At 42.5% G+C, this 72,089-nt stretch overlaps 1 protein-coding gene across 1 annotated transcript; it reads right to left on the bottom strand.

The window, feature by feature from the left end:
* Positions 1 to 236: 236 nt before the first annotated feature.
* Positions 237 to 58,878, bottom strand: SPOPL (speckle type BTB/POZ protein like). The gene is made up of 11 exons (XM_014599582.3): positions 58,752 to 58,878; positions 32,509 to 32,645; positions 32,183 to 32,304; positions 31,799 to 31,950; positions 19,240 to 19,367; positions 12,337 to 12,514; positions 12,181 to 12,236; positions 9,418 to 9,540; positions 6,414 to 6,556; positions 6,269 to 6,322; positions 237 to 4,504 (listed from the first exon to the last, which is right to left on the bottom strand). Exons 2-11 carry the CDS (start codon positions 32,584 to 32,586, stop codon positions 4,360 to 4,362), a joined length of 1,179 nt encoding a protein of 392 aa, XP_014455068.1. The 5' UTR covers positions 32,587 to 32,645; positions 58,752 to 58,878; the 3' UTR covers positions 237 to 4,359.
* Between the last annotated feature and the right edge of the window lie 13,211 nt (positions 58,879 to 72,089).

Below are 72,089 nucleotides of genomic sequence, written 5' to 3' on the forward strand. Positions count from 1 at the left end.
ATAGCTCACAACACTTAAAAATACCCAACTGGGAACAAACTGTTATTAGAAGCCAGCACAGACTGGCACAAGATCACCATGCTTCTTACCTGAAGAACTTCTACATGAGAACAGCAACATTCTTCCTTTTATATTTCTTTTAATTTATTATATTATAAAATCCTCTCATCTCAAGGGAAACCCAGATAATTATACTGAGGAAAACACCCAAAAGAAAATACAAGATGCATAGAAGATTTCTGTATAAGTAACAACTTTATTGTAACTTGATGTGCTGAAATGCAAAAATATTTTCAGCAACAAGGTACAAAAAGTATTTCACCATTAACATCAGCTGATAAAAAAAGGCTGGATGGTTTGATACAAGTGTTTACATATCTGAATTCTCTTAGTCATTTCCACCCCAAAACAGATATAAGTCATTTTCAATGGTTTAGTTTCTAAAATAGGACTCATTTTTGTTAAACCTTCATTTTGAAGATTCAAAATCATGAACACAGACTATGATAAAGTTTACTGCTGCAAACACTTAAAATAATGAATTCCCTTTCCAAATGTAGTTCATTTACTGCAAGCTAAAGCCGAGTAGTGAGACTAATAATGCCACTATAATCCTGCAAAGTTAGTGAGCTGACCTACAGACTAAATGCTTATGGTGATATTACTGCCATAAGACAGGGACAATTAGTCAATTTTACTAACCATTAAAGATGAGAATTTAATTTGGGTCAAACGTAATGTTTAGCACTAGTTCATGATGCTATATCTTGGTTTTACAATGTGGTGTTTTCTATAAACACTGTTTCAAATACTGTACTTTGTGTTAATCTTCAAGGGTGAAATCATCACGAAGGCTTAGGACCACTGTAAACATGGACTGCTGATCCTGTAATACACGGGCAAGTTTCATACCAAATCTCACATCAATACAATAAGTCCAATACTGGCAGTGTAAAAACTAGAGCATCCCATAAAATTTAAATTCTCCACAGCTAGCTACCTTTCGCTGATTGGGTTTTATCATCATCTTGTACCAATAAAACATGTGTGTGTGTATGTGTATATATTACAAAGGATACCACTTATCCAACATGTTTTTAAAATTTGCTATTTCTTTTTGTATCTACCCAGTGATACTGAATTTGGGATGCAATGACAATCAAACAAGGTATGTTGGAGCTCAAATCAGTATGCCATAACTTGTTTCTACCTCACTTCTAGTAATCTGTTGACCAACAGCATTCTCCCCAATCTGTAAATACACTGTTTTAAAATTATTTTATTCTGTTAAACATATTTTAGAAAAGGCACTATACATGGGTTGATACTTCTGCATGCAGTAAATGGACTATAGACTAAGGATTGTTTCCATTCAAAACCTTAGCAAAAAAAGAGGTTCAAAATGGAAAAGTGATGTAAGTAGATACTAAGATTTTAAACAGTGAACTGAGTCCTTATTTTTAGAAAGTCACTCTTCCAGAAAGAGACACAATCATACACACACGGACATACAGAACACATGCAGAGTTCTCCCCAGAAAAATTTGGAGTTGGTGGTTCAAGTGTATGAGGGAGTAGTGTTGGCAAGCCAAAACATGGCACCTTCATAATTTGTGCTCCAAATCCTTTAGAGAGATTAAGAAATGGCAGGATTTCTAGATCTCAGCCTGAAAAGCTGTCATATTGTATTAGATAATTTTATATATGCTGAACTTAAAAACTGACTGCATATTTGAAAAACAAACTCTTGAGGTGGAGGGAATAAAAACAAGCAAGAGGAAAAACTTGTTTCTACCAGCATTTGGGTCCAGTGAGAACACTGCATGTAGTCTAATCAAGAATAAAGAGAGGTGAATAATTAGTGCACTCACTTAAGAATACAGCAACTGTTTTACCTTTTTCTTAAAAACTGACAAAACTTAGTATACATAATAAATAAAACCAAATCTAAGCAGATCAAATGTCAAGATTTTTGTTAGTGTAACGTATGGTACGTACTTGAAAAGTGGACATTTCTATAAATGTTGATATTCTTACAGCACAGTGTTTGACATTTTTTGGTACAAAGTGTGCTATTAAGCTTCTAAAAAAAATCTTCATAACAAAATTCTTACGCTTTCCATTAGATTACTGCATGTTATAATTATTTTAGAACAAGCCTAACTGGACAGTAATAATTACAGTATTAAATATTCAAGTCACTTTGTATATTAGAGCTGCAAGTTTCATCGGTGAGCCTGTTCATGACAAATATGAGGATATACAGTTCTAATATTATGCACTGCAGCAAAACAGTTGCTATTTTGGAGGGAACAAGTATGTGTCATCCCTATTATGAAAAATGTTTACGGGACCTTAATTTAGAATAAATAGTGAATAGAACTTTTTAGTAAAGTCAAATCTCTGTAACTATATTGTTTGATAAGGTACCCTCTGTACTTGTATAGACTGAATTAAAACTTTAGACTAAGTTGCATATAAAATCAAAGCAAAGTGTGCATGTACAGAGGTTTGTATTTTTATAAACTGACTGGTTGTTTCTTTTCATTTTTGTAATTTTAATTATTTATTTTTTTGCTAACAGCTTACTTGATACCAAGTATATACTCTGCCCTCCCAAAGTTTTACTAGAAGTAATTTGAGAAATCTGAATGAAATGAGGAAAGAGACTCTTACCTTTCATTTTTCTAGACAAACTAAAATCTTTAACCAAATTTGTTTATAAATTAGGCAATATCTCCTTCATTTACCTGTTAAATGCAAGTCTTGCCAAACAACAAATATAGCATATTATCACTATTATAATAAATGCAATGTAATAACTCAGGAAACATTTAGAGTGTGCAGTATGGCAGACTTTCCTCCCAATTGTAAACAAAGCTATCAAACACTGAAAATGTTGATATTAAAGCTAAAGGTTCATATGATAAAGAACTGGCCCATGACAACAGTTTACACATATTTCATCCTTTTCACATTATGCAGAATTTCAATACCATCCACAATGCTAGTACAGTAACTGAAATGCTAGGAAAAAACCCAAGTCTATGCTTGCAAATACATCTGACAAATCAGGGAAAAATGCTTCTTCTGTTATGTGTATGTAACTTGCTTTGGTGTGAAAGGAAGTTGTGCATACACATTTAGGTGAGAACAGACCCTCTTCCATGGTTTCATCATTCACACATTCCTCCCTCAAAAATGTAAAGCTACTCAGCAACTCAAAACATGAAAGCTTGTAATATTCAACCTTCTATTAAGTCTTCAGACATGGTTTTCTTGTTCAGTATAACAAAACTAAATCCCATGTGGCTGTGGGCATCTTCAAAACGCATGTAAAAAGTTAAGCCACAGTTACCTGTACCTCATTAATTCATCAAAAGCAAAATATATATGTACCACACAACATTACAAAAGTTACACATTAAAAGTGCATATTTAGAATCCATTTGGCCCATTTCTTAAATTTACATTTGGTCATTCTATGTATCTTTTACTTTTCTATGTAACCATACATGTAGGATATAATTTTATTTTTTTTTCAAATGCAATACTATTCTCTCTTCCCATCAAAATCTTTACTTCTCGTTTCATTTTCCATTAAATGTAAACCAGTGATGGACCATAAAGAAACACAAGCAAAAAGTTTATTGTGTGTTTCTCTGTCACGTTTGTACAGCTTTGACACCGAGACAGTAAGCATTATAAACTGTAATGAAAATACATTTTTTGGGCCAAACCATTGCATATTTGCCCCCACAATGAAAAATAAATTATGTTCAAAGCAGTATATTGCCATAAATAGCCTGTAGGCATCCTCTGAAGGTAAACGGACTCTCCTTATCTATACTTGACTGGAGTATATTATGTAAGTCCAGTTCAAGTGGTTTTAATGAGAGGTTAGTTGAAAACCTTCCAGTCAGCACAGGACCAAACTATAATCTTCATTTTTTTTAAAATAATGGAAGATCCCTTTCAAAAATTAATCTTCAGTTATCAAGTTTACTGCATTATGGAGCTAGTGCAATCCTGCATAGCCTAGTCAAAAAGACAAGGCACATTAAAAAAAAAAAAAAAAAAAAAGAAAAAAAATAAGAAAAACAACTAGATACATTAGACTATATGGACTAGAGAGTCACTGACTATACTTTAAGGCCTTTCAGTGAATTAGAGAGTAATCAGTCTAATTTAAAGCTGAGGATTAAACCATAAATTATCCATCTGAAAAGCAAACAATAGGCTTTTTCAGCTTCTGTTCTGTGGACAAGGATAACACAAATTCTTGTTATGGTTTGTGAAAACACCTCTGGACCTGGAGGAGTAGAGTCAATTCAAATTTCTCTAAAGTTCGTGGAAGATTTCATGACTGTTTTAGCCGTTTGCGTGGAATACCAAACTGTGGACACTGTGCAGATGCTAGTGCTCGAAAGGCCTCTGCTACTAAGTGAGGGTGGGAGTGGATCATGGATTTCCAGCCTGCCGTTTCCATTATGTCTGTTGCTTGGCTGAAAATAAAAGGATTAAGAATAATTATGTTTAAATGTGTATGTATGTATAAAAGAGAAATCAGAAAAATACTAGGAACATGGACTACTTAACCAAATGTTATTTGTGTTTTATGTGGAATCAATATATTATTTTATAAAAATATTCATTTTTCAAATATTAACAGGAAACGATTACTTTTACCATTATTCCACAACTGGAACTTGCTCCCGAGTGAAGTTATATGTACAGCACACTCAACTAAAGCAGCATATACTGTGTAGCAATTCAAACAAACTTTATACACTACTGGTCATTCCTCACTATTGAGTTCTACAACACTGGCTGTGTGAGCTCTACCCTAGGGACCACATAGAAATATAAAACAGGGAGGGCATTTTTAAGTAGGATCTTCCTGAGTTATGTCCTAAATCCAGTTCTTCTCAACATTTTCATTAAAGACTCACATGGTAGAATAAAGAATATTCTTATAAACTGGGTGGGGGACTCTAAGCTGGGGAAGCTTAGAAGACCTTTGGAGGATGGGACTAGAGTTAAAAAGGATACAGAAACACTGGGGAAACTGTTTGTCAAGATTAAATTTAAAGAAAGAAGAGTACAATGTGATACACCCAGAAAGGAGAAAGTAAATGCAGAGATACAAACTGGAAATGACACTAGTGATGCAGAAGGAGGTTAGGGGGTTATCCTAGACCACAAACTAAACACAAGTCAGCAGTGCCATGCTGTTGCAAAAATGGCAAGTTTCATACTGGAATGTATTAACAGAGCTATCATATGTAAGAAATGGGAGATAAGTATACCACTTTACTCAGTACTGATGAGGCCTCAACTGGAATACTGTATCTAGTTTTAACCACTACACTGTTCAAAGGATATTAATAAATTGGAGAGACCACCAAAAGCAACAAGGGTAAGAATTTTAGAAAATGTGACTGATGAGGAAAAAAGTTAAAGGAATTAGGCGTGTTTAATCTAAAGATAGAATACCAAGGAAGAATGTTCCAACAGTGTTTTAATACAGAAAAGGTTATATGAAAACAGTGATCAAGTTCTTCCCCCAGTAGCATTGAGAATGACAGAAAGACATCTTAGTTTACCAAAAAAAATTAGGTTTGATATCAGAAAAGCACTTTAACTATAGGGATAATACAAAGCATGGAATAGGAACAAGTGTGGGAACAGGTAAATCAACAGTTTTCAATGCCATATCATCCTTTTCTCTGTTCTAATTTGCTCCTGCTGCCCCTCTTGTCCTAGACAGTTCTGTTGCATCCTCCAAGAGAAGAGAGAGAAATCTGGCTGATCTAATTTCTCTCGGGAGAAAAGTATCACTTTAGAAACATTGGTACAAACCCTCCCCAGAGCACCAAATTGAGGCCAAGTAGAAGGAAAGTTAAATGTTGGCTACTGTTGTTTTCTTACCATGGAGGACAGAATAAGTCCAGCTCTCTTATCTCAAATGAGGGAAAAAAAGTCAAAGTATAAATGGAGCTGTGGGGTATTATCTCCCAGATTACAAGGCTGCTTCTGAAGCAGTTACTTTACTTGCAAAAAAGCAGTTGATTGCAATTCTGCAAGAACAAAGAATGGATCAAGAATTCCAAAGGTCTCCCTTCACTTCTGAAATAAACTATGGCAGGTTTGTTTTTATTCCCATTCCAATCACAGTAGATTGTGACCCATAATGTAAGTGTATACTATGGAAGGTACCATTGCAAGGGGGGGGGGGGGAATCTTTTATTCTGCAAATCTTTACTTACTTGCTATTCCAGTTTTTCCCATCTTTACACCCAAGTTGTCTAAGAACACTGCACCTACAATAGAAGTAGTGATACAAATATATTTAAGCAGGCATGGAAGTTGTCACATAGATGCTAACTATATCTTAAATGAAATATTACTTGCCTGTTAATAAAATCTATTGCTTGTGCTTTCAACTGTTCTGCGCTGTGCAAATCTGCGAGGATAAGAATGTCAGCAACGTTTTCTACTGAGAGGTTACTACAGAGTGCCTCTTCACACATGACCTTCAGCCGTTCCAGTGCATACTGGTGGGAAAAAAGCCACACATACAAGCTCACTAATCATTCTTCAAACTTATTCTTTCTACTGTCATCTACACAATTTAAAACAAATTACTTGTACCCTTTGAAATGCCTAGCACCTCAACCCCAGGATCACTGCTTGCAAATAGATCATTCAAAATGTAATGTATGCTGCATATAAAACCTTCTCCTTCCCTCCACACCTCCAAAGATAAGATGCATTAGACGGATTAAATACAAATCAAATCACAATTGCTTGTGTGTTCAACAGCTGCACCTTGGAAGAGAATTTTTTTTTAACAAAACTGCAAAATAACTCATTCTGGGTATCATGTTCCCTAGCCAAATGTAATTATAAAAAAAATCTGAAAAGGTGGCATATATATTAGGATCACAGGAATTAAAACCCTACATCAGACCATAGGCTGTTAGTCAAGCAACAGGTCTGACTGTGGCCTGATGTTTCAAAGAAAGGTGTAAGAAACTGAACAAGGAGCAATTGCATGGAGCCAGAATTGGGGCTACAGTTCTTCCCAATTTTAGTGTTTCGCTTACTCCCCATCTAATGTAACTGCAGATGTCTGCAGTATACCTACTGGTCTTCTTACAATTCTAACCTCTGCCTCAATGATATATTGTGGTGATGGACCTCCGAGGTTAGTTGTAAACCATGAAAACTGTTTTTGTGGATTACATTTGTTATTGTTCAATATGAGAAACACCCAATTTACTTTAATAAAAACTTTAAATTAGTCCTTAGCCTGCTGTCTAAGCATCCAATTGTTATCCATGAGAGGCAGGGCATTACAAGTTGATCCTAACAGAAGTGCACCAAGCTTGAATCAGTAACATATAATGCTTTCTATGTCTCTAATCAGTTTTGATTTGATGTCTTTTGAACACTTATCTCTTCTACACTTCTGATAAAAGATGAACTGCAACCTACTGCTATTTAAAAGATTATATTTTCAGGACTCTCCTTGCTTCCTGTATTCTCCAAAATAGCATTTTGGGTACTTTTTGACTACTGATGCACCCTGACCAGGTTTTTCTTCTTCTAACACTACCAAGACTTTTTTCCTGTCTAGTCACTTAATTTAGAATGCTTCAATTATACAATTTCAAAGTCTCTAAGACAAGTTAAGAAACAGTCAATGCACAGCTACTGAAGCCATATTACTATTTCTATTCCACTGAAATAGATAGTGAAGTGCAGTAGTTGGTGCTGTATCATTAGAGAACATGCAAAGAACTGATCATGGGAACAACACACCTTACTTTAAGGCCGTTGCTTTCAGGTAAGCCAAGATGGATATGAACAATAAGCAAATCAATACAGATTCTGCAACGGATAATTCTGCTTCTCAAAACTACCAGAGTTCTTTAAACAAAGTCAACCAGACAAGCAGTAGAAAATCTGATAGCAAGGCTACATAATTGGGCAACCTGATAGAAATAAATTAAGCATAGAAAAATTTAAGAGAATGCACATTAAAAAGAACATAGTGAACAATGCACAAAAGGCTGGGTTCTAAACTAGCTCCCCAAGAGAAAATGACTGAGGCTTCAGTGGCACAGGTAACAAAAGTACTCCTTTTATTGCTAATAAACATTGAGTCAGACAAGATGCTAGATGTGTAACTAAAATACTATAGAATAGCATGTTATGATATGAAAGAGTATGATCTCACTGTGATTACTGTTAAGAACCTTCATCTCAAAAAGAGCAAAGAAAGAGAAAAAAAAAATAATGGCTCAAAAAGAACAACAAAAATCTTTAAATGATAGGCAACACTTCATGCAAGGAAAGATTAGAACTGCTTAGTTTAAAGAGAAAAAAATGACAACAAAATTCTGAAGTGGTAATACTTTAGAGAAGGCAGTTATTGAACTCTTATTTATTATCTCTCAACACAAAAGATCAAGGACATTTTATTCTGAACTAATTTACTAAAAGATATAGATAGTAGGGCTGCGTGAAGCTTCAGTCACTGATTCGATTCAGAGGAGATTCAGCCTGATTTGGCAGCCGAATCTCCGAATCTGAATCGGGAGACCCATTAATCTCTCCAAATAGAATTAAAGAGATTTGACGATCTGGCCATGGACCCAGCTTTATATGTTTTTTCTACGTACCTCGAGGTACCAGGTGCGGCTTGTGAACGCTGAGATGGTAGGGCGCATGGAGCATCCCACAGGAGCACGGAGGGGGTGGGGGGTGGTGTTCGCTGCCATGTGTGCGGGGGACTCCCTTGTGCCCCCTCCCCCCCTCTGCGTACTCCGCGGGGGACCTGGAAGCGGACCGAAAGTACTTCTGATCCATTTCTGGGTCCACTGCTGAGCATGCAGGGGACCCCTCCCACGCTCCCGTGGGGCGCTCCATCTGCCCCACCATCTCAGCATTCCCGAGCTGCGCCTGATACCTTGAGGTATGTAGAAAAAACACATCAAGCTGTGTCTATGGCTGAATCGCTGATTCTCTGAATCAGAATGGAATCTTCAGATTCAGCCAAATGGAAATCCGGATAGTGATCTGAATCAGCGAATGGATCACTGTCCCCCGAATCCGACTCCAAATTGAATACTGCCCATTTTGCACACCCCTAATAGATATTTGCTTTTTCTTGCCAAGAATTTCTGAAGTAACTATTCTTAGGTTTTAAATAAGGATTTATGAACTTTCCAGGGCTCAAAATCTTTATATCCCAATTCCTTCTCTTGTTTCCATTGTTGCCTCTGCTGCTTATTTTTTCTTAAAAGTCTACTGCAGTTGTATTTAAACAAACTAAAACATGCCTTCTTTAACAGAACTTTCAGTAAACAAGTACAAATTCTGAGGTTTTAAAGGTTTAAGATTTACTTACTTTGTCTGCAGCTGCCAACAAGTTGTCAGCCATTTTTTCCAGGTTTGGTGCTTTCCCTGTGTAAATGAATCTCATCATTTCTTTAAAAACCTCAGGGTCTACATCATTTATTTCTACACGATTCTGTCACGAAGGAAAAAAAAAGGAAAGCTATAATCCAGTTTTAGTTTTAGAACTATGAATTTATGACTATCACTTAGCTTGCATTTCTATTTTTTTTTTAAACTTAGCAGCAAACATATAGCACCTTAACGTGGTTTAAGCTGACATACTCTACTGTCAACAGATTAGAGTCAAAACTCCTTTACTGCCAGCAAATTTATGAGTCAGTTAGACAATCACCAATGGAAAGATCGAGGGAACAAATGAGCATCTTGTAAGCTTTTCTTGGTGATTCAGTATGAGAGGAATCTATAGTGCAAGGGTCATAAAAAGAATTCAAAACCTGATTTATGGATTTTGAAAAATAAGTCCAGACCAGATTACAAATCCATTAGTGTTTTGATATGTTACATGCCAAGAGTATTGGACAGAGTAAAAAGTCAGCAAGCAGGAGAATGAGGTTTATTCTGTTCAAATTAATTAGGATTAATATGTTCTCAAAGCAGTTCTTAAAGGAGGCCTGCAAAAAGTGATTTGTACCTCACCTGAATCCCACAACTGAGGGCCTTCCATTGTCAAAGACCTGGCCCTGCAAGTTTGGAGTCAAGGACCAGGATCCTGAAATGGATACAGAAGTAATAGGCCATCAGTGTTACACAGCATCCTGATGAAAGCTTTACACATTTTGGTCTGCCTACCTACAGGTGGGCCACTATCCACTGAGCCATTTTTTAGGACTAGGGCTCCCTTAGTAGATGGCCCTCACCTGTGGGATTCACTCAACCAAGGCAGCAGTAACGTACCCTGTAGGACTTCAAGGAAGTCTTAAGTGAATGTGAAAAGCTACCATTCAAAAAATCTTCCTGGAAGCTGACCAAGAACAAAGCCTGAAACCATATTAACAAAATACTACCTGGTCTTGTTGCATTATACAAACTATTAGCAGCAGTGTTAGAGGATAGTTAATGCAAACATACGCTTAAGCTTTTGTATGGACTTTTAAGCTTATGTATACAATGAACAAAACTGCTGACAAACTCCTCTGTGTTCTGTGGCAATGTTAACTGACTGTAGCTTCTTATAAGCACCATGCATCCACGCATTACTTAGCTGAACACTGTAAATATTGTGTAAAATTTTTAGCAATATTTAGATTGTCCAGGTGACCTAGCGTGAATGTTTTTTGCAGTTGCAGTGTTCATCTCCTGCTTCCCCATTAACAACATACATGAACTACAGAAACTATTTCTTTGCTCTTTAATTCTGATCTACTGTGCTGTTCTTCAGAGAGCTCAGATGGCTCAGCCTCTACCTTACAAGTTCTCTGTGCTTCTTGTCTTCAAGCTGGATTCTCTTTTTTACTGTGTGACCTCAGCTGCCTAAGTCCTGATAAAAGGATGGAGAACACGCACTGAAAGTCCAAGCTAACACCTTCTGGGTGAAAGATGAAGAGCAACAAGCAATAGCAACCGAACAGACAGAAAAAAAATGTCAGCTGCCTGGGGGCAGCAAAAACAAAAAAATTGCACAACACTTTGAAAACAAATACTACGAATTGTGCCCTAGGAATCATGGAACCCAACTATACCAGGAACTGCTATAATTTGAGAGCCTTTTCATGAAATCAGCCAATAGTCCTCATTACAGGAGAGACTAACGCTGCGTTTACACGAGACACTGACTCTGCAGTAGCTTGTTACTACTGTGCAGTAGTGTTGTGTGGCATGAAGCTTGATGCGACGCTACTGCACAGTAGCAACGAGCTACTGCACAGTCAGCATCACCAAAAAGCCGTTCGGTGACAACTGTGCAGTAACTCTGGTTACTGGGCAGTCACTTAGTACTTGTGTATGCAAGTACTAAATAACTGTGCAGTAACAACTATGCAGTCACTATTTCACGTAGACATATGAAACCAGAAGTAGTAGTCTGGATTAACCAACTATTCTGAGTAGTTCTACATATTAACTCTTTGCGGATATGTGAATGAAGGAAAGGCATCTCCTTCAGTCAAGGCTTGGTTTCACTACAAAATCAATTTGAGTTATAACTCAGTTGTCCCTGATTCACACATGCAATAGCCCCTCCTTAATTTTGGTACAGTGGTACTTTCAACCTGAGTTGGCTGCTTACCAGTAGGATGGGCTAATGCTGGATTGAGCACAAATGGGCAGCTGTTAAGTACAACCACTGTAGCATGGACACAAACCAATTCAACAGCTCCTCCAATGTTTTCCAACTATTTTCTGCCGTTTTAAAAAAAAAAAATTGCTGGAAGAGATTTAATAGACCAACTAGCTTACTGCAGTCCAACCAACTATGGGAGATGGTCCCCAAAAGTCTTAGGACCGCACAAGAAAGTGCCGAGTCACTACAGGCACAATAGCTCAGTCACAGTCTCATGTAAGGAGGGCAAATTTTAGAGACGTAACTGAAGTCTATGTAATGACTTAATTTTGCAGAAAGGCATAACCTTGCTACCTTGATGCAGGATGGCTTCTATGGTACCTTGAGATACTTGCCTTGTTGACATGAGTTCTTCATTTCTGTTAAGTACTCACCTGTTATTATCTTTATCAATCTACGAAGTATATTTAGGATTTTCTATACATGTTTTCCTTTTGTTTAGTATCGGAACAGAAAGTTTTCAGTAAGGCTTACCTTTTTGCTTTCCTCCATTTCATGTTCAAACATTGCATTAAAAACTGGCGAGCGTGCTGCAGCAAGGGAATTAAACATTAAATACAATTAAATGCCAAGATTTTCACAATTATGTTTGATAACCAAAAAAAGTTACAATATAAAAATAGAAAGTACCTGCAAGGACAGATTTGTGGGCTTTGAATTCTTGTCCTCCTACATAAAAACTGCAATCTGTAAATTTTGTTGTTTCCCAGAGATTCCCTAAATCTTCTGCTAGTCGACATTCAGGTACCTTCAAGGTGTTTGTATTGGACTGTCCTGATATATTTACTGAATCTTGGACCACGCTTACCTAACAGAAAATCACAACAAGACGAACTCCTTTAACAAATGAATGCTGATGATTGTTAAATTATAGTACCTATGCTAGAACTTAGCAAAAGCAAAATATGCTTGGGTTTTGTCCATAACTCACACCCATAAAGCAAAAGTTCAATACTGGGAAAGACAAAATTTCAAAGAGTCTAGTAGCATCAGATACACAGAAATAAACCTTTTGAGAATCTTAAAAGAAAAGTTAGCTTTTATTTATGATCCAAGCATTTGTGGTCAGGTAACTGATACAACACAAAAATAAAGAACATGACACCACAAGCAGCATGATAAAAAGATCACAGAGTAAGTAAATCAAAGGCTAATACTCCTGTTGGGAAAACAATGAAATCCCTAATTAGAAATTACTGCTGCTTCAAAGATAAATCAACAGAATTTAAGACCGCTCACTCCTCAAAACCAGAATCCAACATTATAGAGACCCTCCTTACAATGAAGATTCAAAACACTTCACTCGTGTGCACTGAAGGAAGACAAGCTAAGTGTGGATGTTTAGGAGGGTTAGATGGTGGTTAGATCGCGTTAAAAATGGCCACCCAACCTAGCTTAGCTTGCCCAGGTGCGCACCTTACACTTAGACCCAGTCTCAGTGACTGGAAATCAACCCAAACCCATAACAGAACAGAAGTTTTATGCAGATAAAATAGACGTGGATTGATATACACTCAAAATTAAATTCATCTAGGGTAGGCCAGTAAATCAAGCGTCTGTACAGTTACCTGTGCAGCCCAAGGCTGAGAAAGCCCAGCCCTGTGACTGCGCTTTCTGTATCGGCCCCCCTGACACTGGATTATTTTTTTTAGCAATCTAGCAACCCCCGCCCCAGAAGCCCCCATCCTGCAAGCTACTGCCAGGGGCCAAGAAAGTAAGTACTGGTGGGGGGAGGGGGGTAGGCTTACCGGGGGGAGGGGGGGGCAGGTGCTACTCCCTAGTCCCCCCTCCACCCGAGTCCGTCCCCCCACAAACCCTGTAATCCCACCAATCCCTCCCAGACCCCACTTGCTCCCCAGATTTGCCCCCATCGCTCCCATGGACCCCATCTGTTCCCCATCGCTCCCACAGATCACACCTACCCTCCATTTCCTCTGATCCCTCTTGCAGATCCCACCTGTACCTGTGCACTTTCCAATCCTCCCCACGAGCCTGCTTGCCCCATCCATCCTGACTTACCTTAGATTGGGTGGCCATTTGCAAGGCAATCTAACCTCTCCCCTCAACCTCCAAGTGTATATATTTAGGCAGAATTTCATAAAACTAACCCAGTGTCACTTTTGATAGCCAGTTATCCTGAATTTTACCCAAAAGCAGCATGTACAACTTAGTTTTAGTCCCTATCCTTCAATAAGCTAGAAGCAAATAAAACATAGCTCCACTAAAAAAATCAAATATAGGTGTTTTCCTTTTGAAAAGCAAGATTCCAATGGGTCTTCTATAAAAATGACTTTATAGGTATACCCCAACAGTATCTTGTCTACTCAAACTAATAAAATATATGTTCATAAGTGGTAAAATACAGTATTAACTAAGCCAAGAAAGTTCTAAAGGAGATGTGAATCAAGTGTTTTTCGACATTTCTCCCTGGATCTTGGGGCATTTTGGTATTTGGGAAGGAGAATAAATCAACGATTGAGACTTCCTTGCTGTGATTTTTGAGAATTTCTTTGCAGATAGCACTCTTTAGATACTAGGATTTTAAATGTTTTTACTTAACGACCAAAAGTTGCAAAAAAGGTACTTTGCATGATATTTAAACAGCAGTTCAGAAAGGTGTTCCTGCTTTGGAAGAGAACCCTGGAAATTAAAGCTCCCTGAAGCAAAGCAGGCATTCCTAGAAGGATTTTGATCAAGGTTTCCTCTTCCTAGGTTACAAAAAGGTAGGAGTATAACAAATAAGGGAAGATTAACAAACCCAGTAGTCTGGTTGATGTCCAGAGGCACAGAATTGAGAACAAAGGCAGAAGAGTGAGCTCGTGCTCCATGAGTAAGTCTGAGCTGTGCAGTACAAACTTCATATCAGAAGATGAACTTGGATTTAGGACAAGCGGTGGGGTACTAAAATGGAAGTCAAAAGATTCAGTTTTCACTCCCTATTCTATTTCAGACTTCCTGTGTGAATCTGGGGCAAATCACTATCTTTCTTTGTCTTAGCTCCCCCCTGTAAAAAAGAGATAAAAGTATCCTTCTGACTCATGGAGGAAGTTTTGAGGATAACTATTTTTAATATTTGAGCAGTATCAACTTAAAGGAATAAGAGCCTTACAAGTACTTACAATAGATCAGTCAGGCTCTGTTGCTTGTCACCTCAAAAGCATTGCGGGAAACAGGGGATCTGCTTCCCAGGTACTAGCAGCAGATGGAGGAGGAGCATTGGCAACAGCTGCAAGCCAGAGGTCTAGAAAGCCACTTGCTTTGTGGCAAAGGACTTTTGCCCACTTTCCTAGGTGTATTCATAAGCACAAAATCCCTCTCCTTTTAACCTGAGCACAATCAGGGCAACTTCAGTTCAAGTCTCCAAAAACTGAATGGCTACTATGTATTCTACCCCAACAATTAGAGTTGATTGGGTGCCAAGTACCCATAACACTCCTAAATACAAAAACTTCTAACAGCAAAATGGAAGTGTAGAACCTGTAAAAAAATGTGATCAAAATAATTTAGATGCTATTGCAAATTTAGACCTTATAGTGAACTAAATTATAAATGGTGTTTAACTGCAGCTGCTATTAGGGTTTCAAAATACTGAAGGAAGTGAGGCCCTAATTCTTTAGTTTAAACACTTCAGCAGGTATATAAAATGACTCTCAGGAATAATCCAGCAGAAGTCAATGGGCTATATTCTTATTTAAAATTAGACATATGCATAAAATGTTTTTAGCCTGAAGGGTTAAAATTCTATTTTTATTAAAAAACACTTCTTAATGGCATAAACTTTGGCACTTGAAAATAAAATTGGTTCACTGTTAACAATGAAAAGGTATTTAGGTTTTCAACATGAGCCATTTTTTAAAAATACAACCTTTTTATAAAATAAGTTATGATTAAAAAAAAAAGCAGGAACTTCCAGTTTGACTTTAAGGTCCAGATTTTAAAATATATTTTGGAGCCAAACCTCTATTGTGGGAGATACTTCGGGACCACAGGGTGGGATTTCTCCGAAGTCTTGGGGTATGCTTACACTGCAAATCATAGTATATTGCAGAGAAAGCCAATATAGGCTAGTTCAGATACTGAAAGTAGTCCAGCAGTCAGAGTGCTGTGTGGGCTAATTTACCTGCTAAGGGTATAACCAACTACTGATTCATCACTACCAAGTGTGGGAGGCAACCTTAAAGAAGTACTCAGGTAACCACCTGCCTCAGTTTTCAGCAAATAAATGAATCATGTGAAATGATGTTGCAGCTAGACTGTTTCCAATACTTGATCAAACTTCAGTGTCTTCGGTGCAGATAATTCCTTAGAGGCAGCACTGACTTTAAATGTGAATCTTGATGGAGCTACATGACCTGGTACAACTGACTTTGGCAAGTTCAAATATTAAATGGCAAATCATAACAGGGGCTCTTTATCAGGTTCTTGGGTAAGAGTCTGTGGTGTTCTTACACTAAGAATTTTAATGAGATGCTAGACTTGTGCCTCAACACAGATTAGCTGAGAAGCGTAAAGCTTTAGTAGAAAAATATCATTTAAAATTCTACTAGCAATTAGGAAACAAACACATGACATCCACTTTAGTCACTTAAGAGTATCAACCAGAAATAATTTGAAATTAGTAAATACATTTAAATAGAAAGTTCATTAAAACACTGATTTTTAGTCACCCAACTTCTTGTTGGAGTGGGTTGATTTGGCAAGATTAAATAAACCCTCCAGTCTCTTTTCTAACTGAAACCATAAGCATTAACTGTAACAACATCCTCCTGACCTGACCACAAGAATATTTACATCAGAAGCTGCGTATTTTGTTTTGTATTATTTCAAATAAAGATTGAATAATTCCCTCTCCAACCAACAGAGCATGACTCTCCTCAATGAGGAGAGCAGGATCCTTATTGAGCACGACTTTCTAAAAAACTCTGTTTAATGTGTCTCTTAAGGTTTATTAAATGGTGTACTTGTACCATCATAATTTAAAAGGAATTCCTGAATTTGGCTAGGATCTCTCTCCAAGTATGTCTATAAGAAGGATGCAAAAAACCCTGAATTCTGTAAATCAAGATTCAGTTAGAGCTGAAAATGACTGTACTTTTTCTGGTATAGTTCTCTGTCAAAGTACCTCAAAACAGTAAGATTTTTTTTTCCCCACAAAGCAGCCTAACAGCTATAAGAGCATAACAGAAAAAGGAATTTAATTAGGATTTCAGTCTTAACTTCTGGATTGACCCAATCAAAGATGATAAAAATTCTAACAAGTTTACTTGAATACAAGTAAATGTGATTCCTTTGGTATTGAAAGGCAGAGCATCTTATATAAGCCAATTATATTTTAAAAATAAAGAATTTTACAGATGGCTTCAATTATATCAAGCATAAGTTTTACAATTAAATAATGTCAGAATTTATTTCATAAGTACAAATATTTCGGAATAGATTAGTCTCCTATTATAATTTTATGTACATTTCATCTTTAAAATTATGTAGTACAACCTACTTTCATATTCAAATTCTATTTGGCAAAACTAGTTTAATCTACAGTACCAACTATTCAAAACTTTGTAAGTTTTAAGAAGTCTTCAAGGGGATCTTTACAAAACCACTAGACATTTGTTACATCTGCTTTTATCAGGCAAATAATTGTATTCATAACAAATTCATCATGCAGCTAATTTAACTTGTCTAAGTGAAAATAAGATGCACTATATTTGCACCATCTAGTCTCAAGGGCCACATTTCAATTATTTTTCCTACACAGCATAATGACATATAATTAAGTTGTAATCTTGCCAAGACAATTTTACACATTTCCTGTAAATACACAGATCAAAGCAAACTTATTAGCAGTTAAAGCATCTATCATCCTCCTAAGCCATTAATCAGTCCATGGCAGCAGTGATAACCTACCAATGTATATTTAAACACACACTGTACTTAGATCACAACCTTCTCTGGTTTTCATTTTTTAAAAGTCATAAGCTGTCTTCATGGATTTTAGTAAGACAATGTAGGTTACTGAAATAATGTATTATGATTTACATTTCATTTCCTCATATATTCCTCCAAAATTCTAAAGTTTACTCCATGAGTTAAGTATGAGAGTATTTAACCAGCACTGCATCTGTTCAGATAGCAATGCTGTAGGGTAGTAAGTTATGCAGTTATATGCAATTTCATTTTAAAGCTCATGTCAGAAGGGTATAACTACAGACATTTGCATTTAAAGTCTAAATATACAGGGCTGATTCTCAGTGTCATGCTAAGAACCGAGAAAGGCTTAAAGAGCCAGTCCCAGCAAAGTACTCATAATGTATATATATAAATGCCTTTTAATAGCATTTTGAAAAGTAAATTTAATAATGAAACAGCATATCAAGCAAATGATCTAAATTTATAAAATGTTTATCTAAAGAAATTATAATCCTATTAAACAAATTAATTTTAAATTCTCTCAAATGGTAAGTCCTCAAGTCTTAAAAAGCCTGTTAGGGTAAAGAACTTCTGTCAGGTTTTAAATTAAGTTTTAAAAGAGCACTTTTATCTTGGTTTACCTGCAGATGGCCTGTTGAGTAAGAACCGTAGTTAAAGGCCGAAGAGCAAAGATTCTGAAATACACCTAGATTCTTATACTCTTGCCTGCTTTGATTTAAAACAACCTGACATAGGGCCAATTAAAATAATATTCTAATAGGTACTACTTTAATTAATATTCATATACCTATTATATTTCTAATTTAAGCTAGATCTAGTTTTAGGACAAGGTATAACTGGCATAAGACTGCTAAATGTACTCCTAACAACCTGTAGCTTACTAGTTTTAACCTGTTGTTCTGGAACTTCCTAATATAATTCTCATTTCCAACATTCTCTCTGACATTTCCTTTGTTTCTTCTTCTCTTACCCAAACTTGGGCCAGGCAAATGCTATACCATATTGCCATTAAGCACCTTAGGGTGTACTAAAGTCTACAATAGATGTCTATTTTAAAATCCTGTCCTCACAAGTGAAAGACACGGAAGAATCGTATCACTGCTGAGATATTACACCAGGTATTCACCAAAGAATTGATGTCCATTTTAGTCAAGGAATGTGGTTACTGGGTAAGAGGTACATATCATTAATGCAGTGGTGTTTCCTCCCTGGGATATAGCTTTCATTACAGAAAAAGCTAAGTTCTACATGTGTGCCTAATCTAGAGGAAGATGGAAAAGCAATCTTATGCCTTCGAACAGATGTCTTTAAAGAAAAAGGCAACCTCAATATAAGTGTGTTTCTGTGTATGGCATGTATCAACCATTTCTTTGTGCAGAGGTTCTGGAGCTCATTCTGATAGGTTCACTGTAGTAAGTCTAAGTCTGTGTCTACATATCAAAGAATGAAGCACCATATCATATACACACATACATATTTTAAACTTTCTAGTTTACCATATTCATAGATTTTTTTGGAAACTGTAAAGTCACTGAATTTTCTGATTATTCATTATATTTTAAAAACTTTAGAATCTTATTTACTTAAAAAACTCACACTCACCTCACAAAATAATGTAAGCTTGTCATCTGGTAAAAGACCATTAGCTTCATCAAGTAAAAAATCTCTTCGGATAAATTTTTTAAAACCCCAATCCTTGCCTTGCACAAATCGATATGCTCTTTGGCTTTCTGGTTAAAGACAGAAGACAAATAGGATTGTTACATCTAAATAAAATATTTTCTTAAATAAAAGACTTTAACGAGTGGTAAAACAAGGTAGAAAAATCAATACTGAGAACGCTTGAGTGTTAATGTAACTGTAAATCAATTTAATATAGTTAGACCATGCATTTTATCATGTGTCAGGAAAATCCATCACTGAGCATAATTCTGTATTTATTTCAATAATATTTTACTTTACAAGATTATCTGGTCATTTCATGGAAGATTATTCTAGAATCTTATTTGTACTATTGTGTTGTATTGTATTCCATTGTGTTCCATTTATTGATTGTATATTTATTCTCTTGAACTCCTCCTACTTAATTGGTTTAGACATTAGAAGACTGGTTGAGAATTATTAAACAGATCTCTGTCTAAAATTGCCAAACCAAAAGCTCTCTCAGAAAAAGCTCCGGTCAAGTAGGGAGGACCAGATGGACTACACCTGAGAGTGCTGAAGGAACTGGCTGGAGTCATTGTGGGACCGTTGGTGAAGGTCTCTGAAGACTCATGGTGCTTGGGAGAGGTCCCAGATAACTGGAAAAGTGCCAATATGGTGCCAATCTTTAAGAAGGGAAGGAGGGAGATCTGGGAAACTATGGGCCAGTCAGTTTGACCTCGATACGGGTAACATTTTGGAAAAAATTATCAACAAGTCCATGTGTGAGGCACAGCAGGAGCCATGATGCTGAAGGATAGACAATGTGGTTTCATTGCGGGCAGGTCGTGTCTGACCAACCTCATATCCTTCTATAATGAAGTAACGAATCACTTAGATGTGGGAGATGCAGTTGATGTCATATACTTGGATTTCAAAAAGGCCTTCAATATGTTCTCCCATGACACTCTTATGGAAAAAAAAACTGGTGGATTGTGGGCTGGCAGAGTCCATGGTCAGGTGGGTTTGGGAACTGGCTAAGGGGTGGAATGCAGAGAGTGTTAGTGGATGGGTCTGTATCATTTTGGCGGGAGGTGGCCAGCAGTGTCCTGCAGGGTTCAGCCCCATGCTGTTCAACATCTGAACCAACCATTTAGATGAGGATGTCAAAAGCACACTGGCTAAGCTTGCTGAGGATACTAAGTTATGGGGAAAAGCGGTCATGCTAGGGGATAGGATGCAGATCCAAGCAGAACTGGACAAGCTGGAAAGGTAGGCGAAGCAGAACCGGATTCAGTCCAATAAGGATAAATGCAGAGTGTTTTATCTGGGGAGAAGTAACTGGCAACATGAATATAGGTTAGGAGGAGACGTCCTGGCCAACGTGATGAAAAGGACCTTGGGGATATGGTTGATCACACAATGAACATGAGTTGCCAGTGAGACGCTGTAGTCAGAGCTAACAGCATACTGGGATGCATTTGCCAATGCATCGCAAAGAGGGCTAACGAAGTGATGTTTCCTCTTTACTGGTGATGTCTGTTCCTCTGGCTGGTGAGACCCCAGCTGGAGTCCTGTGTCCAGTTCTGGGTGCTGCACTTCAACAAGGATGTGAAGAATCTTGAAGGGTCCAGAGAAGGGCCACACAAATGATTAAGGGCCTGCAGGACAAACCTTATGAGAAGACAGTAAGGGATCTGGGACTGCTCAGCTTGGGGAAGAAAAGACTGAGCAGGGACTTGGTGGCTGTCTAACAGGGGTGGGCTATTATTTCGGGCAGAGAGCCGCTTACCGAGTTTTGGCAAGCTGCTGAGGGCCACACAGGTAGCCCCGTCCCTTGACCGGTGCCCCGCCCCTGGTAGCCATATTGTGACCAGATGTCCTGCCCCCAAACTCCTGACCTTTGCCACCAGAAGTCCCTCCTCTTGCCCGTGAAAGTACTCCTTTCAGCAAGAGGTTTTGCCATCTTGGAACCAGAAAAATATCAAATTATATTCTAAAAAGTGAACATCTAAAATATTAATGTAATTAAAGACTTTTTTTTTCTTGATTTACATGTGTTTGTGTAGTGTACATAGGGGTGATTGCACAATAGCTTAAAATGAAGTCTTTCTCTTGTATATTGTGGGGGGTGGGTATAGGTTTGTGGGGGGCTGTGGGTGTGTATGTGGAGTGAGGGAGCATGTGGGGGGGTGTGGGTGGGTATGGGGACTGTGGGGAGCTATGTGTCGGAGGAGGGTGACGGGGGCTTATAGCAGTGTGGGGGGGGCGTGGATGCATGTGTATGGTGGGGTGTGGGGCTTACCCTATAGACACGCACACACAATCTGGCCCCAAGCCTGCACGCACACACATGCACTGTGCATGTAGAGGTGTGTGTGGATATGTAGGATGTAGATGGGCATGGGGTGTGTGTGAGGTTATATGTGGGGGGAAGGTAGCTGAGGTTTGTGTATGGCAGTGCAAGGGGGTGTCTGGGTCCATATGTATGGTGGGGTGTGCATGTGGGACTCACCCTATGAACACACACACACACACACACACACACACACACAAAAACAGTGCCCCCGAGCCTGCGCACGCACGTTAATTTAGTAAATTTTGGGGGGGCCCCCTGGGCTGCATAGAATAGCCTGGTGGGCCAGATTTTGCCCGTCCCTGATCTAGAAGTATGTAAGGGGTGAATATTGAGAGCTGGGAGAAAAACTGTTTGCGAGGGCACCCTAGGGGAGGACAAGGAGCAATGGCCATAAACTGTTAGAGGATGGTTTCAGGTTGGATGCAAGGAAAAACTTCTTTATAGTAAGGGTGACCAGAATCTGGAATAGACTTCCCAAGGAGGTGGTACAGTCTCTAACCTTGGAGGTCTTCAAGAGAAGACTGGACAGACACCTTGCTGGGATCATTTGATCTCAGCAGTATTCCTGCCCAGAACATGGGGACTGGATAGCCCTTAATTCTATGACTCTATGAAAAGGACTGTTTTATCTTAAGAATTTCTCACCTCAAAAATTCCTTGAAAAAAAGGTTTGGAGATTTGACAATGACATTTTTTTATTCCTTAAAGAGATTCTTTTTTGGGATAAAATAAACAAACATTAAAAAAGTTTGCAATTTAAATAGAACTTTTCAATCACTCCGATGTAATCTCCTCTCCTCTTAATTTCTGGTTTTCAGCTTTTCATAGATTTCTAGGGTTAGAAGGGACCTATTAGATCACCGAGTCCAACCCCCTGCTCTGGGCAAGAAAGAGTGCTGGGGCCCAGTAACCCCAGCCAGGTGCCTGTCTAATCTCCTTCTGAACACCTCCAAGGTAGGGGAAAGCACCACCGCCCTTGGAAGCCCATTCCATATTTTGGCAACCCTCACCGTAAAGAATTTCTTCTTGATGTCCAATCTAAATCTACTCTCCTTCTGTTTATGACTACTGTTTCTAGTAACCCCAAGGGGTACCTTGGTAAACAGAGTATCCCCTATTCCCTGCTGACCCTCCCCTTGATGAATTTGTAGACAGCCACGAGGTCACCTCTCAGCCTTCTCTTGCAGAGGCTGGAGAGATTCAGGTCCCTCACTCTGTCTTCATAGGATCTTACCCGCAGGCCCTCAACCATATGAGCGGCCCTCCTCTGAACCCTTTCCAAGTTATCCACATCCCTCTTGAAGTGCGGAGCTCAAAACTGGACTCAGTACTCCATCTGCGGCCTCACCCATGCCACATAGAGGGGAAGTATCACCTCCCTAGACCTGACTGAGATGTGCCTACTAATGCAGGAAAGAGTGTGGTTAGCCTTGTTACCTTATCACATTGGCAACTCATGTTCATTTTTGTGTCGACTATGACTCAGAGATCCCTTTGCACTGCTGTGTTACTTAGAATCACCAACATGCCTATAGACTGGAAAGCAGCATTCTTTCTCCCCAGGTGCAGCACTTTGCACTTATCTTTATTAAATTGCATCCTATTCTGATCTGCCTACTTCCCCAGTCTATCTAAATTCGCCTGAATTCGCTCTCTACCCTCTAGTGTGTTTACGATACCCCATAGTTTGGCGTTGTCTGCTAATGTGGACAGAGTGCTTTCTACATCCTCATCCAAATCACTGATGAAGATATTGAACAGTACTGGTCCAAGGACAGAGACTTGGGGGACACCATTACCCACATCTCTCCAAGTAGAAACCGACCCATCCACCACCCTCTTCTGCGTGCATCCCATAAGCCAGTTTTCCACCCACTAGACCGTGAAAAATTTCATGTCACAGCTACTTAGTTTACTTGTAAGAAATGGGTGCAACACTGTGTCAAAAGCCTTTTTAAAATCCAAATAAATAACATCTACCTCTTTTCCTGCGCTTTGTGACCTGGTTATAAAGACACCAGGTTAGTCAGGCAGGATCTGTCTGCTATAAATCCATGCTGGTTGCCCCTTAATATTGCCTGCTGGCCCCCAACAAATGCGATCCTTTATGATTTTTTCTAAGGTCTCGCCAAGAATAGAGGTGCGACTAACCGGCCTATAATTACCCAGGTCCTCCCCTTTCTCCTCTTCTTGAAAATAGGGACCACATTGGGCCATTTCCAGTCTTTTGGGATGAAACCTGTCATCTGTCATCCCATTTGAAGAAAAACATGAATTCTATTTTTAAAGTGTAATAGATCTTTGAGGTAACAGCTGTTGCTCAAAGGCTGACCTCTAGTAGAAATTTCAGAAAGCTTCAATGATAATTTTATTAAATCTTAAATATGGTGTCATAAATTCCTGTTTCTAGGCTCACAGGCTCCCAAACTTCATTGGATTGCATACAACCGTCTTAAAGTCTCATGAAATGAACTGAGAGAATAATCAAGCTTGAATATCACAGTTTGGGAACCTCTGCATATATCAAGATTCTAATTCTGTAATTAGAAAATGTGATTATTAATCTGCTTTACCATATCCTCTGGCTTAATAAAAGGTCATTACCTTCAGTTTTATTACAAACAGCTGATGTATAGCAAGGAAAGCTTTATCTAGTTTTGCTCCCCTATATATCTTTTACAGTTCCATCTTAATTGGGGGGTGTCTATTTAGAGGAGAGTGTTCCATTAGTATAGCAGAGACCGTATAGCACAGAGATAGTGAGCTGGATTCTATTCTTTCCTTCCGATCACCACCATCATTTACTAAATTCAGATCTAGAAAAAACAGATCTAAAAACATTCATTTACACCTATCCAATGAATCAAAGACAAAGACTGTGCACATGCCTGAGCTAGTGAAGACAATGTGGTGGTATTTAGTTAGTATAATGACAAGAATGAACAAACCTAGCTTGATTCTCTAGAATTAAGTGGAATTTGTAGAATGGGTAGTTAAGAAGCCATCTTTTATCTTGCAAAATGACTATTTAATTTGAAGCCAGAGACAAAAAAGAAGGCTCAAATCCCACTTTAATCTCTGACATCATCCTAAAGATAACGATATATACCTGCCAACACTATGGCCAAGAGGTCTTAACTCAAATTTACTGTTTTGTTCACAGATCTGATAGTCCATTTGTTTTGGTAATTTGGTATTTATAGTAAAATTACATTTAAAAATATTTACATTGCAAAAAATCAGATACTTGGAAGTAAAGAAATACCATAATTAAAGCTTTGGAAAGAACCCTGGTTTTCCTCAGTTCATATCATTATGTTCACATACTGTTCCCTCTCAACCCAAGACCACTGTTCCCCACACACAAGACCACACTGAGTCAGAAATAGTTTTCTGTTGTTGTTCCTAATTTAATATATATGCTCCTTAATTTATTTAGTGCAATACTCCCCAAAACTCGCACACAATAGCACCGTGGAATCCTTGAACCATACAAACCAATTATTTTTCCGAATTTCCATTTTTGATATGGGGAGAAAAGACTCAGGCTACAGACTGCTAGAAAAATAGCTTGGGAGCAGAAGCGTAGATGGGGTCCAGCCTCCTGGCTGGAGAGCTACATAGGTTAGCTTTCCAGCCAGGGGCACGAGAGGGCTGCTTCCTGGGTCACCCCACCCCCTAGGGAAGTCCATTAATTATCCTCTCTCCTGCCTGGCTGTCAAGTGGCAGCTCACGTGCCCCACTTTGCTCTGGTCTGACCTGGAACAGCACAGGTGGAGGCAGGAGCATTTTCCTGCAGCAGGAATCCAATCTGAGAGGCTTCCCTGAAGGATAATGCTCCCTCCCACCCAATCGACTCCCCTCCCCTTCAGCTGATCGATGTGGGGGACAGAGGGTAGGGGGAATTTTTGAAGGCAGGAAGTCCCCACCAACAGCTTGTCTCTAGGCAGGCTATCAGCAAGCCAGTGCTCTCCCTTCCTCCCTTGCCCTTGGAGGGAGGGAGAACATAAAGACATATGCATAAGCATATGCCCAAGAGCAGCTCACAGAGCCATTCAAGTTGCATCGTGAGGAGGGTGATCTTCTTAACTTTCTTGTGGAAGAGCCAGTTCTCCTCCAAGAAATCCCTTGAACAGCTGTTCAGTCTTTCTGTGCCAAGAGAAAGGTTCCTGGCACAAATGTAAAACCTGTTCAAGGCCACACACTGAATCAGCAGTACAGTCAGATTAGACCTCAGGTGCTCTTGAATCCCAACCACACGTTCATGTCCATGCAAATTTAATTCTAGTATTTGCCAGCTTTTCAGTGCTTGCCTTGGCATCCTAAATAATTATTGCTTTTTTTTTTTGCACATAGTTTTTTAGGGTTATTTTTTTTAAATTCAAGTTCTATTCTATGTAACATCTGTCTAGTCATCATCAAAAGAGTATGGATCTAGAGTCTTAAGGATTGCAGCAAAGAATTATCAATCTTATAGCTCAAATAGTATAACTTAAACTGGCAGCTGGTTTACTACTAAAATCTGAGCTAGCTTCTACAGGGAAGCTGTACAACACATCCAAACAGGCTTGAAAATGCAGACAGGGAGAGAGATTTGGGAAGTCCTAAGAGGCAGACTAGCTGTGTAGATGGAATTTGAGTCTGCCACATTAAAAAAATGGGTTTTAATCTTCTTCACTCTCTCAGAGGAAGAGATTTTGCTCAATAATATGAATTCTAAAGAGCAGATTTGTTTAGGAACAACAATCAGTAGAAAAGTAAATCTAGAACTAAAGATCTCCTTAATCCTGGCTGAGATTATTATTTTTTTAATCTGTCTATTCCACAGATTATTATTCTGCCTCATATGGTATGTCCCTGCAGAGGAACCGACTGCCACATCTGGAATACCATGGGGGTACACAGGGCCTTCCAGTTTGGCTAGACCCTTGCCCCACTGATGGCTTCTGCAGATGATGGCTGCTCCTCAGCGAACTGTTGTTGTACTCCCGTGGTGATGGGATCCAGACTTAAGAGGGTGGAAACAGACATTTCCCAACATCTCGTGTGTGCTATTAAAATTTTTATGGTGACATGAGTGGTGCCACATGAAAGGAAAATAGTGGTGCAAATGGCAGTAATAGACTGCTGCTTGATTGTGGCACACATCTATTAGCTCTGTGTTAGGAGAGCCAATTACTCTGGGCAGGTGCTCCGGAGGCTTCAGGCAGCCTCAAGACTCCAGAACACCTACCTGCTTTCCCCACTTACAGAGAGGCACCCTAGGGAATATCAGGATGCCTCTCTAAGCAGGGAAGCAGGGGTTCCCCAGTCAGCCAGACCTGTCCCCCATGACTGAGGGACAGGTTTAGCTAAATGGGGAAAAGACCCTCTGGCTGAGTGCGGAGATCACATTGCCCCGTCTCCTGAACCATCAAGAGTGGGACAAGGGGTGATGCGTATTTCATGGCACAGCTGATCTGCTTCACTCAGCAAGATTTATTTCTAGCCAAAATGTTTCAGGATTTTGGCATGCTGCTAAAGGTATAACAACCAACAGCAAGAGCGAGATGAACGGTAGTGAATTTGAATGCCCTATAACTGAACATGATTTTTCCAAGCAAAAAAGCACATCCTTGGCTTTTCTTTAGCCAAATTTAAATATGTTCCTCAGGAGGGGAAGGGCAGGGGGTATATTTTCTCAAAATGCACAAGAACCTTTTATAAAGAAGGAAATTAAGCCTAGGCAGCCTAAATTTACAGGTCACTGCCAAATTCCCTCTATGGCAAAAGTCAGTCAGATTTGCCCCATAAATGCTATCCTACTAAGCCAATCTGTTGGTGGGTATTATTTTATCTGTTGGAGAAACTGGTTGTTTGACATCAAAGTCAGCTGGTCATGCCTGTTTGCAAACATGGAGGGTCATGTCACTGAGATATAGCAATTCTAATATATCAAGTAATCAGAACCTGCAATTAATTCATATTTTGTCATGAGATGGACCCTAAGCTATTTTCATATTAGCAGTATTCAGCCGAACAGCTTGTAAGCCAACTCTCCTGGGCTGAAAATATGATAATTATCACAGAAAAGAAACAGCTCTGAATTGCACAGGATTTTCTGAAAGGTACTTCAATAATTATCTCCCCTACAGAAGCTTTTACACTTTGCAGGTAAAGAACTATATAAATAAGAAATCTTTAGTGAAGTTTTCAAAAGATCCATATTAAACCAAAGGCATGCCCTGTTCCTTCTTCAATCATCTCTGACAGACCCAGTAACATGTACATATCAGAAGGACCAAATTACAGTCACACTATTTGGCAGTTTAACTCTGTCCTCAAAATTAAGACTATAGAATGGGAATAAGCAGTACTTTTTGGAAGGACACAGAGGAAAGATAAAATGTCTGGTCCAACAAGAAAAGTCTTCAAAGATGATTCAAATTTGCTTAACATGTTCTTCTCTCTCTCTCTCTCTCTAGTATGTATGTCAATTCTAGAGTTGGTTTAGGACTGAATGAATTACCATTACCTGTGGGCAGGGAGGAGAGAAAACCAGCTTTGATTAGCTTAATTTTTCCGGTGTTACCATTACCCTTCCCCCACCCAGGCACTTTTGCTGCATTAGAGGTTTGTGCTCTGTTCTTAAAAGCTCTATTAAATGACTGATATAGATGCACTGATGTGAAGAGGAGAAAAATGTAATAAGTAAAGCTTGAGAAACTTAGGTAAATAAATTCAGAGACAGTATAAAAAATAAGATATGAAGAGAAAAGGAAAGTCAAAGGACTCTAAGGGGCATGGAGTCTACACCATGGTGCTCCATGGTCACCTCTACTCAGTGGTGCTGTTCAAAGATTTAGAAACCCTTGCAAATACAAAAGGACCTCATGAACACTGCTAGAGCAAAATCAAGAATGGACTAACAACAGCATGAGCTTGATTTTGCAAGCGATGTTTACATTAGGAAGGTGAATTAGTTCCTGAGGGACCAGGCAGGAAGTGACAGCAAAATCTAGTGTTAATTGCTTAAGCAGGCTGACTCAAAGCTGCTTTCCAGTCCTTCCAAGAATGCTACAGGATAAATAAAGTTTGAGCATACTGTTTAAACTGCCGAGGATTACATTCTTGACCCTCCACTGGCAAATTAAGATAGTGAAAATAAACCATTATTTGACTTCTGCAAGCTTTATGCAACTCTGCTGTATCTTCCTACTGTTTCTGTGGTTTCATATCAAAGGGTACTCCTACTGGGCCGGACCAGTCTACAGTGAGGTGGGTGGACAACTGACTTAGAGGCCACTTCCAGACAGACATGACTGATGGGATGGCCTCATACTAGAGGGCCGTCTCCACTGGTTCCCCCAGGGATTGGTGCTCAGACCCCTGCTATTCAATAGGGGGTGGAAAGCACAATGATTAAGTTCATGGATGATACCAAGCTGTGGGGAAATGCAGGCATACCAGGATAGGGTAAAGAGCCAGGATGACCTTGACAAACTGAATTTATGAGCTGAACAAAATCAGATGAGGTTTAACAGGGAGAAGTGCAAGGTCCTTCACCTGGGTAGGAAGAACCACCACCACAAATATACAATGGGCAGTGGCCAACTGGCTGGCACAGCATCTGAATGAGATTTGTAGGGGTCACAATCGACTGGAAGATGAATATGAGCCAACAGCACAATGAGGCTGCCAAAAGGGCAAACAAAATTCTGGCATGCATCAACCAATATGTGGCCAACAGATTCAGGGAGGTACACTTCCCACTCTATTCGGCGTTGGTGGGGCCCCAGTAGGAGTACTGTGCCCAGTTCTGGGCACCACACTTTAAGGAAGATGTGGATAAGCTTGAGAGGGTACAAAGAAGGGCCACCCATTTGATTAAGGGCATGGAGGGTAGGACCTCTGAGGAGAGACTGCAGGAACTGGGTCTGTTCAGCTTGAGGAAGAGAAGGCTGAGAGGTGACTTGATAGCTGCCTATAAGTACATCGCGGGGGAGCATCAAAAACTAGGAGAGCAACTATTCAAGAGGGCACCTCAGGGGAGGATGAGGACCAATGTGCATAAACTAATGGAGGATAAATTCAGGTTGGATATAAGAAAAAACATTTTCTCTGTAATGGCCACCAGAATTTGGTACACACTTCCAGCAGAGGTGGTGCAGTCACCCTCCTTGGAAGTGTTCAAAATGAGGCTGGACAAGCACATTGTTGAGCTCATCTGAGCCCAATAACTTCCTGTACACGGCAGGGGACCAGACTTGGTGATTTCCTGCCTGGTGCAGGGGGATCGGACCTGATGATCTTGCGAGGTCCCTTCCAGCCCCTAACAATCTATGAAGATGGAAGAAACACTTGGAAAGATTCCTGGGGTGTCATACGTTTATTTTCTAGAGCTAGAAGTGGAGGTATAGTTCTGATGGGGATGAAAGTTTTGCTCAAACCATGTACCACATTTACTCAAATATAAAATGAGTTTTTGTCTTCCGAATCAGCATGGAGGGGGAGGGCAGGGAAGCCCCATGTCTTACATTTGGATACCATGCGAAGGGGAGAGTGGGTGGCTGCTCCTGCTCCGACTGGTCCTGAGCCTAGGTTGGGGCCAGAGTCAGAACCACAGCAGCTTTCTGCCCCTCCCCACCCACTTCTCTTCTGTAGTTTCTGTCCCCAACCCCCTGCCCACTCCCTTCCCCCCACTTTACTGTCAAGCACAACTCAGCTCCAGCTCTGGGGCTGCAGTCTCTCCGGGGCATGGAGCACACAGAAACTCTTTCCCTTGCCCAGCCAATCAGCAGCACTGGCACTGCTACATGGCCAAGCAAGGGCTTCTATGGGCTGTGCGCCAGGATGGAGCAGCCCAAGTAGCATCTCTGAGCAGCATCAGACAGTAAGGGGGAGGAAAAGGAGAAGAGGCAGAAACTGGGGAGAGTTGGGAGGTAGGGGAAGAAGCAGAGACTGGGGGGGAGGGGCTGGGGGAGAGGGGTGCAGGTGGCAAGAAGGCTGCAGGGGGAAGTGGGCAAGGCAGATGAAAAAGGAGCCACCTGACCCACCCCCCCACTTTCCTCGCCCCCCCAGTCACTGCTTTCCCTGCTGCAGCAGTAAGGCAGGGAGGATTCAAGACAACTCCCAGTACTTTAGATTCGATACCTGGACAATTAGAACACATTTATAAGTTTTCCATATACAGAACCCAATTATTGGGGAGGTCATATATTCACGGTCATTTTATATTAGAGTAAGTATGAGGAGGTATATCATATCAAGGGTGTTGTAGATTTACTGAACTCAGTCTTTTTTATTGCTATTTACATGTGAAAGAGGGGTCGAACATATATTTTTTCATCATGACTACTCATCTATGCAAAATCTCACTTATATATGTCTGCAGGATCAGGGTTAAAGTGATTCAGGAGCCATTCAAAACACTTTGAACACTTATTAACTGCACTTATTGCTGCAGAGCACAGAATCTCATTATGTTTAGTGTTTTTGTTATAAGCTCCAGGTCCTACAATCTCATAATTCCATTAGATTCTACATTTCCATTAAAAAAAAGGCTTCCAATCGTGAACATGGTTGTGGAAGAGTGTTTGAAAACACAAAGAGTAAAGACTCATAAAGCAAGGTGAAAATAAAATAAACCTCCCAAAATGTTTTGGGCCCGATTCAATCTTATGCTGCAACTTGAAAGGGGAGAAAATTCAGAGTTTCTCTCTGGCCATGTAAAGAGCTGCCAATAAAATGCCCATTTTAGCGTAACAAATTAACTGCTGAGATCAAATCGGTGTGCATTAGCGCATGCCACTTCAATCAACAAGAAGCAAATACAATTGTTATTAAAAAGAAGAAAAACTAAAAAGCAAAACACTGTAGTAACATTATGCACAACAGAACCTACTGCAAGAGCCAGGAGACAATACAACTGGATCTACAGTGGCAGCCATAAGCATTGTGCTGTGATTTATGCTGTTTAACAGAATTAGCATAGCTCAATGTTCAGAATGGTGTGGAAACTTTTTTATTTTATTTTAATGCTAATCCTATGAGTATTTTATACAAACACTTAAAAACTTAACTCTGCATTAAAAATGTTTCTAGTCTTAAAACAAGTTCATTTTAGAGTTTAATTTCTTTAGGATTTCCTTACTGGCTTAGGCTAACTCTGATTATACTTACCCATTGCTTTTGTTTCTTCTCTTTTAGCATTCAGAAGGGAAAATTTAAATTTTGCTCTGACTTCACTTTTTGGACAACTGACTAGAAGCAAATATAATGACAGGTAGTCTTTGCTTTCATCATCTAAACCTTTTGGGTTTACTCTCAGGCACCTGAAAAAAAGGAAGATAGGCACAGATTTAAAAGATTTAAACTTTAAAACCAGACACAGAATAAAATTAAGAAACCATACCATTCTAAAAACACTCTTTTTATTATAAGCCTTTAAAAAAGGCTTCTTGGATTCAGTGTTTAACAATTAAATTTGTTACTGAACTTTAAAACACAAATTTAAAGGAGCCACAAAGAACTGACAATACAAAGTTGAAAGCACAACCACCTTACCACTTCATTTTATCATTTGGCCCTGATGAAAAGGTAGAACTCTTTAAAACTTCACCCATTTCTTCTCGGCAAAAGCTGAAGTTATTAATGGTCCACATGTAGGAAAATTTTACTACTTTAACCTGAACAAAAGATATATGAAAAAAAAAATCAGTACAAATGCAATATAGTTACTTAATTTGTAATTCACTTTTTTTTTTTTTACATAAATTACCCTCTACCTATGAGACTGTCAACAAAGTTCTGTTTGGTTTTGAGAAAAATGTATTCTGACAGACAGGTCCTCTAATAGGAAAAGCCCAGTCACTGCAGTTTGTCCAATTTACCTGTGTATAACACCAGCTTTCAGCTACGGGTCCACTGGACATCTCTCCAGGTGGTGGAGGCGTGGGGACCCTCGACATTGCCACTTTTATTGCAGATTTACAGCATCAGGGTAGCAATCGAAACTTCAGTAATTTTTCTACAAAAATATAATGATTATAATTAATAAAATGGGACTACCAAAATCAGGCTGCTTCCCCACTGCCCACTTAATATGAGTATTACACTTTGGCAGTTAAGCTATTGTTTCAAGTCAAATACTCAGGTTTTTCAAATAGGTGAGAGAAGGTAGAAGTTTTGAAATAGATCCAAGTTCAGCACCAAATACCTACTGATGACCACATTTTATTCATAGATCTGCAAGAGAGAGATCATAATGAAATATTCAGCTTTATAACTTAACTTCATACCTTGGGAAGGGTGGCTCAAAATGAATTTATTTAAAAAAAAAATACCATGGCTAATTAGTAACCACTCTAATCATGTTATATATCCTCTTTTAGGATCTATTAATTTGGCTTGTAAAGTAAGAAAATATATCATGGGAACTAAAAAAAGAAGAAGACCATATTAAATTCAAAGTTATCCTGCATTTGGGTAAGGACAACCCGGTCCCCCAATAATTAGATTCTTTACATGAAAAAACTTATTAATTTGTTATAACTTTCCATGTATAGAATTGTAATTATTGGAAAGTCATTTTAAATTCACACCCCCCCCCCCCGGCTACAGCAGGGAAAGCAGTGCCAGGGGGGGCAGGTGAAACCAGGAGTCAACATCTGCCCTTGCCCTCCAGCCCCCCCATCCCCCCACGCCCGGTGCATGTACCCCCTACCACCTGTCCTCCCTACCTGGCCCCTACTGCTGCCTGCCCCTCTGCAGCTGCTTACCCTCTACTGTTGCTCTAGCTCTGGGCTCCTGCCTGATCAGGCAGCAGCAGTTGCAGAAGTGGCAGCCCCATGCCCCCGCCCTAGGATGGGTTCAGAGCTGGAGCTGCTGCCACTACCCATATACATGCACGGCACTGCCACAATGGAGGACAGTAACTGGGGTTGGGAGGGGTGCAGAGGCAGCGTGGGACAGACGTGCATTGAGGTGTGGGGGAGCAGCAGCTGACTATCCCCCCTTGCACTCAAATCTCCTCCCCCCTCCACCTATATCGAATGCAGAGGACTCGGTTTGTATTCAAATAAATATGTTAATAATGATAACATGAAACAAAGATGCTCGTAGGACCATAAACTGCTCCAGGTAAGCCAGGGATAAGAGGTCAAAGAGAAAGGAAAATAAAAAAAGCTAGTATGCTGCTCATCAAATCAGTACTAAAGATACAAATCAGATTCTAAATCTGTATACAAAAGAAGCCATAATTAACAGCAGCATTATATATGTCTAAGTAGGGGACTACAATAATTCATGTGGTTGGGAGTTTCTGTGACAGGGGTATCAAATATATAATCCAGGGACCAGATCTAGCCTATAGAGCTATTTCTTCCGACTCACAGGCCTCCTGGAATAGCTCCCAGCAATGGATCCCTGATGGGCAACAGTTACCAATCCTCCCCCTGCCCTCCCCTAAATGCTGCCACTTGCCCCAGACGCAGTCCAGGAGGCTCCTTGTAGTCTGGACTGACCCCATGAGTAGCCCCATGATCCAGATTTTAGGATCCTGGGGCGGATTTAAGTCCCACCATTGTTGGTAACTTTTCAGAATCACGTTTTCCTCTATTATATGAGAATCAGAGGAAATAGGGACTCTAAAACATTCTTTATGCATTTAACATATCATGAACGTGCCTTAAGTAACCTATCACTTAAACAAGAGTACACACATGCCATGCTGATAAAATATTTCTAGTAGCTGGCTATTAATTGACTACAATTTTTTTTATAGACTTGCAAAGCTGTTATTCTGAACTTCGACAAACATTTTTATGCCCGTTCATATCAGATAATTTGATTTTTCCTCGGAATTTTTAGTCAGAGCTATCATTTTTGTCTAACTTTTAGACAAATGAAGTAAATCTTACCAATTTTGTCCCAAACCCATTTTTTAAAGTTGTTGCAGTCCAGAATGTATAAAGTAATGTGGTTAAACTTTGTGGGGGGGAACATATATTTTGTATCAACATGGTCACAAGGAATACGACTACAGTTTGGATTAAGTTATTAAATGCGAGTAAAATAAGATTTGCATTCAATAATTACTTATACTTATTGCACGGGGGGGGGGGTGTGGGAAGAAGTCTTATTGATGACACTGGCAACTAGGAAAAGAAAGAATATGGATTTTCCCCCCCTCAAAGATGCAACACCAAGTTTTTAAAGTTTTCCTATGCCTGCCCTCCACTATACTTGTAAGAAGATTTCTATTAAGTCTTAATGGTTGCCACTTCTTTTAGGCAAATTAAAAGAAATGTGATAGCTTTGCTGTCATGTTCCTTCCACCTCACAATGCTTTTCTTCAGCTCTGAAAGTGTTAGCGAAGGGAACAGCTAGCTTTCCTTACATAAGGTACATCAGCAAAATGAAATTTTCCTTTGCATCACAGAAACTTCTCCAGATTGCCATTGACTTACTCTTTCTACAGTGTCTAGCAGGAGCAGGATAAGTCTACTTTGCAAATGAATCTCCATAGCCTAATACCAAATAAAGCCATTAGCATCATTTGCTATTATAACTGAACTACAAATAAAAGCTTCCACTAGGCCTGTCACTGGTGTTAAGACACCTTATGAGCATTCCAGAAAAAAAAACAAAACCCAGTCAGCTTCACATTTATGAAGTGAAGCTTGACAGGTGATTATTCACATGCCCAAAGGCTCTGAAGTTTTTGATTTTACCTATCTAAAAAGGAGCAATGACACATGAAGCTTTTAAGATAAATTATTTTTGCTATACATAAATACTAAATATAGATTACAGGCAAGACCATCTAAAGTTCTATTGCAATAATATAACTTTTTAAAACAGAGCTATATGTAACCAGGGGCTTTCAACAGCCAGTAGGTTCCTTTAATTACAGGGAATATCATTATACTTCATTCCTTTATGCAGAAACAGAACCTATATCCAAGGTAGTTAATTTGAAATGCAACTATGTATTCATCCCCAAAACTGAACAAATCCGACATTTATAGATAATCTGTATAGACAATGCCTCCCACTTTCACATCATCAACAGATTTCATCAGCATATGCCTAACATTTGTAAAAACATTAAGAAAATATTAAGCAAAAATCAGTCTCCTGGAAAACGCCACTAGTCACCTCTAGAGGTGCACCGATACATCGGTCCATATCATATCAGCACCAATAAAGGAAAAATTGACATTATTGGCAATGGGCTTTTTTTGGCTGATGTGGCCAATAATATTGCCAATAAACGCTGCATGAATGTGCACAGCTGCAGCATGCATGAGGTCAGGAATGCAGTCCAGAAGCCTGGAGAGCAGCACCTGGCTGGTAAGTCTGTGGGGGGGAAGGGACACAGGGGAGGGAAGGGTGTGGGGTGGGGGAGATCGAGGTCCCCACAATGCTAGAGGGAGTGGGGCTGGGGCAGGCGCTGCACAGCTGGGGCAAGGCAGGGCACAGGATCAAGCTGCAGCTCTTTTGGGGGGTGTGGGGGAAGGGTGGCTCCTGCCAATGCGCGCACCCCGAGGGAGGCATGTGCCCCCGGATCTGTGCATGGGGCAAGGGCAAGCTGCTGTTGCGCATTGGGGATGGAGGCTGTACTGGCCTCTTCCCGGCAGGGGGGCTGGACCCAGGCTGTGCCTGGGGCAGGCAGGGTCAGAGCAGGCAGCAGCAGCGCTGGAAAGGGTGGCTATGGTATAAAGTTTGCGCAGCCAGTGATAACTTTCACAATTTGAACAGGTTTTGAATGCAAGCTTTTCATGCTAGAACTTTTCAATTTTTTTAGAAGAACCAGACTCACAGCACCATTCTGCAGCAGGGACTTGCTAATAAGCAGCTTATTACCTTCTATATTGCAGTTCCCTCCTCCCCCACCCACCAGTTTTTCAAGTGGTTTGGAGCATAGCTCCAGTTTGGCCTCCTAAAAGCAGCACGGAACCGGCACCACCGTTCCAGCCCAGCCCTGCAGCAACAGTGCCAGCACCCTGCAATGGCTGCTATGGGGCCAGCGTGAAGCCATGTTCCATGCCACAGGTTGCCACAGGGATGGAGCCTGCCAGTATGTATCTAAGGTAAGGAGGAGTACGGTGAAGGGCGAGGGAGACATTGGGGGGGGGGGGAGTGTCAGGGTGTGCGGGGGGGGCGGGGGGCAGGTGACAGCTGCAACTTTGGCTCCAACTCTGGCAGTTTGGGGCCAAAGCCACAGCAGCTGCTTCCCCCAGCCCCCATGCTCAATTGTAAAGTGAGAAGCTTTCCCCACTTGATGTTAAAAGGGTGGGGCGGAACCTCACCTTCTAATTGAGTAAATTCCATAATAGGCTTAAACTGTTACTGCAGCTAACAGTGCAGGAACTAATATAATAAACAAGTAAAGGATAACAAGAAATTGTTTTTTAGATATATAGGGAGTAAAAGGAAGGCCCAGGGAGGAATAGGACCCCTACTAAATGGGCAGAAGCAATTGGTGACAGACAGGGTGGACAAGGCTGAACTACTCAACAAGTTCTTTGCCTCAGTGTTCCTAAGTGAGGGGTAAGACAAGTCTCTCACTGGGATGGTAGAGAGGCAGCAGCAAGACGCCAGACTTCCATGCGTAGACCCTGAGATGGTGCAGAGTCACTTGGAGGAACTGGATGCCTTCAAGTCGGCAGGCCCGGATGAGCTCCATCCGAGGGTACTGAAGGCACTGGCTGACGTCCTTGCACAGCCACTGGCGAGAATATTTGAACACTCGTGGTGCACGGGCCAAGTCCCGGAGGACTGGAAAAGGGCCAATGTTGTCCCCATTTTCAAGAAGGGGAGGAAGGAGGACCCAGGCAACTATAGGCCAGTCAGTCTCACCTCCATCCTTGGCAAAGTCTTTGAAAAAATTATCCAGGCTCACATTTGCGAGAGCCCAGCAGGACAAATTATGCTGAGGGGAAATCAGCACGGGTTCATAGCAGGCAGATCATGCCCGACTAATCTAGTCTCTTTTTATGACCAGGTTACGAAACGTCTGGACACAGGAGGAGGGGTGGATGTCGTATACTTAGACTTCAGGAAGGCCTTCGATACAGTATCCCACCCCATACTGGTGAACAAGTTAAGAGGCTGTGACTTGGATGACTACACCGTCCGGTGGGTGGTGAATTGGCTAGAGGGTCACACCCAGAGAGTCGTAGTGGGTGGGTCGGTTTTGACCTGGAAGGGTGTGGGCAGTGGGGTCCCGCAGGGCTCGGTCCTTGGACCGATACTCTTTAATGTCTTCATCAGCGACTTGGATGAGGGAGTGAAGTATACTCTGTCCAAGTTTGCAGATGACACAAAACTGTGGGGAGAAGTGGATACGCCGGAGGGCAGGGAACAGCTGCAGGCAGACCTGGACAGGTTGGACAAGTGGGCAGAAAACAACAGGATGTAGTTCAACAAGGAGAAATGCAAAGTGCTGTACCTAGGGAGGAAAAATGTCCAGCATACCTACTGCCTAGGAAATGACCTGCTAGGTGGAACGGAAGTGGAAAGGGATCTTGGAGTCCTAGTGGACTCCAAGATGAACATGAGTCATCAGTGTGACGAAGCCATCAGAAAAGCTAATGGCACTTTATCATGCATCAGCAGATGCATGACGAATAGATCCAAAGAGGTGATACTTCCCCTCTATCGGGCACTAGTCAGACCGCAGTTGGGAGTACCGCGTGCAATTCTGGGCGCTGCACTTCAAGAGGGATGTGGATCACCTGGAGAGGGTCCAGAGAAGGGCCACTCGTATGGTTAAGGGCTTGCAGGCCAAGCTCTACGAGGAGAGACTAGAGAACCTGGACCTTTTCAGCCTCCGCAAGAGAAGGTTGAGAGGCGACCTTGTGGCTGCCTATAAGTTCATCACAGGGGCACAGAAGGGAATTGGTGAGGTTTTATTCATCAAGGCGCCCCCGGGGGTTACAAGAAACAATGGCCACAAGCTAGCAGAGAGCAGATTTAGACTGGACATTAGGAAGAACTTCTTCACAGTTAGAGTGGCCAAGGTCTGGAACAGGCTCCCAAGGGAGGTGGTGCTTGTCACAACCCAAGGGTGTGATTTTTGTTTGTGTGCGCTTTGGCACCGCTGAATTATTTTCCCGCCGTTTGAAGCTTTCTTTGCAGGGTGCATTTCTTCTTTGCAGCATAGAAATGCACGTTGCAAGGAGTTCCCGCCATTTGTATTTAAATTCGTGCCCCACTATTGGTTGTTTATTCCCACGTGGCGGCTAGCGATTGGCTTGCTGGCTGTATAAGAGGCTTGGGTGGTTTCCACCCAAGTTGGAGAACTTCGAGCACGCTGCAGAGTGCCTCTATGGAGATTTGACCTGCGGCTGGCTGATCGATAGACTGATCGCCTATTGATTCTTCTCCCCATCGCAATCCTCAACGTATCCCTCTTCCCTGCGCACAAAAAGTTCCACGGAGCCTCGACAACTTTGTGTGAGTCAGAGTTTTGTCCGAGTCCTTAACTTAGGGATTTAAGCGGAGCTTTACCTGGGAAACTGTCCAGCCTACACCGCGACCATCTACGGTGTAAGTAAACAATCTTGAATCAACCACTAAGCGTCCGTGCCTAATTCTAGCGTGTCGCCTGCTTTCTCCGACCCAGCGTGTCCGGGCTGCTGGCCACAGCCCCCGACGCAGAAAAAGGGCCCCGGATCGCTCCCGGCCCGCACAGTGCTCTCCCCTACCCTGGGGGTCTTCAAGAGGAGGTTAGATAGGCATCTAGCTGGGGTCATCTAGACCCAGCACTCTTTTCTGCCTATGCAGGGGGTCAGACTCAATGATCTATTGAGGTCCCTTCCGACCCTAGCATCTATGAATAATCTAGAAGTCAAAGGAAAACTGATAAAAATTAAAGTATTAGCAAAAAGCCTTAATTGTAGGGTTTGTAATATTTTTGTGTGGTCTCAATATTTTCCCTACATTTAAAAGGGACTGAAAATACCTGAGAATTATAAAATGACTATTTATTGACATTTTTGTTGTTTTGTTGATGGAAGTTAAAAAAAAAATGCAGACAAATTCTTGAAGGTTTGTGGATATACATTAATCAGTTACAACAACTCTTGCTTTTAATTCCTGCTAAATACTGAACCTAAATTTAGAAACCAGATATGAACTAGAATCCAATATCCATGTTTACAAAGATGAACCTTTGATTTGTTAATCTGAAGTATATACAAATCCCCCTCCCATCCAATAAATTTGCAAATTCGTTCAAATTAATGTTCCAGTTATATGGCAGTAGCCCAGTTCCCATAATTAAAGTGCTTAACTGAATTTTGATTTTATAAGATTGTCTATAGTGTGAATCAATCATTTTTTAAACTTCCTATCTGAGAAATGGACTGATGGGGAGAAAGTAAGGGTTTTGGTAATGGACTGATTAAAAGTTATATGGCTTCTAATTATTGGCTGAGATCGAGTATGCAATTAGAGATGAAGGAAGTAGCACAACATTTATGCACCCAGGAACCTGGCCTTGCTGTGTAAGTCACTTAGTTATCTTTTTATTGCTCTAATATTGGATCTACTAGACACAGGATCTGACGCTGCTTATGTAGTAAAGGCAGACCAGACCGTGCTAAGTCACAATTAGCATAAATAGGCATGAGAAATTTAACGTTTGTAAGGTACTTCAAGATTAAAAGTGGAAAAACATAGTTATATGCCTGCGCAGCAGCTATGTCATTGGATACTGCCTCACATATGAAGGTAATAACTCCAGTAACTGGTTAAACTGACTAGGGACTGGTTTATTCCACAGAGCCATTATCTTAATGGTCTGTCTTGTAAGATGACCACTTGCTTATAAAAATAAATGTATTAAATATTGCTATTGGAAAAATAAAATCCAAATTTGATGGCAAGATTGTCTCATTAAAATAAAAGCAGTTAGCAGGCCTTCTTTTCCTGTAAACAAACAAATTGTACTATATGATGTAATTTTATTGCATCTAATTACCAGGATTAACTAGCTGCTCTTTTGTTTCAAATGTTAAACGGCATTCCCTCTATATACAATGATATTAAACTACATTTCCTGCTGAAAGACATGCTGCACTTACTCAATAATATGTATTTGTAAAGTCTATTAAGGTTAGGCAGTTTTTCAATTTGCTCAATATCACGATTTGTTTCTCTAAAGAAAAGACTGAAAAGAAAATAATTCTAAAATAATGCTTTAAAATGAAATAAGAAAAATTACACATCTGAACGTGGGACACAATTTACTTCAGCATAAGCATCAATATAAATTTTAATTCGCGTAGTATGGTTCAAATTGACATTTTCATTACATATTAGACACACTCCATTTAAATTATGAATATTTCAAAGTTTAAGTGTATACAGTATTGTAAATAAGATAGTTAGTTCTTAGATAAATTAGGAATAGGAAGTCTTGGGTTCTGAGTGGGAGTATCAGCTTTACAAGACAGGAAAAAAAATTAAGGAATATGTCTACACTGCAGTGTAGTTCAGATGTACCCGAGCTAAATTTAAAATAGCTAGCTCAAACACTGCTAACAGAACAACTACGGAAGCGCAGAGCTCAGTATGGACTAACCTCCCGAGTATTTACTCCATACTGAGCTATGTAGAGTCATAGATAGGCTACAAGCATAAATTTCAAGCTGACTTGTATGTCTATAGAGGCTTCAGTTTCTTATTCTGTTTCTATGCCACCAGTCTTACTCTTTCCCTTATCTGTTTCTGCCTCCTCTCCATCTTTGCAGTTTCTTTCCTAACGTGTTTAGAATTATGTACAACATACTGCACTGAACACTCAGATGCGTCCAATGACCCAGATCCTGAGCAGAGCACTGCAAGTGAAACAGCCTCAAGTTGACAAGACTTTCTTCTGCTTGAAAATCAAGGCAGCAGAACATGTTTTGTTAAATTTCTATCCACTTTAGCTGACAAAATGCTTTTGTCAAGATCTAATTTGTTGGAAAAATCTGATGAAACACACACATCTAGCATTTGGAGCTCCGATTTAGTTGTCTAACAGGTGATACAAATCTTTCTTTCAGTTACTAATTGTAGTCTATGTATTATCCCATGACATTTAATTTTTTTCAGTCTCACTAAAACGAAGGCAACAAAATTAGGAGAAAGCAAGCAAGTCAAATCACGTTTTTATAGTAGTTTTAAAAGGCTGCCAATTCTGGAATATAAGCTTGTCAATTTATAAAAAAATAATACCAGAAACTGAGTATTAATTTTAAAACATGTTCTGACCTAGAATCAGTTTGATTAGTTTAATAATTACTGGATGCATGTTCACCTTTATTAATATAGTAAATAGGTGAACTTACTGTAATAAACCCCCTAAAATTCTATTTTTAACCAAGTCACTGACATTACTTATACTGAATTTATAAGTTAAGATTAGATTAAAAGTGGTGGTACTGGTAATAAGCACAGTTCACTTCTACCTGTTGATCATAAGAACATCTAATTTTAAAATGCTATTTTCTCCTCTCTCATTCTGGCACGTATTAATAAAGCAAACATCAATTTAAGGCCTTTGGGGGGGGGCAGAGGAGGAGGGGATGGGGAACAGAAGAAAGCTCAGTCTGTTTTACACTTCCATACATACTTCATTAACATACATACTTCATTACAGAGAGCAAAGGCAATTACCACTGAAGGTAATGACAATAAAATGTTGGGGAGGATCCAGATGAGAATTTTTTCAAAAGAAGCAGATATTACAGTTCAACTGAGGGACTGCTAGAGAACTCCCTTCCTCCAACATCCACATGTGTGTTGAAGGTAAAGCCTGGAGATTTAGTATGTTATTTTTCTTGTGCTTTCTTTGCAATTTTCATCATTATTTTATCCATGTTATTTTGATGTAAAAATACCTAGATGCAGTATTTTTCCTCCCAAAGTAAAAATGGCTGCGCCAGGAGAAAAACAACATGGGAACAACCAGGGTTAAAAATCACTCTCAGGAGTTTCTCCTGGGAGAGTGAAGTCTGTACATGCTGACAACACAGGCTGATCCTGGGCAATCAGAGGCAGCCAATCAGCACTGCAAGCTTTTCACTCCTCAGGGCCTCAGGATTCGAATGTCTGTAATGCGGCTCTGGGTAGGTTTTTCTACCAAGATAAAAAACCTGGGAGAATTCTCCCAGATTTTTTGAACATGTATATGCAACCTTCGTTTTGCATACACCCTTTTTGATGGAGAAAAATCTAGAAAATTACTCCAAGGAAACTATTTTGCATGTCAACACCCATGAATTATAAACAACTAAGGGCTCATCAAGTTTAAAGTGCTTAAAAAAGGAGACTTCTTGCATTTCAAAAATCCAAACTTTGCTTTCTCTGTACTGCAGTGCACATACACAGAACACGTTTTTTGGGGGGTGTTGTTTGTTTCGGGGGGGGGGAGGGGGGTTGTGACAATTTCATATGTGGTGTTTAATTTGTAAGGTTTGGTAACTATGCCAAACTGTTCTCTATGGAAGCTATTTTGCCATAGAAAAGTTATAGTGGAGCTGTAACCATCACCACTCTGCATTACAAGCATGCCACAACTTGGAGTTTGCATGAAATGTTACCAATCTACTTTCAGTGGCCAAGAACGTACCTCAGTTTAGGACAATTCTTCTTTGCTTGGTAACTTGGTTTTTAAATAGGTAAGCAAAGCATTAAATTTTTCAATTTAATTCAATTTTATTATTAAGGATTCTGGCAGAAAGCCATGCTCCCCAAAACAACATAACAGACATATAGCATTACATTTTTATTTCAAGAACCATAATGGCAAACTGTGGATAAGTATATGAGTACCTGGAATGATAACACTTTTCAAGTAGTAGAGTTGGAATGTTAGTGTGGACATGATGGGGCACTTTGTACTTGAAAGCTTGTCTACAATCTCTCCCAATTGGTCCAATAAAAGATATTACCAAGAAAAAAACAAAAACATTTCTCTCAAAATTTAGCAAGATTGATTTAACCGATAATGTAATATAAATCCATTGTTTAACTGGTTTTCCTGTTGGGCCAGTCAACAAGAGTACTGGCCCAAATATGACAACTAATACTTACACAATAGGAAATGGGGGGATAAACTCCAGGTATTAGTTCTTTGACTCCAAAAGTCATGTTTTTACAAGCTAGCAAAGCATGAAGTAGCAGCACTGACTGCCAGCACCCCCAAAAGACTGTCAAAACAAACCAGTTTTAGCAGAGAATGTTAACCCCAGTTAACCTCAAACAATTATACCACCCATCTAATCAACAAAGCATTTTATACAGACCTCAACACAAAACTTGTGAAGTATGACCCCTCTAACAGCTGAGGAAATGAAACAGGTTGAGCATCCTGCAGCCAAGAGCAAGACAACGCAAGAGTCTAGATTAAAATTCAGGAGCCACAGTCCTTTATTCATATCTCTCTTATTTGATCCAATCGGTTGATATACTATACTACAGTATTGACATTTTATTCAAGGATCTTTCAGACCCCAGGATATACTCCACTGAAATTACTATGTAAATTTATTAACTGATTTTGAGATTAATCTTCTCCTCCCATGCTCTAGAAAGAAAATTCAAAAGTGGAGGAGGAAGAGGAGAAAATGCACACTAGAGGTTCACAGATGTATCAGTTGGCTATCAGATCGGCACCGATAATGTCATTTCTCCTTTTATTGGCTGTTGGCTTTTTTTGGTAGCCGATAGTTATGGCCGCATGCCAGGAGCAAGCTGGTGAGCACAGTCCCGGTCCCCACACCCTTCCACCAGCCTGAGCCCACAGAAGACTACAGGTCCTGGCGAGCAGCAGGAGGGGGCACTGAAAAACAGTCAAAGGGCACCAGGCTCAGCAACAAAGGGAGCGTTACTGGCTCCGGCTCCAGCTCCTGCTGCCACTGCCATGGCATAGCATCATGGCGCATGCAACAGGTGCCTGAGCATCGGGGCTGCTATGAAGGCATTGGGCTGCATGTAAGACGCCATGCATGGGACATTCCGGTCTACTGGGCACAGGGCGCCTTTGCAAAAGCGGTTTCTCCCTGATGGCTGTGGGAGCTTGGCTGCACAGAGCCTGCCAAATCTGGAGGCTCCCAATGTGCCTGGCATCGCTGTCCACACGAGGGTCTGCTCTGCCTACCCAGGATAGCAGCATGGGCTGCACAGGGAGCAGGGCTGCGGGTAGGAGCCATGGTTATTGAACTGGCATTGGCTGATATGGTTGGTAATTATGGGCTATTGGTATAGGCCAAGAAAATCTTTATCGGCACACCCTTAATACACGCGCTAGAGGCTGAAGTTTGTTCTGGCAGACAATAAAAGATGCCTGATTCTGACTAATCAAGAAAACCCATTTTTCACTTTTTCACGCTATTCTGTTCCCCTCGCCCACCCGTGCTGTTTGGTTCATGTCAACATGTCAAAATAGCACTCGGACTGAATGGGATTAGAATTTTGCTTTCGTCACGTACACTTGTAATCTTCACACACACTATTTCATTAAGACTTCACTTGAAAGTTTAAAATATAGTTTGGGGTGGATAACATTGCTGAATCTACAGAATTCCAAAGGGAATTTAGCGGCAAAGAAATGCTTATACAAGTTTTCAGTTTGGGCCACACCTATGCTTCAACTCTGAATTAGTAAAACTGGCAACAATTTTAATGAGTCAAGACAACAAAGCAAATAAACATCTTGCTACAAAAAGCACACTATAGCGCTGATGAACCAAAAACAGTCATTTAATGATAGTACAAAAATGCAGGAATGCAACACATACATGAAACTTTGTTCTCCGAACAAAATCCCTTAACTTATTTCAAAATGTTTCTGTTATGAGAGGCGCAAGTATGGCTGCTTCCCAGTAAGATCTTAACTCCCAAAACCTCCTTGTTGAAATGACTACAACAAAAACAAACCTTTAAAAACAGGGGGAAGGGAAGGACAGGAATTAAATGCACTTCTAAGTGCTCCACTGAAGGACTATAGGTTTCAGATGATATTCCTAAAAACTATTAAAAAATACTCTTCTCCTCAAACAAAACCGAATTACATACCTACATAGCCTAAAACAGAACTTCTTTTTGGGTCTGGCAAAGTCTGGAAGAATCATTTTCAGCCTCTCTCAGAAAGCCCATCCTTGCACTCCTTGGGCCCAGTCTCATTCCTTTTAGGGTAGGTCAGGGGCAGGAGCTAAGAAACCACTGGAGGAGGAAACTATACCTGTTGCTGTGCTAGAAAAAATATGTACAATTAAAAGGTTCACTCTTAATGATCCTCAAGCGGACTTCCTGAGCACTGGCCACATTTGTTAAGTCTGTATTTCACATGCAGCAGCCTGGGAGAGGAAGATGTAGAACATATAGTTTTGTAATTGGGCTTTGTTTGAGAAGAGAATTTTTGAATGGTTTCACTGAACACAAATGTGAAGACAAGCAAAGTCACATAACAAAATTACTCAACTTGCCTGCTTATGGCTCAACAAAATCTCAAAGTGAAGAAGCAGGATTACGTAAACAGCTGACTTGCATCTTATTAAAGGGGACCAAAGACACAGTCCGAAATAACCAGTGGACCAAGAGGCCTTTTATTGTCTGCATGCCTAGACTGCTCACCCCAGCAACATTTTGGAAGCATAAGCCAAATGTCAAGATAAAACACAGAATCCCTTTTTAGCTTTTCTGTGTTGTTTTCTTGTTCTCAAGCTTCTTACAGCTCTTCATTGATGTACTCTACCTACCTTGACTGATGAATACAGCTCTTCTGCCTCTAAGTAGCTGCAAACAGGGATAAGACCCATTATAACGGATCAGCAGACTGTCCCTGCAATGACTGTCCTCAGAATAAAAGCAGCATTGATGTTTGTCTAAAGCCTGCCTCGCAGAATCCCTCTCTACTTGCTATTTATCACGTAACATCCCCACAACAAGTACAGGTACTCCTCACTTAACAACCTACCTGTTTAACGACCGCGCGGACTTACGACCAGCTCTCCGAGCAGTCGGTACTCTAAGCAGGTAGGTCGTTAAGTGAGGAGTACAGTACCTATATTGTGGAAACGGTGCACCGCAGGTTCAGCACGGCGGGGTGGACAGCTCCCACGCTCGCGGCCCGGGTGGGGTGGGGCGCACGGAGTGGGCTTTCCTCGCCGGGGCCGGAGCAACTCCACCAGCTCCCACCTGCCTGCAGGCGCGATGCCCCAGGCCCCACACGACAACAGCCGGCAGGGCGCAGAGCAGCCCCGTGCGCGGGTCTGGAGGGTGGGTTTAAGGGCGGTGGTTAGATCTGCCTGCTGGAGCCGAGCTTCCCTCCTGCTCCCTGGTGCCAGCTCCTTTCCTCTCTCAGCATCCTCTTCCCACCAGCCCTGGCTTCAGGGCCAAATGCTGCCCTGGTGCTGGCAAGAGGGGGGGGAGGGAGCAGTTTGGCCCCCCGCCCCAGGGACGCGGCTGCCAGCACACGGTCCTGCGGGGAGCACTTTGCTGCTCAGAGCGGCCCCTCGCTTATCGAGTCGCAGGAACGGAACTCGGTCGTTAAGTGAGGAGTAGCTGTACAGTAAGTTACTTTCATGAAACCAGTGTCAACACATTTCAATAGAATTTAACAGGACAAATTTGATTTAAATCAAATCGATTCAAATCACAATTTAAATCACTGGTCAGGAATCATTATTTTCTACTAAAAATGCATTCTTGTTGTTTGATATTCTTTATTCATTTAACTTCTTGAAACTTTACACTTTGAGAGAAAGGTAAGGGCTTGACTGTGTGTCCACAAACTCACAGAGTCAATAGGGCTGATGGGTGGGTAATCAGGTCTGTTATCTCTCCACTCCATATACTGCTGTTAACAAGGATGTTATCTCTGGAGACAACAAACTCTCCCTATGCTTGAAGAAGGGTGTTTGTGTCCGAAAGCTTGCAAAGAACAATTTTTCCAACTAATTAGCTGCTCTAATAAAAGATATCATACCTACCCAAAGAACCTTGTCTGCCTATGATCTCTGTGTGCGGGCCGGGAGCGATCCGGGCCCTTTTTTCGCGCCGCGGGCTGTGGCCAGCAGCCCGGGCACGCTGGGTTGGAGAAAGCAGGCGACACGCTAGAATTAGGCACGGACGCGTAATGGTTGATTCAAGATTGTTTACTTACACCGTAGATGGTTGCGGTGTAGGCTGGACAGTTTCCCAGGCAAAGCTCCACTTAAATCCCCAGTTTAGGGACTCGGACAAAATCTGACTCACTCACACGGAGTTGTCGAGGCTCCGTGGGTCCTTTTTGCACGCAGGGAAGAAGGATACGTCAAGGATTGAGCTCGGCGACGGGGAGAAGAATCGATAGGTGATCTGTCTATCGATCAGCAGCCGCAGGTTAACTCTGCAGCGTGCTCAAAGTTCTCCTGATGTTCATGGAGTCCTCCCTTGCGGGGTTCTCCTCGGAGTTCTCCAACTTGGGCGGAAACCACTCAAGCCTCTTATACGGCTAGCAAGCCAATCGCTAGCCGCCACGTGGGAATATTTTAACACTAGTCAATAACGGGGCTCGAATTTTAATACAAATGGCGGGAACTCCTTGCAACGTGCATTTCTACGCTGCAAAGAAGAAACGCACCCTGCAAAGAAAGCTTCAAACGGTGGGAAAATAATTCAGTGGTGCCAAAGCACACACAAAAACAAAAATCACACCTTTGGGTTGTGACACTCTAGAGATGCAAATCCAGAGCCTGAGAACAGAAACTAAGCATCAGAGATGCTTCATGGGATCCTCTGGACTGAGAACTAAGTCCCATTGGGAAGAGTGGTTTTCTTTAATCTTTAGTAGGGGTGCACCAATAAAGATTTTCTTGGCTGATACCAGTGGCTGATTATTAATCAGCCATATTGGTCAATTTACAGGAATGCAGCTGGGCAGCTTGGAAAGCAGCATCCTGTAAATTGGGGGGGGGGAGGGGGCAGATTGAGGGAGAGGGGCAGAGGCAGGCACTGCCTAGCCAGGGCAGTGAATGCAACCTCACTGGGAGCGGGGCAGAGCCACAGGAGGCTCATCAAGGGGGCATGGCTCCCCACTGCTGTGCGCTCGGGGTCAGGGGCTGTGTTGACCTCTTCCCAGCAGAGGGGGTGGGGGCGGGGGGTGAGCTTGGGCCAGGGCTACACTCAAGGTCAGCAGTGATGGCACTGGCAGGAGTGGCTACAAGGAATTTTGGGATAGCTATAGCCCACCCTGTATGTACCCCTCCCACCCAGAACCCAACCCCCATGCTGGGAAGAGGCCAGAGCAGCCCCTGGCCCTGAGCCAGCAACAGGCAGCTCATCCCTGCCCTACGCACAAATCCGGGGTGGCATATGCCCCCATTCCTTCCCAGGGGGTGTGCACAGTGCCTGCCCATGCCCCACTCCCTCCCTCGCTGTGGGAGCCTCAATCTGCCCCCCCACCCCTTCACCCCCACAGACTTACCAGCAGGAGGCTGCTCTCCAAGTTGCCAGGCTGCAATCCTGGCTGTGTGCATGCTGCAGCTGTTTGCATGCACATGGCATTTATTGGTGACATTATCAGCTGCATCGGCCAAAAAACGCCGATTACCGATAATGTTAATTTTTAGGGGTACCCTGATAGAGATTTTGAGGGCTGATACGGATAGCTGATATTTAAGGAGGCATATCAGCTGATACCAATCCGATATCCAATACAACTGCCATCAGATGGCAAGTGCAGTGTGGTGGAAGGGGAGGGGGGAGGGAAGAGGTATGGGGGCGCAGATCAATGTCCCCTGTGGTAAGGGAGGGGGCAGCGGCAGACACTGCCCACCTGGGGTGCAGCAGGGGGGGCGGGACAGAGGCACTACTCATGGGGTGTGGGCAGCTCCTGCTTGCACCCTGGGAGGGTGGAGATGGAGGAGGGGAGCATGTGCCCCAGGATCTATGTGGCAGCCTGCAGCTGTGGGGCTGAGCCGGAGTTGGCACTGTGCGTGGCTTTTCTTGCTGTGGGCTGGGCTTGGAGCAGGCTCCAGCAGCGCTGGGAGGAGGCTGCAGCCACCTCAAATTTTGCTGCAGCTCCGCTCCCAGCCCTGTGCCGCTGCCTGACAGCCACGGCTTTTCCCAGTGCTTGGATGGATGTAGGATGTTGAGCCGAGGCTGCACTGGGCAGTGGCACAGGGCTGGCAGTGAAGCTGCGGTGAAATCTGAGGTGGCTGCAAAATCCTCCCAGCGCCGCTGGAGCCCGCTCTGAGCCCAGGCCCGGCAAGAAAAGCCTTGCACAGCCCCGGCTCTGGCTCCAACCCTCAGCTGCAGCCTGCCCAGCACCACGAAGATCCGGGGACACACGCCCTCCTCGCCCTCCCGGGGTGCAAGCGGTGGTGGGAGCTGCCCCTACCCCATAAACCACGCTTCTACCCCTCGCCCCCCCACCTGGCTGGGCAGCACCTGCCCCTGAACCCTCCCTCACTGTGGGGGGCATTGAACTGCCTCCCACACCCCTTCCCTCCTCCTTCCCCTTCCAACTTACCAGCTGAAGGCAGCTCTCCACAGAGCTGGCTCTGCTCTGTGCTGCGCTGCGGCTGCACGCAGTATGGGCATTTATCAGCCAAATTATTGGCCCCATTGGGCCGATATCCAATATAGACAATTTGTTACATCAGTACCGATCCAATATCGGACCAACATATAGGTGCACCTCCATTAATTTTCCTTTTACCGGTGTCTATCTGACATGCCACTGATAAATCGGTGCACCACTAACCTTTACTAATCTATAGAGGAGCCTCTGAGAACCCCATAAGATTGGGCCCTTAATATAGTCCATGGCCTGTTGTGACATATTTATAAAACTTCTAACAAGATTACATAAATATATTGTCTCAAATAGCATATAATTAGATGTTATAATCCCTATTCCATGATGATATATTTTAGCTTTAACATACCTTAAATTAAAACTATCTTTATAAGTTTACTTTAAAAAAAAAAAAGCATCTTAAAAAATAAAAATAAAATTATTAAGTAAAAAAAAATCTGATTTTTAATTTTTTAAAATCGTTTTTATCCACCCTGGAATTTAATAGTTGGAAATCAGGAGAAGCGATACCTTTGGACCAGTTTGCACTTTCCAAACCACAAGTCTGAAAGCCACTGTACCACAGGATGTTTACTATGGAGGTAAAAGCATTAAGATCAACCATCATGTTTGTCAGGTAACTGAACAAAGGACATTTCAAATAAATCGTGTTATCAAATAACTGTTCTCTTGGAAATCATTTCACTGTAGTAAACCATGCTTTTGGGAGGGGGCAGTGTAGATTGCCTATTCCTTGTACTTTATTTGCTCCATTTACTTTAACAATATCCAGACCTGAATGCACTATTCAAATTGAAGACTAACCAATATCAAGCAGGAACAGACAGCCTTGCTCGAATCACAGTAATCCTACTAACACAGCCCAATACATTATTTGATTCTTTGGAGAAACTTATGGTTAACTCATCAAGTTTATTGTCTACCAGACAACATCTATAAAACACTTAGGAATGCCTGAAATTAATAGACATATTTTGTTCAACTTGGTTTTCAAGAAGTTCACCCCAAATATCTACTGCTTTCATGACTATTTCTGTTGACCTCCTGACATAGGCACCTTGCTCCTTAACGATGTGACCATTTGCAATGACTACTCTCTTGCAATTATGAATCAACAAGTCACTCAAAGAGCTATGCTCCCATAAAAATGCTAGGATTAAAAAATACCAGAACCCACTTTACTAAGCACTACTACTTATACAACAGTAGTGCTTATAGTCGAACAGGTCAGACCCTTATTATGCTAGATGCTGCACTAAAACAGTAAATGATGGTCCCTATTCTAAAAGGTTAAAAAACACAAAAAACTATTTATCTGAAAAGTTTTGGTGACATAACTAACTAAGGGCTGAAATAACTGAGAATATTTTTTTTATTTCAATCAGCACATTAAAGTGATGCATTAGATGGGGAAAATTTAACATTTTCCTTCCTTTATCTTAGGCAAAAAAGCCTGACAAGCTTTAGTTTTACTTCAAAAGCTTCTTTCTAAAGAAGAATTTCTGTTATTGTGTACCACAGCACATTCAATGTTGCTTGGAGAACTACTGAAATTATGACACCAAGGGAGAAAATTATGCCATGTATGAGAGATATTCAGAACCACCTAGCCTGACTGACTTAATGATATGCTACAGCCTAACACTTTCACAGACTTCACAGCTCGAAAAATTGATATTTGAATGCATTTTCTTCGTTAGTCGTTTCTTGCTTTCTTTTTTTTAAATCTGGGCAGGATTTGTATGAAGACATGTCAAAGCCAGACAACCACCAAAAAATTGAAAAAATTAAAAGAATGAAGTCAGATCATGATCAAGTACCTCCATGCAAAGGGCCTGTCCCTCAAAAAATCCATGAAGACATGGTGGCAACACTGTGGGATAATGCCCTTTCATATACCATAGCAAAAAAATAGATGGCTCAACGTAGGCTAACACTAGGATCTCTCAAAGCAGCCACTAAATCAGAACAAGATTACGCAATTCTGATGATGATGAGAAGGAGGAATGCCTGAAGATTAGCAGCCATGTACATGGCCGAGATAGTGGAACAATCCATACCATCTTCAACAAAGATTTGGGCATGATAAAAGTATTAGGTGAGACTGAGGCTCAGGAAGGTGAGCACTGATCAGAAAAGAGCACAATTTTACATTAGCTGTGAACTTTTAGGACAATGTCTGGACAAATTATACAGGTGTGCATGTGTGTGTGCGTGTTGTTCCTCCCCTCACCCCCCCAACCAGCATGGGGAAAAAAGTCCCTCATCTTACATCTGCATATAAGGAAACCTCATTAAATATACTATTATTAAACTGCTGCCAAATGCAGCATGTGCTTAGTCATAGAAATTTGATTTAAATGCAGTGAGTATGTCTACAAAACATGGCCCATATGGGTCAAACATGCTGATGGGAACCAACCACAAGGATAAGTTAGTACAGCTCACTGGAATAAGATATATAGTAGTGCCCATCAAGTACAGTCTCCCTGAGTGCTGACTCTTTCAAGTCATGGTGAGCCACTAAACTGACCATATTTTGACTTCCTCTTCACTCCCACAGCTCAGCTGTATCTTTCTTTCCCATTTCCAATGGTTCCTGTTTCTTCACCAGCCTTCAATGTCCAGCAAACGCCATCAAACAGGGCCCCAAACAATTCACCAAGAATCTCTCTGTTGCCACTTCTCTTTGCCTGTTGTATATGATGAATGTCGCTCTGCCCTCCATGAGATGCAGCCAGACCAGCTTGCCTTGCCTCATCTGCATATAAATTTTTGGAGGGTCCCAGGATTTGACAGGAACATCTGGTTCCAGTCATGAGTTGGGGAATTAATTAGGGCATGGATATTTTATGGGGTATCTGGAATATACACACATACTGAGCAGTGCTGAACTGTGGGGTCACTGTGGCTTGAAATGTTATTGACTCTTTTGGGGCCCAGCCCAATGAGCTGTATGGTAAACCATAAGCCTTTTGACTAGGGACTAACAACATACGTAGTTTGTACTGTATATAAAGTAGTTACAAAAGTGTTGCTCAACAGTGTGTTTAAGGAGTACCTGTGCTAAAACTTTCAGCAGTTGCAAAAAGGTAATATGCATCAACTCTGGATGAACTAAGTCTATGGGTCCTATATGGAAATTACTATAGGGGCGTTTATTTCAAGGTCAGTATTTTCAAGTTTGCCCCTGACTTCCATGTGCTCAGGGACTGTAGGGACTGACATTAAAGAAGGGGAAAAGGGGCTGCAAGGGGAAGAAATTGGGGGACCAGAGGGCTACCTGACCTCCCAGATTTATTTTCCCTATTGTAGCAGTGGGAGGGGAGCAAATTCAAGGCCAACTTCCAAAAACTTGATTCTATACCTGTAAAATTATAACAAATGTGCAATTTTTCCATATGCAGTTAGGCCTCAATTTACATGGTATTTTTGCATGGTTTCAGTTATGCACAATCAATTAATTGTGACCCTTTCTTTCTGTGCACAGTATGGATTCACTTTTATACAGTGCAGCACGGTTGCCAAGATGCGCAGCTGCATCTAGAATAAGCTGGTCACTTCCCGCCCTCCCTCCACCACACTGCTTTCAGTGTAGCTGGTAAGCGTGTTGTGTTGTGGTGGAAGGACAGGTGGGGAGGGAAGGGACATGGGGGGGAGGCAGATCAACGCCCCTTGCAGTGAGGGAGGGAGTGAGGCAGAGGCTGGGGCAGGCACTGCCAAGCTGAGTCGGGGTGGGGTGGGCAGGGGACAGAGCTGCGGCTCGTATGGGGGACAGCTCCTACTGCTGCACGCACCCCGAGAGGGGATGGGGGGGCATGTGCCCCCCAAATCTGCATGGGGCAGGCTGCAGCTGTGGGCTAGGCTGCACAGGGCTCTTTTCAGTAGGGGCTGAGCCAGGCTAGGCTTGAGGCAGGCGGTGGTACTGGAAAGGGGCTATGGTGAAATATGGGGGGGCTGTAGCCCCCCCACCCGTAGCCCCTTCCCAGGGCTGCCACCGCCCACCCTGAGCCCAGCCTCTGCCGAAGAAAGCCCAACACAGCCCCAGCTCCCCCTCCCCCCCGACAAGCCGTGGCTCTATACCGTGCCTGCCCCACTTCTCCTTCACTGTTGGGGGCATTGATCTGCATGCCCCTTCCCTCCCACCACACCAGATTTATCAGCTGCAAGTAGCTCTCCAAGCTGCTGGGCTGTGCTCCTCACTGCCTACATGCAGCGTTGCGGATGGCTACATGCATGCATGGGCATCTATCAGCCAAATTATCAGCCACATCTGGAACCCTTATTTCCCATATACCCTTCGTATCTTATGTAATTTCTATTTACACGTTGTTTTTTCAAGGATGTAACCATGGTGGAAATCAAGGCCCAACTGTAGAGAATCTAATTCCTTCGGTGTCATCTTAAATTCAAGTAAATATGGAGGGGGGGGGGGTCTGCATATCTTTTACAAGCATATAAGCTATACCAGGATCCACAGAGAACAGATGAGCAGCTATCTAAAAGACAGCTAAACACACAGTACATGTACCACTTGGTGGAAAGGAAATAGCAGGTCTTTTTGTCTCAAATGACTAACTTAGGAATATGCTGCAATTATTCTGGTGTAGGCATTGTATATCTTATACTAATTTTACTACAAATGTCATTCTGATAATCAACACCAAGGTGGGTGAAAGTACCCCAGTATAGAGGCTTACACTATCTTACATTATATAAATTGCTGATTTACCAGTTATATCTCTTCTTTTATTCAGCTAACTACATCCAGTTTATATGGAATTCAACTGAAATCACTGTGTATCCTGGCCTCAATGCTCTCAATAGACTGCACAGAAAGGAAATATTTTTAATTCACCGAAATAATACTATCAAACTGTAAACCTATGTAATGTTTCATACCAGATCCCTTCGGTCACTTCCATAAGCACAGACTAGTATCTGCAAATATTGTTCATGTCATGTCAAAAAAACCAAAAGACAAAATCAAGAGAGGAGTCCACTTCTTGAGAGAGATAAGCCAATGCAAGATATAAGTTATGCAGTTTGCATCTTCAGATTTAGTGAACTATCTGGTTCCACAGCAGCAATGAGCCTTTGAATGAGTAGAGAGAAATGCCCCACTCTCCCCTAACTATCCTAAGCTCAACATTCATGCCAACAAACCTCAGCCAACTTAAATAATTCACACAACAAGATTTAATGGTTGCTAGTACAATAAAGTGTGTTGCGTAAGTCCTATATCTGACAAAAGTTGCAATCAATTTTCACCAGGCCACAAGAAGCCGTATAAGCAACTTAGGGGCTCTTGCTCTGCCAAAGCAGCGTTTAGTTAAAAAGAAGAGTTTGCTCCCAAACTGAACCTAACCCTACCACAAAAGTTAAATACTGACAAAAGTTACCACCAGCTGAAAACACTAAGCATAACATACTCCGGCCACTTTATATACACATCACATAACCAGACCTTAAGAAAAACCCAAGAACAAAAAGTACTCAGCTATTATGAAGTGCAATCTCTTCTGCCATGAAACTTCTATGGATCCTAAGCTGCTCTCGTTAAAAAAAAGCCCAACAAAATAAATCTCAAAATCTTTTACACTAGCAAAGATTACCTTCTAAACATGCAGAAAAGTGCAAACAAAACCAGCATGTCTATCTTCAGAGAAAGACAGGCTTTCCTATTCTTTTCAAAAGAGAAGACCTGCCTGTTGAAAAAAACCTAAAAGTTATTCCAGGAACCCAGCTGCCTTAGGAACCACCCATGTGAAATGGGGTGGGAGAGAAAAGAGATGAGAAGCTGTTACCACTCCACCAGAGACAGCCTTCCTGGGGTGGCCAAGGTCCCACATATGGTAGCGAAAGGCTTTGCTTGCCTGAGATTATTTGTACTGTAACAGTTCCATGGCCGAGGTTCCAAGGACTACTAGGTCTTTTGCGTTAAGACATTTTTCTGTGTTAAAATAACAATAGACGTCGGCCTCAAAAGTTTGCAGTCTAAGATACATGGCATTCCTAGGATGGAATGTATAAGGCCTGCTAGCTATGGCAATTTTCATAACTAAAGTGAAAAATAAACTCTGATCCAACTTTGGGCATTTGACAACTGGCTTAGCTACTTCCCCTTACAAAAAGCAGTCAGGTTCCTGTTCTTCATTTTTAAAAATTTAATAATTTTCTAAACATTTACTAAAAATAAGGAGATTCCAAGATGGTATCCTTCTAGGAGCTGGAATCACTAGGCATGGAATATTAAAGGTGGAAGGGCTTTTCCTAATCACTAGGGATTTTAACTTTGTTTTCTGTTTGTTTTGTAGCACATAAAGTGTTAGATACCAACAAACGTGTCTAGGCCAGTTGCTCTCAATGTTTTAGACAATGGTTTTGTGCTTCTGAACATTAGCAATATCAGGTTCAAAGAGTGAGAAGGAAGTAGTTTCGGGTGCTGTAAGTGTCCCAACATGTTTAGCAGTTATAAACATGTATGCTTTTTTTGTTTCTTTTATTTCCCCAGTTTTGTGAAAATTCAAGGACAAAAATGACTGAGAAGAAAAAATAGTGAAACTAATGTACAAAACAGCTGTTAAATCTTTGTTCTGTGCATTTAAGAAAAGTATGTTTTTGCTCTTTTCAGGTATGATGCTTCTAAGTATTATTTGCAACAACTGGGTAAAAATATTAGACATGAGAATGATTTTTAAGTTAACTGTGCTCCTTTAAAATGGTCACTATGCTTTAATTCTTCAGGGATTGTTAAGTTTGTATTGGGGGGGAATGGGAAAAGGGTGAGAGAAAGAGCACAAGCAACTTTTTTTTATTTGTTGAAACCTATAGTATAGAGATATTAGAAACAAATGGTGAAAGTGCAAAGGTATGTGGCCCTTCCAGAGGTCAAACATAAAACACTTGTCAGTGACAAAAAACACCATGTCACTGGAGACTGAAACTCCCTCCCCCAAGGCCTCACAAGAAAGCAGCTTGATTTTACTGAGCTAAACTGTGGAAAGAACAATAAACTCATCTCAGAAGCATCTTCATCTGCTTTTGTCCAAAAAGTTTAAACAAAAAGCCGGATGTAATCATGCCTCTATTTCAGTTCCAGAACAGTAAGACTTCCACTGTAGCGTCCAAACCACATGTGACAATAGTTCTGCAGAATAAATATGTGGCAGCATGAAGAGCGGGCAAGAACCCAGCCCGACTCTCAAATACCAAGAGAAGTTTGCAGAGCCCGTGATCAGAAGTTGACTGCATTTCATTCAACTGAGCATATTTAATCTGAAAGGCATCACACTTCCAACAGGAAAGTGTATTAATTCTTAAAGAAAGAACTATAAATTGTACCTCTACTAAGCAGAAGCACACTTTGAAACAGAAAGTAATGCCCGCAATATCTTCAGAGTTTCTCTTACAACATCAGCACACAAAAGACAATACTTCATTCATGAAACTTTACTTAACGGTAGGAATATGATCATGAATCACATTAGTTTTGCTGACCTCGTTCTTTCCAAAGCAAAATGTTTCTCCTGTTATGTGTTCTCTTACCTATTAGTCAGGTATCTGGGTTGTAGCCCCATCGGTCTAGAGGAAAGATTGCTGGTCTAATAACAGACATCATCTCTATTAGGAGTCCTGACTGCTTTACTGATTAGTGTTACAGGGGTGTAGGTTGTACCCATGCTGGTCTAGGGATGTAGGCCGACAACGTTCTTTAGATGAATCTGATATCTTTTATTAGACCAACTTCAATAGCTGGGGGGAAAAAATTTTTTTTCAAACCCAAAAGCTCACTAATTTTTTTTCCCCCAACTATTTAAGTCGGCCTAATAAAAGGTATCAGATTCACCCAAAGAAACTTGTCAGCCTGATTTGTAGCATTAACACGCTCACACTATGCTATAATACCACAAGGAAACAACTACAGTTAAATGTCAAACAAAACCCTGGACCTCACCAGGTGCAAATGTAACTTGACTGGAGACAATCCCACTCCCTGCCCAATATTGCAACTGCTGTAAACCAAACGACATAGTGAAGACTATACCTGCAACGTCTTTGCTTCAGCTGTAGCAGATCAATGATCTCACCAGCCCCAACGTCTATGAAATCGATTAAATTAAACACCACTGCCAACATTTAGGGAGAAAAAAGCTTTCAAATGGAAAGGTGGAAACGGACCAACCTTTGATTTTTTTTTTTTTTTTAATGAGATGCGCCTTTTCCTGAGAAGGGAAGAGCCCACTCGGAGCGGGAAGGACGAGGCCAGGCCCAGGGGGCAGACGGGGCAGGAGGGCGCTGGCTGGGCCCCGGGCAGGGAGCACGACCCAGCCGCGGGGCTGGGGCCACTAGACCAGGCCGCGGCAACTCTCCCCCCTCCCCCTTCGCTGCAAAACGCCCCGCTGCTTGCATCGCCGGAGGCCTCCAGGCCCCTGCCCGCGGGAGCGGCGGGGCTGAAGCCCGAGGAGGCGCCCCGCGGGCCCGGGCTGGGGTGGGGTGGGCTGGGGTGGGGCGGAGCCGGGCCCTGCACGACGCGGGCCGGGCGGTACGTACCGGAGCGCGGCGCGGGTGGGGCTCATGCTGTCGGGCCGGGGGCGCAGCCACATTCCTGCCCCTGCGAGCGCCCCCCCGCACCCTGGCGCGGCCCCTGCCGGCTTCCGTACGGCCGCCCGCTCACTTCCGGGGAGGGCGGGGTCGCGCAGTGACGTCACTGCGGCCGGGCAGCGACGTCGCCGCTTCCTCCTGGGGCGTGGGGGAAGGGGGCGGGGCCTGCCTTGAGCCGCCTGCAGCAGGGGGCGGTGCTTCAGGAGCCTCGTGGGGGGCTCGCCTCTCTGCCCCTTTCACAACAGGGAGCAGTGGGGAGGACCCGGCTGTTGCTTCTCAAAGCTTGAGGGCTTAACAGGGCCGCCCTGGCGCAGGGCTGGGGCTGCTCAAGCTCTGAGGAGACTGGGCCAGGTGGGCCCATGGTTTGACCCAGAAAATGGCAGCTCTTAGGAAGCTCTTGGCGGTCGCAGCTCTGGACAGTCGCCTCCCCCAGGGACGGCGGGTCTGGCTGCCTGCCCCGGGGGTCTCCAGCTCTTAGGGAATGGTCTCCAGGACAGTCACTGGGACATAAATGACAGTGCATTCACTACAATTAACTTGATCCGAGCCTTCAAGAGGCCAAGAAGCGATTGAATCTGCTTGATGCAGTTGTCCAGTGGGTTTTTAAATGTAGTGTTTGCCTCCCTGACGTCAAGCCATAAATGTCATTACATCATGTGAAGAAACCTCCCGGGATAGGGCTGGCAACTGCATTAGCAACATGTAGGGGATGCACACAGGTGCATGTGCAGCCCCTGAGGTTGGCAGTGCACCCCCTGAAAGAAGCGTTGCCAACACGGATGGCAGCACCTGTGGGTGGTCGGCGCTCGCCACCCCCCGGACACGGCTGTAGCCATCTGGAGGAGCTCCCTGCTTGCTGCCACCGTGCCCCCGCTGCCTGCAGGCGGTCGCTGTGCCCCCCCAGCCTCTGGGGGCCCACGTTGTTCGTGAGCAACTCTTTGAATCTAAGAGCGGGGCTCGCAGGAGGAACAGCCACATCTTCTCCAGGGTGCAGGTCTGAATCAGCTCCAGTAGAAACCCCTCTTGCTACTCCTGGCTGCACTGACAAGGCACCATAGGCTTTAGTCTGCACACATCTTAAATGCGTGGCATGCCATCAACTGAAAAACTGCTGACGACCACCACAGTGCTGCAGGTCTGTCTGTGAGGAGGATTCACTAAGAAGGTTATGAATAATACCCACGTGTTATTTGCAGAAAAAGAAGAGGCAAGACTGCAACCCAGAGCTTCGTTGCCACCAACACATTCATCATCCCTTTGGCTAAAGTGCTTCCCTTCATACGTAGCTGTTGCACCTATTAAGTACATGATTAACTAAAATCGGAGAGGCTTTCTGGGGCCCAAGCTCCCCTCCTCACGGGCAGATTTGACGCAGCATCTGATGAAGTGAGCTGGAGCTCAGAAAAGCTTCTGCATCTCCAGTTTAGTGAGACTAAGATGTATCTGTACACTGCCTTCCACCTGACTGGAGACTAACATGGCTAGAGATGATTGTTGTGTCAGATGAGAAACACTCATCATGGAAGATAGCAGGGGGAAGGGTCTCTAATTGGTTAATGGGAACTTTATTTCATCCTCCCTATTCACTTCTGTGACAACAGTCTATTTTATCACATTGAAATGAAATACAGTCTGAAACGACTGTTCTGATTTGACAGTCATGCTTCTTAGCAGGATAATTTTGGGGTGGGGGAGGAAGGGGTCTTTCAGCTAATCCAAGGATGCCCAACCCCCAAGCCATGTCATGTAGCCTGCAGGGTTCCCCAAGGATCAAAAAAATTGGCAGTGGGAAAATGGAACAGCCATAATTGTCACTCCCTTGCTGCTAGATTTCTGGTGGTTGGGAGACTTGTGGACCAAATAGCTTGACCTTGTGCTCTAGATTGAATGCACAGGGCCAAGATGATGGGGCTGGATCCAGCTGTCCCATGCCACTCATCCAGCCCACAGGGCCAAAAGGTTAAGCACCACTGAGCTAATCCCTTAGAAATAAAACTTCCCCCTGGCAACTTTCCTAGTACCATGATTTACTTTATGGTAACAAAGATCCAGTACTATCCAAATTTCTCAACCCTTATTGTTGTACCATGTGCCTCAGTAGTGGCCTGATCCTGCTAGGTGCTGAGAAGGTGCCTTAAGTGTTCTTAAATATGCTTTGCTTTAGGATGTGATTAGTGTCCTGTCATCAGGAACTGCCATTCTCCCCATCCCCCAGAAGATTAAATGAGATGCATTATATTCATAATAAAGTTCTTTGGATTAATTTTGGTGAAAGGCACTATTATATTTTTATTACCTGGATAAAGAAGTTGCTGCTCCAACATGATTTATTAAAATTTTGCCACAGAACTCTCTAAGTACCTCCAACATTAAATAAGCTAGTTAAAAAAAAATCTTTTAGTAGGTATAGTAATTTCTTTTGTTTCCTAAGCAAATTAAAATTAGGGTATATATGCAGTAAGTATTTTAGCAGTAGAATTTATACTGGCAAATCACTAAGTCACCCAATACCTCCCACTACAATCTTCCCTTTTTCCTTTGTTCCCGCAGGAAAGCATTTCCAGAAGAACTGTTGCAAGTTTCTTCTGGTTGTATGCAGAGCCTGATCTATGCAAAGTAGGTAGAGAGAAAAAAAAAATCCAGGTAAGTTTTTCCACCTTGTGGATACTCAGTTATAGAAATTCTAATTCAAATGATTTTAGTCTTTTATAAACACAGTGACTGTGTATTTGGAAGAGAAGTCATTTGAAATGCTAGGATGCCAACTGAGTTTTTCCCCAGTTCTATCAAAGTTAAGTATGTTTATTTATAAAGATATTTATGTGAAATGAAAGATTTTTTTTCTTCTAACTAGAGTCAAAAGAAAAAAGTAAACTTGAAAATGTACATACTGCTATTAATTATTACAGAGAAAAATAGTTAAAAGAGTGTTATTAAGGTCGCCACACAAACATTCAAAAGTTTGACAACTTTACTTGTGATATTTCTTATCTGACCCTTGTTCACTCTTGTATCCGTGCTGTCTGTTTCCATCTGATCACATTTTTTCCCTCCCACAGGCCTCCTGCTATATTGCTTATAGGCAAATGTAGCAGTATTTTCTCCTATTTTCATTATACCATCTGTGGACTTTACTGAATGCTACCAAGACCCTGAACTACATACAGAATTATTGATCTCCTAGTGGGCTTTTCTACAGCACTTGTTACCACAGTATCCAAGTGCTCCACAAACATTAATTTGTCCTTGCAACTTCTCTGTAAGGTAGGAAGTTATGTTTATTTCACAAATGGGGAACTGGTATACAGACAGATTCTGGCTAAAATGTGAAAAAGCCATTCTCTGGATGTACATTTTAAAGGACAATACCATTTTTAGACTACTTGGCACTTAATAGGTTTGAGTCACTGTGCAGGTATTTAATAAGTTTCCCCATATTTCTATGGGGTAGAAGTGCAAGTTATAGAACCTTCCATTTCTAATCTGGTTCCTAAATCAATTATAACTTAGTGCCTCATGATACCTAGCTCTGGACCCATTTCTGAGAATCACACTTCCTTAGCAAAAGAAGGGTCCCATGCTTCATTAGCTTCCTAGGAAACCATGAGTAAAGGACTGCCCACCTTCACACACAAACAGTTAAAAGAAAAATGGTAAGTTTGTGATTTCTTAAGTTTTCTGCCTAAAAAGAAAAAAAAATCAACTCTTGTTAGTGCTGCTAACAAGTTGTTCTTCACACATTGGGTTCAAAGCTTGTCAGTTTTTCAGTAAAACGGTATTCAACCAGAAAATGTCCCTTGCACTGGACTCCTTTGGCCCTACTTATGAGTCTTCAAGCTCTATTTCCTTAGGGGCTGTAGTTGTGGCCTCCAGCTACTCTCATGCCTCATAGGTTTTACTCTTTATGTCCTTCACCAGGCCCTCAGACCCTATACTGGTCTCAACCCTCTGAGTCCCTGACTCTCTCAAGGCTGTTACCATCAGTCTATAAAGCTCTTGGCCATGCAGCCCACTGTCTCAGACCATTGCAGGGCTCCAAATCCACCCTAGCTAGCTGCAGCCAAACTTCTAGCCTCCAGATCGCCTGCAACCTCCAGCCCTCTTTGTCTGCTGGCTCTCTCCAACTTCTTTGGATACTTAAGAGCTGACTGGATCCCCTGCCTTAGACAGTGTAGGCTCACAAAGATTCTTTCCTCTCCACAGCTTAAGGCCTGACTAACCCTCTAGCCCTGGAGCTAGGATTTAAGTATATGGGAGCTCCACCCCTTTCTGGTCACCTGACCTCTGACTGAGTCAGGTTTCTGCTTAGCCTGTTATTTCTACTTGCCCTGTTCCATGCCAGTCTGCCTGGCTGTCTTTCATTTGCATCTTAGCTACCTATCTGTTTGCAAGACTGCAGCTCTAACTTAATGCAGGGCACCTTGCTTCTGATACCCATCTGTAGCTCTGAAGCTCTTCTCTTTCTTTTCTCCTGTGCTGCTTCTCTGCTGCTGGCCCATGCTCAGCTGCTTACACCACCTTGCAACCCTCTAATGCTATCCGGTTCTTTAAGCAGCAGGAGTTAAGGAACCTTGCTACAGAATCAGTATCCGATATCTCATGGACAGGAATCCCTTTAACATCAATGATTACATTCCAAGTTCAAGGTAATCAACACCTCCATTACTGAGCTTCAGTACACTGATTCTGTTGTGTGTGCTCACCCCTTTGAAGAGCTCTACATCACTCTTGATTGGTTCTAAGAAGCATATGAAATGCTTGGACTCACCGTCACTTTCATGAAAACTAAAAGTTTTACCAACCCACCTCAAACAGCTGCTTCTCTACACATTACAATTACAATTGGAAAATGTTGAGCGTTTCCCCTCCCTGAGTAGCCACCTTTCCCAAAAAGTAAACATGGACGTCAATATTCAACACTGGATACAATCTGCCAGTGGTGCCTTTGGACGTCTCCAAATCATGTTTTCAATGATCATGACATCAGGACCCAAACCAAATTTCTCATCTACCAGGCTGTTGCCATCCCTACTTGTTGTATGGATTTCATAGATTTCATAGACATTAGGGCTGGAAGGGACCTCGGAAAATCATTGAGTCCAGCCCCTTGCCCCAGGGGCAGGAAGTCAGCTGGGGTCATAGGATCCCAGCAAGAAAAACATCCAGGTTTCTCTTGAAGGCGTTCCAGGTAGGTGCTTGAACCACCTCCGGCAGCAGGCTATTCCAAACCTTGGGGGCTTGGACAGTAAAGAAGTTCTTCCTTATGTCCAGCCTGAAACCGTCTGGTAGGAGTTTATAACCGTTCGACTTTGTCATCCCTTGGGGCACTGGTGAACAAACGTTCCCCCAGATCCTGGTGAACACCCTTGATAAACTTATAGGTTGCCATCAGCTTGTCCCTGAGCCTGCGGTTTTCCAGGCTGAAGAGTCCCATAGCTCTCAGCCTCTCATCGTAAGGTCTGTTTTCCTGACCTCTGATCATGTGTGCGACTCTTCTCTGGACTCTCTCAAGCTTCTCCACATCCTTTTTGAATTGTGGAGCCCAAAACTGGACGCAGTACTCCAGCTGTGGCCTCACCAAGGCCAAATACAATGGGAGAATGACGTCCTGGGATTTGTTTGGGAAATGCCTATGGATGCAAGCCAGGGTTTTGCTTGCTTTATTAGCTGCAGCATCACGTTGCAGGCTCATGTTCATCTTGTGGTCAATCCTGACCCCCAAGTCCCTCTTGTCCGTAATGTTAGCCAGCGTAGCACTGCCGAGCCTATAGACATGCTGAGGGTTTTTCCTCCCAGGGTGGAAAACCTTGCATTTTTCAGTGTTAAACACCATCAGGTCTGGTCTGCCCATTTCCTGATCCTGTCAAGGTCAGCCTGGATTGCCACCCTGTCCTCAGGTGTGGATGCTTTACCCCAAAGTTTAGTATCATTGGCAAACTTGGCCAGTCCGCTTCTGACTCTCATGTCCACATCATTAATGAAGATATTGAACAAAATAGGTCCAAGGACAGAGCCTTGAGGGACCCCACTGGTCACAGGGCACCATGACGATTGACTTCCATCAGCCACCACCCTCTGGGTCCAACCATGGAGCCAATTCCCCAGCCAGAAGATCGTGGTAGACCCAAGGCTCCAGTTGGCCAGTTTTGCCAGGAAGTGATCATGGGATACCAGATTGAAAGCTTTTTTAAAGTCAAGATATATGACATCAATCTCTTCCCCCTTGTCCAGGTGATCGGTCATCTGGTCATAAAAGGAAATGAGATTGATCAAGCACGACCTACCCGCAACAAGCCCATGCTGGCTATCCCTCAGATTGTTGCCATTGGCCAGTCTGTTAAGTATGGCCTCTTTGATAATCTTTTCTAAGACCTTCCCTGGGATAGAGGTCAGGCTGATGTAGTGCAGTTTGCTGGATCCACTTTCTTCCCTTTCTTGAAGGTAGGCACCACATTGGCCTTCTTCCAATCATTGGGCACTTCAGAGCACCAGGAGCTCTCAAAGATCTATGCCAGGGGTTGAGCTATGATGCTGGCCAGCTCCTTGAGTACTCTGGGGATGTGAAACTTCAGTCACGTACTGGAAACAGCTGACAACTTTTACTATCAGCACTGTCTTCAGAAAATCCTTTATATCAATTGGAAGGACAGAAGAATGAATGCTGGCATTCTGGCTCAAGCAAACATTACAAGCATTGAAGACAAGTTTATACAGCACCACCTCTTGGACAGTACGTGTCATAAGGATGGTCTCAAAACAAGTTCCAAATCCCAAAACAGGTCCTATAGTGCTAAATGACTGATGGTCACTATTCTAGAGGTGGGCAAAAGAAGAGATCCAAGGACACTTGAAGGCTAATCTTCAAGAAATGCAATATTAACATTAATATGTGGGAGACTTGAGCAATGAATTGTCCCCAGTGGTGCCATAATGTATGACAAGGCATTGATCATTTTGAGCAAACTCACCTCACTATGGTGACAAGAAAGAACAAGAAAGACAAAGGGAAAGAGCAGGGACTCAACATCACCAGGATCTGCTTCTTCCTTCCAGAAGTATTTGCCATATCTGCAGCTGAATGTGCAGATCTTGGATTAGCCTCCTCAGTCATCTGTGGATTCACCGATGACTTCCCTATGGGAACTGCCCACAACATGGCAACTTTAGAATAATGCAGGAAGATACTGTGCAGCAGGATCATTGTCATAGGTTCAGTCAGGAAATCCACTAGGATGGAGCATGCTTAGTGCAATCAGAATGTTAGACACTTGCCACTACAAACTACTTACAAACCCCACTGAATACCATACAGAGTGCAAATAACAGTGTTTGACATCTCATAAGTCAGCCAAGTCTAAAGAAATATTCACAAAGACGTTTCTCAGATCCAAGTATTATCATTCTGCCAAGTTCCAAATCCCTGCTGAAAATCACAGATTTACAGCAATTTCTTAAAAAAAAGAAAGAAAGAAAAGTAAACCAAAATAAAGCAAAGCTTACAGCAGCAGAACTGCAATGTGTTTTATAAAAAGCCTGAAATAGGACTCAGTGCTGCTGATCATAGGTAAAGAGGAGATTTAGTATAAGAACTGCCATTTGTCATTTTTCTTTGTTCTTAAATCTTCAGGAGTAATGTGGTAGATGTCAGTTGGGAATGTATACTGTCCTGATTTTGGTAGGAACTTTTAAAGGTTCTCTGGTTAGCAAGAAGGAAGATTTATAACAAGTTTTGTAGGCTCAATGCACCTTTCTCCCTTCTTAAATGTAGTTACAGCACTGGTATCTGTCTCCAATCCTAAGGAAATGGGACATCAACGGTGCATCCACACATGCAAGCACGTATGCTTGCAGCAGCTCAAATAGAAGCAGTGCAAATTTGAGCTGGGGCTTTTTGCCTCAGTGAATGTGCTTGGACATGCACTTTGTTGTGGAGCAAATTGTGCCAGTTGGGGCAAAATAACCCTGCCTGGCTCCTCCCGGATCTGCAGCCAGGGGGAGCTAGAGCCCCAGGCCAGCACCTGTGCTGCCCCCAGCAGTATAAAAAGCTGCCCTGTCCTGGCCCTGGCCCCATCAGTACAAAAAGCTTCCCTGGCAAGTAGCTCAGGGTTACTTGCTCTCAGGAGCTTCTGGGGCCCAGCCAATTGGTACCTGGGGACACTACCCCTTGTGCCAGCTGGACTGCTGAAGCAGCCCTGAGAGTTCCCTGCACCCTTTACCCACTGCAGCCGTCTGGCTGTGACCTGCTGTGCACCTGCCTGACCCAGATGGGGACTGCACAGCTAGTAAAGGCATCTGCCCCTCTGTGCCAGCTGCCAGTGGGCTGTGGCTGCAGAGTTGGCCTCTGTGCGGCACTACTGCCATGTGTGCCCCCTGCCCAGCTACCTTGGCAGCTGTTGCCCAGAAGATGTTCCAGGTGTGGTGGCCTGCTTTGAACTGCCAAAGGCATATCCTCCTGGCCCCAAGTGGCCAGCCACAGCCAGCTGGATCCAAGGTGCCAGCTCCGAGCAGGGAGGGTCCTGCCACTGGCCTCCCTAGCAGGCATTCTCGTGTTTCCTATTGGAAAACTGAAAAATCCCCGATAAAAAAAAATTCCAAAGTCACTCTGCAGAATACCCCGAAATTCATGTTCCTCCACAATTAAAACAAAAGACCACTATAAAGAGAGAGAGAGTGAGACAGAGACAGTGATCAGTTGGACAATGTTTTATTGATATATCTACAGTGTTAAGCAATGTGGAAGCCTAACAGTGTCTCTATCATAATAATAAAGTGAACTCTAAATACATGTCTCATGAATTCATGAATACATGAATATATATTTTGCTGCCCTCCCACAGGGGCCATGCCCCCCCCACAGGAGCCAAATGGCCCCTGCAGGGGCTACCATCGCCCTGCAAGGCCCACTTGCCCCACCCCAGCCCCCCGATTGCTGCCCCACCCCAGCCCCCCGATTGCTGCCCCACCTGGCCCCATCCCCCGGCAGCATGCTTCAGCACCAGGGTGAGGGCCAACCATGGCAGCCAGAGTGTCTCTATGGAGGATCCAGCCTCCAGTTGCCCCACTTTTTTAAACTTGCAGTGCGGGGAACATTTTTTTGTTTCCTTACGTGGCTCCTGACCCATCTCAAAGGGGTTTAAGATGGGGCAACAGTCACATGCGCGCTCATCTGGATGCGCCCCAAGAGTTGATCTTTCTAAATGTAACACTTTACTAATAAATCTAGCAGAATGCCTCTTACAGGGCATGTCTACACAAGATGTTTACTCTGCAGTTGACTAATTAGCTGTGCAGTAAACACCTAGGCTTCTACACGCACACCCTTATTAGGCTGGAATAAACTAATTTACTCTGCAGCAGTTTAGTATTTGTAAATACAAGTACTGTCCTGCTATGGAGTAAAAAACTCCACAGCAGTGCACATGCAGATGCTACCCAGCTGGCTGGGGCATGAGGGTGCTCCAGTGTGAGGGCTGACTGCCAGCTAGCCCCACACTACAGCTCCCTCATACCCTAAAGCCAGCCTCTTCACAGCACACTGAAACCCAGGGGGTGAGACCAGCCGCCTACTAGCCAGGACTGCTCTGACCCAGTTCCCTATGCTGCACCTAAATAAACTGCTGAGCTCATTGCTCCGAAGTGAATTACTCCCAGGTGCACATTCAAGCAGCACATCTGGGAGCAGTTAACTCCTGAGCATTAAGCTCCGCAGTTTATTCAGGCACCATAATTGCATGTGTAGATGTGCCCATACACTCCTTTTCTGTTTCAGCAAATTCAGAGGCTAACTTTATACACTGGAAAAGAACAGTAAAAGGAATAAACTTTAATTGTGCTTTGCATTTTTATCATTAAAAATTTAACACTGGAGCCCAGGTAGCCCTTATTGGAGAGCGCATACAGTCTACCTTCTTGGTCATTTTAATATACCATATTTTCTCATATACAACATGTCCCCAAATAAGACACACACCCTGTTCTTGGAAGTATAACAGGCACCAAGGGATCCTGCTATTTTAAGAGACAAAAGAAACAGCTTAGTAGAGAGGAAGCAGCACAGGAAAGGGTTACAGAGGTCATCTGTTAGACTGAAGTCAATAGAGCATAAAGCTGCTGATTTAGGGTAATAATTAGCACCCAGATCAGTTGTCAAGGTCTGAGGTTAGGTGACAGGAAGTGGGAAAAGTAAGGAGCCTTATAAGGCTGAGCCTGGTGTTAGAGGCTAAGTTTAACTCTGACCTTAGGAAGGAGAAGAGCTCCTGTAAACCTAGGCTGTTAGAGGGAAGACTCTGCAAGTCTGGGAAGGTACCTGGTGGCTAGGAGTCTGCTGATGAGGACAGGGCTTTGCAACAGTGTTGAGACTGGGAGGGCAGGGGGTGTTGATTTTATGTTGGAGACTAATGGGTCTACGTTTGTGTTTGGAGTTTGTAACTGAAAGTTTTGAAGTTTTCGACCTGGAGGGATGTGGGCAGTGGAGTCCCCCAGGTCTCGGTCCTTGAGCCCGCACTGTTCAACATCTTCATCAGTGACTTGGATGAGGGGGTGAAAAGCACCTTGTTCAAGTTCGTGGATGACACTAAGATGTGGGGAGAAGTGGACATGCTAGAGGAGAGGGACAGGCTACAACTAGATTTGGACAGGTTACCAGGGTGGGCAGATTTCAGTGTTGAAAGCCATCCTGTTCTCAAGTGCAAGGTACTGCACCTAAGGAGGAAGAACCAGCAGCATACCTACAGGCTGGGGAACTCCCTTCTCATCAGCACAGAGGCAGAAAAGGGTCTTGGAGTCACTATTGATTCCAAGATGAACTTGGGCCGCCAATATGAGGTGTGGTTGTCCAGAGGTGATGTGACTCCACCAGATTGTTGTTTGAGGCGTTAAGTGACATGGCTACCTGTGAGTGACATTCGGTGATGCAGTGACGGAGGAATGTGACCTTAATATGCACCATCATGCGGACAGTGCGTGATCGCTTATAGCCTAACCAGTCAGGAGTTACCCCTAGAGCGTGACTGGCCGGACCAGCATGCTGAGGCCTCCAGAGTGTTCCATCAAGGGGGGAACCCTGATTGGCTAGGGAGTCTATAAAGGGAACTGCGCGCCTCGGCGTAGGGTCCCCAGACGTTCCCAGACTCCGGTCCTTGGGATCAGATCAAAAAGACAGCCCGATCACCTGTTTTGCCGTCTGGACAGACCCCTAGGCTTCTAGCTAGATTTCTAGCATAGGCTGCTATAGCTTATAGTTAGACCACACGCAATCCGGAACGCCCTGTGTGTTGCCCAACTAGGCATCATACTTGTATCACAACTACACCTTACTTGTCACTCGCCGCTACCCATCATTTGTTCGTTTTCTACCCGCACCATGTCGTCTGTGTCCACCTGCTACTGTAAATGGTCCTTGTAATTAGTTCCTGTATTCATCAAGTTACTTCAACTCGTTAATCATCTGGTTGGCTTGTAAGTAAACTTATAAGTTTTCCTCACATACCATTTGTCTCAGTATCGTGCTCTTTCTCCCTCTCTCTTACACCTGGCATCCCCGAGCGTGTCTGGGTTGGTGTCACTACCCAGTGCCCCACTCGACACGCAACTGCGGCCGTTTCCCAAGCACTATCCAGGAATTGTGGTCCACAGCGGTCAGGAAGGCTAACTGCACTTTGTCATGCATCCATAGATGCATCATGAGCAGGTCCAAGGAAGTGATCCTCCCACTCTATGCGACACTGGTCAGGCCGCAGTTGGAGTACTGTGTCCAGTTCTGGGCGCTGCACTTCAGGAAGAATGTGGACAGCATCGAGAGGGTCCAGAGGAGGGCCACTTGCATGATCAGGGGCAGCAGAGCAGGCCCTACGAGGAGAGGCTATGGGGCCTGAACCTGTTCAGCCTCCGCGAGAGAAGGCTGAGAGGGAATCTGGTGGCTGTTTATAAACTTGCCAAGGGGGACCAGCAGGCAATGGAAGAGTCCTTGTTTCCCTGAGCGCTACCAGAAGTAACAAGGAACAACGGCCATAAATTGACTGAGATTTAAATTCTGGCTAGATATCAGGAGGCACTACTTCACAATCAGGGTGGCTAGGATCTGGAACCAACTTCCAAGCAAAGTGGTGCTCGCTCCTACCCTGGGGGTCTTCAAAAGGAAGCTAGATATCACCTAGCTGGGGTCGGTTGACCCCAGCATTCTTTCCTGCCCATGGCAGGGGGTCCGACTTGATGATCTGCTCAGGTCCCTTCTGACCTTACCAACTACGAAACTATGTGGTTACGGGGGTGAATGGGAGGCACTCCCATAGGGGCCTGAGGTCAGGGGAGAGCCCTGCAAGGGTGCAAGATTTGGTAGGTTGCTGGCTCTAAAGCCAGACAATTTGGAGGTGGAAGGTAACAGTCCTTTAAGGGTCAGGGCCCACTAAATAGATAGCCATACCCATACATGAAGAGTCTTACTCCATTGGAGAAGGCTTAGGCTGTGATTACTAGTTACCCTAAAGCACAATTTGGGACCGTAGGGCCATGATTGGTTCTCATAAGGGAAGCGTAGTGCCAGCATGGTATGAGGAGTGCCGGCAGAAAGGAGAATGAGGACCTCGTGACAAGTAGAATCAAGGATCTAGCTAAAGAAGTTGGGTCAGGTTATGGGTGGCAACATGAGGATTACTTCAAGACTGGGGCAGCCTCCCAATGTAATATAACATTCACATAAAGGCATAAGGCAAGACAGTTAGGAGGTACACAGAGGGGCTGGAGTGAGGCAGAATTATTGCACCCACCAAAGGGTGCCATAGTTACCCTCAGGTGCCTGTCCTGTCATGGGAAGGCACAATGAAGAAAAAAAACCTTTTTCCTGAGTAGTGGCTTCATAGAATTGGGACAAAGCCTAATCTTCAGCTCACTTTCCCTACCTTACCTGCTCTTCCAGAAGCTGAACCTGAAGCTGCTGCTGAATACTGACCTCCTTTGGCAGATCTAAAAATGTGGTACAAGAGTTTTAAAAAGTCTGTAGGGCTGTGCAATAAGAGAAGAGATCAGGAGTAGCTACAGACAGCAAAATTGATGGAAGAAAGGCTAGTGGAACATTATCAAGACCATTAGAAAGGAGAGAGAAACCTGTGGAATGAAGGGCAATGAGCTGTTAAGACTATTGACTCCCTCATGTGCCTGAATAGAAATGTTACTGCTGCTGTCAGGCTGGGTGGAGCAGAAATCAAAGTGGGATACTCCTATTCTGGGCCAAAAATCAGTTTTCCTGCTTAAGCACTCCAATGTTGGGAAGCTAATCTTTGGGGAAATCAT

The sequence above is a fragment of the Alligator mississippiensis genome, chromosome 4, assembly GCF_030867095.1.
Source record: "Alligator mississippiensis isolate rAllMis1 chromosome 4, rAllMis1, whole genome shotgun sequence".
Lineage (NCBI taxonomy): Eukaryota > Metazoa > Chordata > Crocodylia > Alligatoridae > Alligator > Alligator mississippiensis.

Coding starts and splice junctions, on each gene's coding strand:
- SPOPL (XM_014599582.3), bottom strand. CDS start 32,586: ATGTCGAGGGTCCCCACGCCTCCACCACCTGGAGAGATGTCCAGTGGA. Junction 19,368..31,798: donor AGAAGAAACAAAAGCAATGG/GTAAGTATAATC, acceptor GTCTTTAACCAG/AAAGCCAAAGAGCATATCGA. Junction 6,557..9,417: donor TGTTGGCAGCTGCAGACAAA/GTAAGTAAATCT, acceptor TTTTCCCACCAG/TATGCACTGGAACGGCTGAA.